This window comes from Prosopis cineraria, unplaced genomic scaffold (assembly GCF_029017545.1).
Source record: "Prosopis cineraria cultivar Desert tree isolate PC_DT_omini unplaced genomic scaffold, ASM2901754v1 PC3, whole genome shotgun sequence".
Taxonomy (NCBI): domain Eukaryota; kingdom Viridiplantae; phylum Streptophyta; class Magnoliopsida; order Fabales; family Fabaceae; genus Prosopis; species Prosopis cineraria.
In genome coordinates, this window is record NW_026555334.1 from 41,286,939 (window position 1) to 41,359,027 (window position 72,089).

General features: G+C 35.2%; 4 protein-coding genes and 2 pseudogenes across 7 annotated transcripts in view; 2 read left to right on the forward strand and 4 right to left on the reverse strand.

The window, feature by feature from the left end:
* Nucleotides 1-12,303: 12,303 nt before the first annotated feature.
* On the forward strand, nucleotides 12,304-14,910 carry LOC129306614 (ras-related protein RABC2a-like; annotated as a pseudogene).
* A 4,640-nt stretch (nucleotides 14,911-19,550) lies between these two features.
* LOC129305035 (protein NUCLEAR FUSION DEFECTIVE 4-like) lies at nucleotides 19,551-21,671 on the reverse strand. The gene has a single exon (XM_054944938.1). It carries the CDS (start codon nucleotides 21,548-21,550, stop codon nucleotides 19,700-19,702), a length of 1,851 nt encoding a protein of 616 aa, XP_054800913.1. The 5' UTR covers nucleotides 21,551-21,671; the 3' UTR covers nucleotides 19,551-19,699.
* A 21,396-nt stretch (nucleotides 21,672-43,067) lies between these two features.
* Nucleotides 43,068-45,171, reverse strand: LOC129307486 (protein NUCLEAR FUSION DEFECTIVE 4-like). The gene has a single exon (XM_054948465.1). The coding sequence runs from the start codon at nucleotides 45,060-45,062 to the stop codon at nucleotides 43,209-43,211; it is 1,854 nt and encodes a 617-aa protein (XP_054804440.1). The 5' UTR covers nucleotides 45,063-45,171; the 3' UTR covers nucleotides 43,068-43,208.
* A 4,814-nt stretch (nucleotides 45,172-49,985) lies between these two features.
* On the forward strand, nucleotides 49,986-53,050 carry LOC129304351 (uncharacterized; annotated as a pseudogene).
* Nucleotides 53,051-53,606: 556 nt separating this feature from the next.
* Nucleotides 53,607-57,084, reverse strand: LOC129304980 (ACT domain-containing protein ACR10-like). Of its 4 annotated transcripts, none has more exons than XM_054944851.1 (6): nucleotides 56,610-57,084; nucleotides 56,094-56,300; nucleotides 55,510-55,615; nucleotides 54,949-55,285; nucleotides 54,582-54,866; nucleotides 53,607-54,325 (listed from the first exon to the last, which is right to left on the reverse strand). In XM_054944851.1, the coding sequence occupies exons 1-6, from the start codon at nucleotides 56,761-56,763 to the stop codon at nucleotides 54,188-54,190; spliced, it is 1,227 nt and encodes a 408-aa protein (XP_054800826.1). In that variant the 5' UTR covers nucleotides 56,764-57,084; the 3' UTR covers nucleotides 53,607-54,187. The 4 variants fall into 4 exon arrangements, with proteins under 4 accessions (XP_054800826.1, XP_054800828.1, XP_054800829.1 ...); XM_054944853.1 differs by having other exon boundaries at nucleotides 53,607-53,914; nucleotides 56,094-56,312; XM_054944854.1 differs by having other exon boundaries at nucleotides 53,607-54,049; nucleotides 56,094-56,312.
* Nucleotides 57,085-71,158: 14,074 nt separating this feature from the next.
* Nucleotides 71,159-72,089, reverse strand: part of LOC129306728 (dual specificity phosphatase Cdc25) — a 1,934-nt gene continuing 1,003 nt past the window's right edge. The window contains exon 3 of the mRNA XM_054947454.1: nucleotides 71,159-71,535. Coding sequence (XP_054803429.1) covers nucleotides 71,365-71,535 — 171 coding nt within the window. The 3' untranslated portion in view covers nucleotides 71,159-71,364. The remainder of the gene's footprint in view (nucleotides 71,536-72,089) is intronic.

Sequence of the window (72,089 nt, forward strand, 5' to 3'; positions counted from 1 at the left end):
AAACTAGACGAGTACCCATGGCTTCCTGTAATGACTTCCAAAAGTTTGATGTGAATCTCGGATCACGATCAGATACAATATTTGTCGGCACTCCATGCAATCTCACCACTTCTCTTATGTAGATTTCAGTTAATTTTTCGAGAGAATACTTGATATTAGTAGCAGAAAATGAGCTGATTTGGTGAGTCGATCTACGATTACCCATATAGTGTCATGACCAGAAGATGTTCTAGGCAATCCTGTAATGAAGTCCATAGAAATGCTGTCCCATTTCCACTCTGGAATATCAAGAGACTGTAGCATCCCGGCTGGTTTCTGATGCTCAATTTTGACTTTCTGACAAGTCAAACAACGAGTTACATGTTCAGTTACATCTCTCTTCATCCTTGGCCACCACCAACCACGTCTTAAGTCATGATACATCTTAGTTGCTCCTGGGTGAATGGTATATTTACTCTGATGAGCCTCCTCAAGTAAGATATTTTTCAATCGAGTATCATTAGGCACACACACTCTACCTTTATATCTTACGACATCATCATCGGTCACATCAAAATGTTCAGCCTTTCAGCCCCAATCTCTACCCTAATCTTATTCAAATAATCATCCTTCTGCTGCGAAATTCTGATTTCTTCCCAAAAATTATTCTCAAATTCAGTAATATGTAGAGCAGCCAAACGATTTTCGACTACTTCTACATTTACTGCATGAAAACTACTCCATAATTCATGTTCTCTGACCATCATGTGAGCAGTATGTACAAGCTTCCTGCTCAGAGCGTCGGCGACTACGTTAGCTTTCCCTGGATGATACTTCAACTCAAAGTCATAATCCTTCAAAAACTCAATCCATCTGCGCTGTCTCATGTTGAGCTCCTTTTGATCAAACAAATATTTTAAACTTTTATGATCACTGAAGACTTCAAAAGAAGAACCATAAAGATAGTGCCTCCAAATCTTCAAGGCAAATACCACAGCAGCAAGCTCCAAGTCATGAGTAGGGTAATTTTCCTCATGAGGTCTCAACTGTCGAGAGGCATAAGCCACTACTCGATCCTCCTGCATCAATACACAACCTAAACCTTTCTTAGAAGCATCAGTATATAAGGTATAAGGAGCAGTTGGAACAGGTAAGGTGAGCACCGGTGTGGTGGTCAACCTCTTTTTCAGTTCCTGGAAGGCAACTTCACACTCGTTCGTCCAAATAAATGGAGCATCTTCCTGGTCAACTTAGTCAAGGGCATTGCAATTTGTGAAAAACCCTTAATGAAACGACGATAGTAGCCTGCAAGACCCAAGAAACTCCTAATCTCTGTCACACTTCGAGGTTGCTCCCATTTCATCACTGCATCTATCTTACTAGGGTCCACTGCTACCCCCTTCTTCTGAAAACAACATGGCCTAAGAATTTAACTTTTTAAGCCAAAAATCACATTTGCTCAACTTGGCATAGAGCTTGTGCTCTCTTAATATCTCCAAAACAATTTTAAGATGTCTAGCATGGTCCACCTCATCTCGAGAATAAATAAGTATGTCATCAATAAAGACTACAACAAATTCATCGAGATAAGGCCTGAAGATTCGATTCATATAATCCATGAAGACAGCTGGGGCATTTGTTAACCCAAACGGCATCACTAGGAACTCATAGTGCCCATATCTAGTCCTAAAAGCAGTTTTAGGGATATCCTCTGCTCTAACCCTCAATTGATGATACCCTGATCTTAGATCAATCTTAGAAAACACCGCTGAATTGACTAATTGGTCTAACAAATCATCAATTCGAGGTAAGGGTACTTATTCTTGATGGTTACCTTATTCAATTGTCTATAATCAATACACAATCTAAGGCTTCCATCTTTCTTTTTCACAAACAGTACCGGTGACCCCCATGGTGATACACTCGGTCTGATAAACCCCTTCTCTAACAACTCTTCAATTTGTCTCTTCAACTCAGCTAACTCCGATGGAGACATCCTATAGGGTGCCTTAGAAATAGGCCCCGTACCAGGTACGAGTTCAATCGAGAACTCAACCTCTCGTTCTGGAGGCAAACCGATCACTTCAGTAGGAAAGACGTCAGGGAATTCTCTCACTACTGGAATCTGATCTACACCTTCTTCAATCTCTGCCTTGATTGAGAAGAAAATCATAAAAGCTTGACAGCCCTTTCTTATACACTGTTCTACTTGAGCTGCAGACAACAACATAGGACTTTGGGACTCTACAGGGGTTACAGTAAGAACTGAGAGTGACACACTCTTTTTCTGACAATTAAGTACAGCTCCATTTGCAGACAACCAATCCATCCCCACAATAACATCAATCCCAGACAAAGACAAACAAATGAGGTCTATGGTGGTCTTTCGACCCTCATACTCAACCTCTACATTTAGACATGCCTTAGCAGTCCTTACAGTCAAACCAGCAGGAGTAGAAATCTTCACATCAAAAGGTAAGGTACACACAGGCAATTTACATCTTTTCACACATTCATCAGACACAAAAGAGTGTGTAGCACCCGAATCAAACAAAGCACAAACATCATTATCAAGGATTCGGATTATACCTCGGATAGCATTAGGGTTGTTAGCAGCCTCTGGCCCAGAGAGGGCATACACTCGTGCTGGTACTGTAGGTCTCTGATCATTACCCCTATTCTGATTTTGATAGCAGAATCGGGCAATATGACCAGGCTTCTGCAGATGTAACAAACCCAACAATCACCAGAATGAAACTTCCCACACTTACTGCATGCTTGATTACTAGCAGCCGGAGTAGGATTAAAGGTTGCTGGGCTCCTATAGGACCCTGACTTCCACTCTGATTCCCTCTGTAGCTCTGGCCCTTATGATAGTAGCCCTTCTTCTTCTGATTTCTAAAGCCTCCAAAGATTTGACTGCTCCTCTTCTCTACTCCACCAATGGGTCTGGTGTGGATAGGGGGCTTCCCATGAGGTTCTTTCCTCCTCTCTCTATCAGCTTCTAATCTAGCCTCTCTCTTCCTCCGAGAAACTATTCGAAGCTTATTGCACATCTCACTGAATGTCTTGATCTCAAAAGGGGCTAACTGTTCCCTTAGATCAGGCCTCGCCTTCTCTAGTAATCGTTCAGCCATCCACTCCGTGTCTTCATGTTTCTGGAGGTAAGTAGAGTATTTAGATAATTCTGAGAATTGTTCAATAAATTCATCCTCATTTAAATCACCCTGGCGGAATGCATGAATGAAACTCAGCCTCCTTTTCTGCTCTCAGTGCAGTAGTAGGAAAATAATTCTCGAACAATATGGCTTTAAAATCTTCCCAAGTAAGAGAGGAATCATCCTTCGGTCCTGATGTTTCCCACCATTTCTTAGCACTCTTCTGTAGTAGGAATATTGCCAGCTGCACCTTTTGATTAGAAGTGCACACAACCATACGAAAAATACTCTCCAATTGATCTATCCATTCTTCAACCACCGCCGGGCTTAAGATTTCCATCGAAAGTAGGAGGATTAAACTTACGAAAAGTACTCCAGATCTTTGTGATCGTGGATGTCTGTTGCTCAGAGTGGAGACTCACATTCTTCGGACTAGTCTCATGGTGAGAATAGGAAGGTAAGCCTTCATCAGCAGATTGGCTCGCATTTAATACCTTGGTATGGCTTCCTTCTTGTTGGCCATTTCCCTCTCGGTTGGAATTCTCCTTATATTGTCTTAAAGCGGCCAACTCTTCTTCTTGTCTCTTCATGCGGTCACTAAGATTATATAGTAGATCCATCATTTGCCTCATAGTTGGCTCATCCTGCCTTAGTTGTGACTGTATAGGCTCGCCCTGCCCGATTTGTTGCTGTGTGGGCTCTGGTTGTGGCAGTGAAGGTATGTCATTTCCTATTGGCTCTATAGAATCACCGGCAATTTCGCCACCTCTCCTAGTTTTGGACACCATCTCTCCCCTCCTAAAGGATGGAAGTCACATAATTAAGTTAACACTAATCTCAAGACAAGAAAAATAATGGAGAAGCATTATGATTTACTAATGTATATTGCCAATAAACTAGGTTAATGTATAACAATTTCATATTTATAAGAATTTGAAACATGTAGCTCTGATACCAAAATTTGTAACACACCAAATTTTTTTTTTAAATAATTTAACTCAACCATAGTTGGGTTACAGCCACCCAACACATTTTTTATATCAATAATTTCGATATAAAATATTTTATAATTGGCTTCAACTCACACACTATAACATTTCAGATAAATTTTTACCTCCCACATGCCATTAGGCTAAATCACATTTGTCCATCCTTATACTCCCAACAAGTAAACTAAATCACATTTGTCCATCCTTATACTCCCAACAAGTAAAATAAGCAATTTAGTCAATTTTCAACACAAGCCAGTTATTTGGCCTTATAATCATGCCATTTTAACCAATCCAAAGTAAACCAAATATTAAAATTACAGTCATCCAAATTTTACTAAAAATAGAAATAGTTTGAAAGGCATGATTACATTTATATATTCATATAATTGACAATAAACATAAAAAAAGTCCTAATATTGGCAATATAACACATTATAAATCATAAATTAAATACCCAAAAGAGACAGTGGATCTATACCACTAAGCCTCTGGGACTCCTCCACGTGTCACTCTTGGCTCTTCTCCTGAAAATTGTTAACCACATAATGAGACTCAAAAGTCCCAGTAACCAAAGCCAATTTATGATAGTGTATACAAACAGTTAAGTGTGTGCTTACTAAGTGAGAATTAAAAATAATATAATTCCAACAAATATAAGAAATATTATAATAAACACAAACAACCATCCTTATATCCCTCCATTAACCTCGAGCCGTAGCCCTCACTCGGTACTAATTACCCGGCCAAAGGTAGATTAGCCCGAGCCCTTACAAACCACCTATTGAGCTCCAATAGGGGCGTACCACGTGGCACATAAATACAACAACAATAGCAAGTCTCCCAACACCTCCCACATAATCAAAAAATTTCATAATAATATTGCACAATTATATAATATTACAAAATTTATAATTTTCTCAATAATCACCCAATTAACAGAAGTAACACAAATCAAAAAAAAGCATGGTTACCTTGTGGCTTTTTCAATAAATTATTCCTTAAAATTTCTCTCTTCTCCACAATCTTCACCAGTAATACAATCTACAAATAACATATTATTTATAAATATTAGTTTCAATTTTGAAACTAATAAAATAATTCTAATAATAGAATTAAAAATATAACATAATTCCTAATCTCAATCTTAATACAAATCTATAGTTAATACTATTAAGTAAAATTTTTAACTCCTCTTTTAATTATCAATAAACATTAATAATCTAAAAACAAATTTTAAACTAATTTCTATTATCAAAATTTTCTTTTTATTTTATAAATTCGTACCTAAAATACCCAAAAATTAAAAATTGAGTCTCAGCTTAGAATCATAATCCTATAACCATAATAATTCATTTCTCATCCCAAATAATCATCTAAACCTCAATAAATCAACATATATTTTCAGATCTAGTTTAGAATTTGATCCATAAGCCATAAATTCAAAGATCATTAACAAATTTATACTCTATAACATTTATTATACTACTGACAACCTCAAAAACCATATTTATTCAACATAAATTCATCCCTCTTTCAGATCTTAAATTTTCTACCACTACAAACTTAGAAACTAAAGAAGAAGGATGACTAAGAAAAATTTTTAGAACACTTACTTAGTCTTGAAAAGCTTAAAATCACACCCTAAATATCCTATTAAAAACTCTTACCTTAAAACCCAGCACCGGTGAATTTGGCTCACAGATGCTCTCTCTGCCGAAGCTCACGCACGAAAGAAGGAATGAAGAAATGAAGGAACAGGTGAGTTTTTATAAAAATTCAGTGGGTCCCACATTTTTTTTAAATTATTTTCTCTCTCTTCTTCTTCTTTTCTTTTTATTATTATTTTATTATTGTTACTGTTGAGGCGGCGGACGAAGCAAATTCGTTTTCTCCTTCTTCTTCCTTTCTTTTCCTTTCTTTCTTTTTTTATTATAATAATAATAATTTAATAATATTTTTTTTTTATTTATTATTATTATTATTTTTATTTTTTTTTTTTTTTTTATTTTTTTCATACTTTTTTTTTATAATAATAATTTAATAATACTTTTCAAATTTTTATTAACCCAAATTAACTATTAAAATTTAAATTGGGATGTTACACCATGTCAATCATGTTGTGGGATATATTCTGTACCTGGGGTTACCAATCATTGGGGAGGAGAATTTCTATATTGTCCCTGAGAAGTATAACTCCTATATCACCCTCTCCGCCAATCTGGAGAATAAGATTATGAGTGCTAGCTCTTATATGAAGATCATGGAACTATTCTCTAAAAAATCAACTACACACGGTCAGCCCTATGAAGCATTTGGTTTTTATTTGAATCCTATTGAGCTAATAGATCTTAGCCCTCGAGGGAGGAAAGCCTGTACAATTCCATCTGCAGATCGCTTAGTCCTTTCTCTGTAGTAACCAAATAGCCCTAAGGATCATGTTTTTATACCATCTATATGACAGCATGAAGGGGTCCCTAATGAAGAAGCCCTTCAACAACTCTATGAGCTCGTCTGATTCTTAAAGTTATGGACAACCTCATACTTCCCTCTACTCCATCAAGAACCTTTCCCTGAGGATTCCCACACCACCACCCTTTCACCTACCTATTAGGTGATCATCCTCTAAATGAATTGAAAAACTTTTTTAAGTTCTTTTACTAGCAGAGCTAGTCCTTACGAAGGACCCTAACGCCTTTTAATATTTTGGACCATTGCCTTCCTACCTAGTATAAATACTTAGTAGATCAGAAGAACAAGCTCACCTTGTTATTAAGGGACAAGGTTTTTCTCTCAGCCACCACTCTCAAAAAATATGGCTACCATATACTAACTCCTCCTCCAAATCCTTAAAGGTTTATTTAGAGTTATATCACCTCCAACTGGTAGTGAGCTAGTTTAGGTTGAGCCAGTACATCCCTCGGGGCTGTCCCTTCAAGTTAGGGTAGAGCTGCTAGACCAGGAGGCCATCGATCAGATAATCGTTCCACGCACTACTTAAAAGCAATGCAAGGTGGAATTTGTAGATAATAATGCTTGCCTTTGTTTCAATAAATGATGGCCTCAATGCTTCAGGCGCATTATAAAGAGCCATATTAGTAAGTATTGTTTTCTATGTTTGTTCTTTTCACTTTTTGACATAATGTGGCTTGCTTTGAATCTTTATAGGCCATGATTGGATGCAATTGCATGTGCCGGTGAATTTCTTGAGGGGGAACATCGATGCTCCTGTTGCTTTGAAGACTCAGATGGCCCTTTCATGAGGTCCGTAGTTAAAGAGATTGAGAGGGATGATGCATCCTCTCATATCTCGATCCTAGAGAAGCCTAGTTCTAAGAAGAGTCACCCTCAAGTTGCCGAAACAAAAGAGATAAACCTAATAAGAGGAAGTGGGTTCCGTCTCCTTTACTTGACTCTAAGAAGAGGAAAAAGACATAATCTCTTCTTCCTGATCAACCTTCCTCTATATCTTCTTTGGTCAGACCTATTCCTCAAAAGGGAAAACGCATGCAGAAGCGTCAACATACCATGATCCTGTCGGCTAACTCTAATGATAGCAGGATGAGTCCCCTTCACAGTGGAGGGTTGGAAGCTCAAACTTTAGACCCTCAGTTGGTTACTTCCACTACCATACCTAAGCTAATGCTGAATCCTCAGGTGGTTATGTCTTTTGCTATCCTTGCAGCAACTTTGGATACCCAAAGGGTTACCTTTACTACCATTCCTGAGGTAGTCCTCCAGGACCCTATAGAGATTTCTCACAAGGTGGCCCGTGAGGTGGTAGAAAACATAAAAGATCTTGTAGTTATTGTTGAGGTTTGAGAAGCCACGTTTGTCATGGCCTCGAATGGTGTTAGTGATCTAGAAAGTCTCGAGGATACTACTGACCAGGAGGGCATTTTCACTGCAGCCCCGGATGGTGACTCAAGGCTTAAGGCCAATAAAGTTTGGGAGACTGCCTCTACCAAGGCCCCAGAGGTGGTTCCTCCTATCAGCTCAGTAAGAGCCTTCAAGACCGAGGACTTTACAAGACCCTTAGAGGAGCCTCAAGTAGCGACTGTCGCCAGTCACATAACCAGTACTTGTTTCATTAGTATTTTTGTCCTTTCTTGTCCTCACCATCTTTGTTACGCAAGTCCCATTGAGCATGCCAAAAATGGTTCATGTGTGAATGATAAATAACCAAGCATGTTAGAGATGATGAGTCTCAATTGATAACAAAAAGGTCCTGGACTCCCTTACCACAGTTCACCTCGATGTAAAAGATATGTAAGAAGTAGTAAAACAAGTGTTTTTGACTTTTTATTGAAATGTGAAAGGTTACAAGTCTAAATTAAAAGGTAAAAACTAACTGCTAACCTTAAAAAAATGAGTGCAGAATATGAGTCTTTATTGAGTATTGACTGTTTCTCTTCTGTGATTTCGTATTTTATTTATAGTATTAAAGTGATGGTAATATCTTTCTCAAGACCTAGAACATTCTGTGAAGAATCGGGGGTCCCGTAAAACTCATGACACAGTTTTTACTTAGTATCTTCCATTTTTAGCAACTAGCCCATTTCACCGAGACACTTGGGCACAATGATGCTGTTCCCGTGGATTTTTGAATTATTTGAGATCGTGTCTTTATGTGCCAAAGGTCTAACATTTGCAATTGGCGGGATTTCGACATGTTCATCCTGTTGTGGTTTTCTTATTGAACTTGAGGCTAGCCCCTTTACTCAGATTGGGCCTGACTCTTTAGTCACTTAACCTAAATAGCTTTATGACCTATCGAGCGATGTTTCATATTTTAGCCTAAATAAAAGTATAGATCATCTTTAGTTATTTTCGTGCTCGAATTCTGTGGTACTAATTAAATAATAATAATGGTAGTTGACAAAGAGATGAAAGCAATGTGCAAATGCACCCTTACTTTAAAAAAAATTACAAATTATATATGTAGATTTTATCAGACTCGATAAAAAATATTTAATCTCAAAATTTTATTAAATATATTAATATTTAATAAAAGATATAATATATATAAAATATATTTTATACGAAAGACTATATCAATCCATTTAATGTAATTGTTTTTTAAATAATGATGATTGATATATTTATATTATTACAATACAATTTTATTCATAATATAATCATATTATTTTTTAAATAAAATTATTGATTCCGATTCTCACTGTCACTGAATGGAAATATTGATGGGTGACATTGGAGAGGTTGTGATAAATGATGAGGGCGGCCCTGTTTGGTCGCAGAAAAAGATAAGGGCGGCCATGTGACTGCGGGAGTGATGAGATGAGAATGGGAACCAACAGAGTCCACGGGACAAGAAACGCAGTCAAGTGAGAATCATGAGCTTTCGTAAATACGCGAAACATTGTTAATAAGACTCTGACTTTGTTCTCGCTCCCACGCACATTCCGTCCCATCTGATTTGTACCTGCCGAAAGCTTTGTAAATCAAGTGGGTGGGCGAGAAAAATAAGGTCACATTTTGTTTTTTTCACATACACCCTCACACCGCACATGTTGCAAATTTTAAAAAATCTTGATGCAAAACTTTCAAAACCTTTATTTTGTACTGCTCCAATTTTTTTTATAAATTATTTTTATCAACATTATTAATATTAATATAAAAAATAAAAATGTATAGAATTTTAAATATGTCCATATATATAACAAATTCAAAAAGTAATATCATGTTATTTTTTTTCTTTTATGAATGATAATTTTAAAAATATATTTTAAATATTGTTAGGTAAAAATAAAAGGGGGTGTCACAAGTTGTGCCAGAAATATAGGGTTTCAAAAAGATGAAAGAACCTGATTTCTAATCAAATACGGGGAACCCAAACTCTCTTACCACAATTCATCTGAATGTAAAAATGCGAAGTGAACAAAATTAATATAGATGCATAAAATTAGAAATACATTAATTAAATAAAGAGGTGGCGGATTATGCTGGCCGTACAACAAAAAAATAAAGACTAAAATTACATGATAAAAAGAAAAATAAAATAAAATAGTAGACACAAAGTCTGAAATTAATAGTTTGTTGATGGTGATGATGCTTGTTAAGAGAGAGCTCCTCTATTTATATATGATCTTGACTTGATATCTAAGCCCCATGATCGCCAATTTTTTTAAATTTAGGAACCACTTCTTTCATTATGGTTACTCATCATGGGTGGAGTGTAGATGACTTAGTGGTTAAGACTTTTTAAATATTTTTTTTTAATTATTTTAAAGTCAATTAAGTTGAGTTGAGCCTATGCCTCCAAATTTACAAATTGAGTGCAAACAAATATTATCTAAAAAGCCGCATCGTAATTTAAAAATAAGATTAAATACACCTTTTAAAACATGCCTTATAAATGAGATCGAATGAGAATTTGTAAACCTGGATAGATTTTATTTTTAAGTATCTTTGAAATATAACAGAAAACTAGCGTACTTTAATTTAAGGTACCTAGCTTCTATTGAATTAAAATAGTTGAATTTTTAATTCAAAAACAAGTTAGAACAATTAACCCCAAGGGTTGATTTTATAGTAAGTAATTGGTTAAACATATATGCTTACCTGTTAACGTAGTTATCAGATATTTATTCTTAACATGCTAGATTTTATTGTCGTATTTAATTGAGGACATCTTTGAAAAACATTTCTCCATATTGAATTTTTTAAAAATTTTATTTTTAATTTGACTGGAAAAATTGTTTAAGCACCTATTTTTTTTTTTTTAAGTAAACTTTTGCGTCTATTAATTTGCAACTCAAGCTTTTGTTTGCGGACGGTGGATAACATTTCCTCACCTGTTTTCTGGGTTAAAACTTTAAAGGGTTGGGCTAAACCCAATGTAAATTACATTCGGTCTCATTTAATTATCAAGCATATTACCAAAAAACAATTTATCAAGCATACAGATGGGCTTGGATCCACAGAGGCTGGTCTATTGTTAAAGTGGTAGGCCCAATTTTGAAGACAAACCTGTGTTGTTGCTTTACACGAGATCACATGCCACCAGATAAAGATGAAAAATTGAAAACGTCTCGCATAAAAAAAAAAAAAACAAATAAACAAAGAAGCAAAGAATAAGACAATAACTCGTCCCCTTGCACTTGCAGTTTTGTAAGGGGTACATGTTTTAAATATAAAAATCAAAACCATTATAATCACAGAAACAGGAACTCTAGTTGTTAAAAATGTTATCATCCACATGCTTCTCAATATCCTAGCTCAGCAATCATGATCCCCCTCGATGCTTCGCTTTCCCTTATTCTTCTGTTCTTGTTCCCTGTTATCTGGTATTTTCCTATGATACAAAATAAAGAAAGCTATACTGTCTTATCCAGTCCCGCCAACATCGGAAAAGAGTCCCACGGAAACGCATTGTTATTACGGTGCTATTACATGTCTCATTAATTTTAGGGATTCAAAAACAGCTGGGAGAAAGGAAACATTTTCGAGGTGCATTGAATGGGTATAGTGTATTATGATTTCCGAAGAAACATGCGATGAAAGAAAAAAACAAATAGTGACCTCCCACCCAAACTTCACATCCGTGGTTTTGTTATTTTGCTTTTCAACCATTTGAGAGTGCCTCTTCACACAATGGGTCATATCATTTTTTCACGCCCAACTGTTTCATCAACATCTATTCTTTGAATGCTTTCCTTTTTTCGTATTAAAATCATCCCAAATGCCGAGTCATTCCCCTTTCATATGATTTGAATGTAATTAGCCATCACCTAGACACGATGAAGGTATTGTTCACATTAAAAACAATGACTTTAGCAAGTTCCAAAAACGAATAATAATGATAAAGAAGAAGCTCTGGCATTGAAGTTTTCAGTATAGAGATGAAAGACATGGATGATGCCGTTTTTGAGAGTCTGTGCCTGCCTTAATCGACTAGTATCCCTTTTTCATTCGGTCAGTAATATGATTGTTGGCTTGAAAAGGTAACTACACCTTACCAACAGGTGAAAACACAAAAGCGAACATCTTTGAAGAGCATTGCTTACAGAGCAAACCATCCCAATCCCTTACACGTGGGGCTTGGAGTTTCTAACTTGGGCACCGCATATTTGAAGTTGGGGAATTTATAAGCTCGGAAAAAGAAAAGAATAAATACGTTCGTGACTCAGCTGAGTCTGAAGAAAGGAGAAACTCAGACCAAGGTAGCCGTTTTCTTTAATCAAAAGAAAGATGCCCCATTGCACTTCATTACAGAGGTGTCTTTAAGCTTTTCTCCTTTTCTTCTCTTACATCTCTCCCTCTTGCTCTCCCCCACCCCACCCACACCGACTTTATATATACATGTTTCTTTCACTGTACTTTCTACTTAGAGAGAGAGAGAGAGAGAGTCCATTAGAAAAGGATTCACTATAGAGAGAAGGGGAGAGAGCGGGAGAGAGAGATAATGAGTTCATCTTCAGGTCCGAGCAGTGGGTATGGTCCCTCTTTCAAGATCTTGTTGATCGGCGACTCTGGTGTGGGAAAAGGTAGTCTAGTCGTCAGCTTCTTATCCGGTTCTCTTGAACTTCTTGCCCCAGCCATTGGTATTTATCTAAGCTCTCATTTGCTTATTCATTCTATCAAGTTCCTCTGGAAATCTCGGACTTGAACCTATCATGACATGACTCTGACATCTTGATTGCTATTTTCCACCACCAACCTGAAGTTCTGAACAGAACAGCCAAGGGATTTTGTGTGATATTTCTTATAGATTCGTGTCAAGCAAACAGTATCTGCTGATTTTCTATTTTAAATTTACAATCCACTTTCTGAGTTGGAACTTTTTAAGTTCGTTTCAATGATAAGGTGGCAGACCAACCTCGAACCCTTAAGAAGCATCTTTCCGTTTATGAAATGATCTAATCTAACTGCTCTTTTGTCTTCATCATCTGCAGCCGATGAGTTTACGAAGCAGCTCACAGTAGGTGGGAAGACATTGACATTAACAATTTGCGATACTGGTAACTTGTGCCCAAATCTTGTGCTTCCATTTGATTCATGAAATCAGGCTCTTTTTTCTCATCAATAATACTTCCGCAACTAGACTTGTGGAAGCAAACAAAAAGAGTGGAATGTATCTCTCTTATTTATATCGTGTGGACCATGTGTCCATTGACACAAGTGACTGTTCAGTAATGCTTTCCCTTTGTGAAACGTTATATCTGTTTCGCAGCTGGGCAGGAAAGGTTCAGAACTCTAACAAGTTCATATTTAGAGGAGCGCAAGGAATCATTCTGGGTATGCTAAACTAATTCCAAAATCTATCTGCATATTGAGTTCTGGCTAGAAGACTCTGTAGAGAATTGCTTTATGGAAAATTTGGTGGGTGAGACTTGTTTTGAGCTACGTGACTCTCGATACTTTTATTGGTGGTTTTCATGGCATCTGTTATGTTGGAATGAGGCCTGATATATGATGACCAAATTAAGCATTTAAAAGGAATCATTTCCATTGTTGGGAATTATAGTTTAATACAATGCTTATTGTTTGCTCTCATTTTAGTGTATGATGTCACAAGGAGAGACACATTCACAAACTTATCAGAAATGTGGTCTAAGGACGTGGAACTCTATTCAACTAATCAGGATTGTGTGAAGATGCTAGTTGGAAACAAAGTTGACAGGGTAAGATTTTTGCTATGATTTTGTATTTATTTATGCAAGGTATGGGAAGGAATTGGTTATCACAGGGAAATATTCCGTCAGTAAAATTACAGGGAAATATATTAATGTAGCATGATGAAATATAAAGTTTTGAGCTCATCTCCATTTACAAGGGTAATGAAAGAAAATTCAGGTTGTCTACCCTGTGTCTCTGCTCAGTGAGGCACAAGTCTTGTTAATCTGTACTACTACGACAGCTTTAGGAAGAATAGAAAATGGTGACATAGGCAACAAGCTAAGATCTTAATAAGTGAAATGAAAAGCAGCTCACTTCACAAAGGGCAAAGCCCTGCATGTTTAGGAGAATCATCTTTTGAAATCTAGGCTGGTACTGCTTATTTCCAGGGTTCTTTTACTAGCATAAATTTTTTCCTGACGTCTTCTGTTCATTAGTTTACTTGATGGTTATTTATTTGTGTTCAGGATTCTGAAAGGGTTGTGAGCAGAGAAGAGGGCTCAGCCCTCGCCGAAGAGTTGGGCTCTGTGTTTCTTGAATGCAGTGCTAAAACTCGAGAAAATGTGGAGAAATGCTTCGAGGAACTTGCTCTGAAGGTACATTTGGAGACTCAGATTATTCTGTACATCGTTTTCCCCTATGCATTGATAACAAATCGGCTGTTGTTTGATAGATAGTGGAAGTTCCTAGTCTTTTGGAAGAAGGATCCACCTCAGTTAAAAGGAATATTCTAAAGCAGAAACAGGAACCCCGATCATCTCAGAACGGTGCTTGTTACTCCTAAAATGCATTTCGGGGGACAGTGAATCTTGAGTAGCACAGCTTGGAGCCTTGGACATATCATGTATATTAATTAAGCTTCTTCCTTCGGCCAAAAAACAAAAACAAAAGCTTCATCCTTGGCTTCTGACTCGTCATTGTCTGCCCGTCGCATTATACTTTGCACTAACAAGTGAAAAATTCCTCCAACATTATGCCTATTATCTTGTGTAAATGGGCTTGCCTTTATGTTCTCCATTTTAGCTCACACCTGACCAATAAATCAATGCAACCTTGTAGACTTTGTTAATGTTGAACAGATGAATGCTCGCAGGATCACCCCCTTCATAGATCGTGTGTGTCATTAATTAAGTCGCAGTTTGGTATCTCATGGTGCTCATTGAAATCTATATTTTATATATAATATAAAAATTTGACATAGTGTGAACGAGCAATTAATATTAAAACACTGGCTATTCATATGCAAGCGTTCACTTGGATATTCTTGATTTCTTCTTGGGGCAAAGACGCGAGAACGATATTGGCTTCCCAGTAATTGGCATCGCTATGACATTGTTCAACGCACAATGATCCTCTGAATTATTTTTTTGGGTGAGGGGAGGTTTAATGGAAGCATGGCATGTGGTGGGGCAATGATTGGGAATGGATGGACGGTGTTGTGTAGAATTGCCAAGACGGAAAGAAGGAAGGTGCGTCAAAGTGACCCCAACACATCCTGAATCCATGTGAGATGAGGCATACATAACAGTGTGGTTGGAGCAGAGCAACAAAATTTGGATTCAACCTTGTTAAAATGTCGTTGAAATATTTTTAAAATTAAGAGATATCTTTTTTAAAAAGTTACGTCTTTATAAATTAAAGAGCTATGCCCGTAAAAAATTTATGAACGTTATATAGAGAGTTATAATCACCAATATTATGTATTTTTAAAAGAACTTTTGGATGATTATAAAACTAAAAGATATCAATTAGTAAAAGGAAATGTATTTCAAAAAAATTTTATAAATTAAAAAGAACGTTGTTTTCATGAAAGTTTATTATAAATAGGCATTGATCAATATTAATTATTAATAGGAATGTTTATGAATCAACACAAAGTTATTCATAAACCAATATAAGGGTTATAAATCAATATTGATTATAACTTTTAATGAGAATATTATTATTTAAAACGTACCACTTTAAAACATTACTTAAATATTTATAAATACTACTCACCATCACTCATTTGAAAAATCTAATATTGACATCCATTCAGCTATTAAAATTCATTATCTTTAATTTTTGACGAGTGCATCAGAAATAAAATTAAATTATCACTTTGTAAAAATCATAATTAACTTGACTTGAAGTTTGGTAGTACAAACCATATTTAAGGGTCTCTATTGTATCTCCAAAAAAAATTGACATCAACTTAACCCACAGTTAAAGATTGGAATAAGTGTGAGGAAATTAAGACTAAACGAAAGTATCGTCTATGTTTTATGTTTTAAAGATGACGTGCACAACTTTTTCCCATATTTCTATTTCTGTTGATTTTGAGAGAACCATCCCTGCCAACAAATGTGGTGAGAGATGGTGCAACTTGGGGAGAAGGCGGTGAAATGAATTGAAATAAATGTCAAACCCATCGTGGTTATGGGGTGGCAGTGGCGTTTTCGGGCTCTTCATGCCTGACTGGGTGTCCCTCAACATGCCAAAGTGCACTGGGCTGGGACCACTCGCCTCCGCATAATGCTACATCAATTTCACGCCCCATTGTGCTTTTTTCCAATCACCTTTTTTGCGTCCATCTCCCAACACCACAACATAAAGTCAATACCCTTAACCAAAAAAAAAAAAAAAAAACCAGGAAAGTGAACACAATCATCCCACGCCAGGACAATAAATGTTACTTTCCTTGTTCAATTTTTCCTTCATTTCTTGAGTCATAACTGGCTAATGATGTAGTCCCACACCTTCCACTTTATTGGCTCTGCATGTGGTGATCTGATGACATGCGGGTCAATTCTAGAGGCCCATGTGTTGCGGCTGGGGCTTGTCAATGTGCGCTCTTCTTTCACTTTCAGTTCATTCAGATCATGTCGATGCTCCACTTTAACTCGAGTTTCAACTTCAATTATTTAACCTTATTGGTTTCATGAAAAAGCTGGACCACCATTGTTGTCATTGAAGTCGAACAGGACAGAATTCATGAAGGCCTCGAATTGTGCTGAGGAGAGGGATTTCGGCAAGTGGTGGTCACCCCTGGGACACTGACTCTCTTGAATAAGCGATCGATAGAGTTGGAAGAAGCAACGTCTCTCACCTGCACCACCAACAATTCTTTCACAAAATACTATCCCAAGTAGCCAGGGACCGCCACGTTGTTTTACTCTATCCCGCGCGCGTGAGCTGATGAATATGTAAATTACTTTATCAATACTTTAGCTATGATACTCTTGTGCTTGTGAATTTTTGTGTTTTTGATCATTCTCCACTTCTTATGCTTGCTTCTCATACAAGAGGTGGCCATTGATCAGGGAACCACCTCAACGCGTGGCTCATGATATTTTTGTAGAACTGTCTTGTGAGCTTGCATTATATTAATACATTTTCTCTACCTTATTATCAAAAAATAGTTCATTAGAATAACTCATCATCTCAATGTCAATATTTTGTTTTCGCTGACTCTCTCTAAAGATTTACGAAAGCTTTTGGACTCGGATAGACATAGAATTTGACTTCCCTGGCTTTTCGTTTTTTTTTTTCAATAAGCCTGATTATTTTCTTAAATATTTGTTTGCCTTTTATCTTATCATCTCATGCGCAAGCGGTATGGATGGGAGAAGCTTGCAGTTGCAGGAGCCGGGGAGAGTTGAATATGATTATTTTAGATAAGGCTATTTGCGTATTTAAGCCATTCATTGAACAAGAGCAACCGGCTGACAACGAATTGCTAGCATTTACAATACGTCTTACACCTATCAATCATCAAGTGGCTTGTAAAATCTAAGATAAAATCTACTTAAAAAACAATAAATGGTACAAACTAGTTCACAGTTTGGTTTGCCCTAAATACTACAAAGCCTGGTCATCTGGTGCCGAGGCCTGCACAACATGCCAGCCTTCAAATCTTTACACACACAACCCACCCCCTATATATTTACTTTCTTAAAAGAAACAATTGCAAAATTAATGCAAACATTTAGTTTCTATCAAATCTATTATATTGTAAGAAGAAAACTTATATAAAGCAGGGCACACGTCAATTCAATTTTGCTTGAATTCCAGAAAAATGTATACACAATTAATTTATAACTGCATTAAATACTTCAATCAAAATATCATAAATTTATAATTTCTAATACTATATATTTTAAATATGATTGTATAATTCAAAAAATATAATTGTATAATTTGGTGATGAAATTGTTCAGCCATCATGATACCATTAAAGATCATACATCTATTGTATTTTGATTAATTAAATAATTGTACGTAAGTCTGATTTAAGTAGAAATGTTTTTTGTATATCAATAGAAATTATTAAACATCCTAATTTTGTTTTGCATTCCGTTTTTAAAATAAATATAATAAGAAAACAAAAAATAGAGAGTAGTTAGGGAAGACAGAACAGAGCACGGGTAACGAATTAAAACCGAAGATAAAAGTCAGAAGAAATCCAACAGAAACATGAAACAAGATCTCTCCAAGCCAATAGGTAATGGACATTATGAATTTCGGAGGATTTCTGCGGGTCTTCCTGCTTAATTTCTGGAACTCCGATGCCAACTCTTTTTCATCCCATTTACTTATTATATAATCCTTTTATTTTTATATACAAAAAAATTATATCATACAATTTTAAAAAATTAATTCATTATAATAACTAAAAACAATTGAATTAATATGTTTTATATTAATTAACATTATTAATTATTTTTTATTAATATAAATTATAAAAGATAATTTAAAAATATATAATAAATATTTATTAAAGTAAATAATTTTATTTAAATAAAAAATAAATAAAAAGTAATAGTTTTTCTTAAAAATAAAAACAGAGTGCAACTCTGAACAGCGAACTGTAGGTTTCGGGTTTCCAGAGCGCTACACAAGAAAACGAGAGTGACCAATTAATCAGCCCACAAAACAAACAGTCAGGCTGCAAGTTGCATACTTTGAAGTCAAAATCACTCTCTCACCATTTTGTCCTTTCCTACCCACCAAACCTCCTTCTTGGCCTTTTGCCTTTCACACTACACTCTTCTACCTACTTTGATTCCGATTTGCAGTGCATTTTCTTAGCTTATTCCTAAAGTTTGAACCGTTAACTATATGTCTTCATGACCAGAAATAAACGTGACAAATTAATAGATATTCTGACTGCAAGTTGCAGACTTTCATGCCGAGATTACTCTCTCTCCATTTTGTCCTACTTCTTATCACGGTTATTGGGTAGAGTTGAAAATGAAAGCTGACTTAAAATGTCGCCCATTTAATTCTATCTTTATAAGAGTTTAAGTTTAAAAAATAATATTTTAAAAAAATTAAACTTTTAAACCTGACCATGAAAAAAGGCTCGAGCCGTTTTTTTAAGCTTGTTCTTATTTTTTTCTTAAAAAATAAATATTTTTAATTTTTAAATTAAATTTAAATTTTAGAATATATCTTTATATTTTAAAATTAAAATTTTTATTATTTATTTTTAATTTTTAAACATTATAATTTATATTTTTTAGAAAATATATGAAATATTATAATTACAAAATTTAATTTTAAAAAATTTTAAAAAATAAAAAATTAATAATAAAGGCTTACAGGCCTCAACCTTACCTTTTATATAAGAGTCAAGATTTAAAAAATTAAATACTTCAAAAAAATTGAATTTAAGAGCTTAGGTTCTAAAAGATTGAGTCTATATGAACCAACCCACTCATTTTTTAACTTTATTTTTGGATGCGGTGTATTTCTAATTTACTATCAACTTCCTTGTCCGCGTGCGGATGAATGAAAGGAAAACTTTTCAGAGAGAAATCTATGTAATCGTTTGATCAAACTGACAGGCATTTTTCCACTATTCTCAATTCAAAGCTACGAAAGACAAGTGATCAGATATTCTAATCCGTAACATACAAAAACATCGAATCCACGTTACACATTCCACCGCCTTCACTTTCTACTGTTTTTATCTGAATCTCCTTTGCCGCCGTTCGCGTTAGCGTTGAAGGAAGCATTATTTGCATGAGATTCTGCCTCTAGCGAAACAGTGCCACCTGGAGGAGCAGCCATCACAGTGCGTGTTTCCATTCGGTACTTACTGTACATGTCGCCTCTGTAGAATTTTCTAGTCCTGATCACCAATATGAAGGAGATCAAGCACCCTATAACTGTCGACGCTGTGATTATGAGAAAGGCCATCCTGTAGCAGTGAACTCCTATGCAACTTAAATCTTCCCCTGCTTTCCTTGTCGACCCTTTTGCCTGCAATTGCTTCGAAGCCTCCTTGTCGTATAAAGAGCCTGTCACTCTCACGTTCAGTATGTAAGCTCCCACAGGGCTCGCCACTGCTCCCAGATTGAGCAGAGTGGAGTAATACTTGAGGCCGAATATTTCAGATATGATGGCGAATATCAACGGCCACTGTGCTCCGAAGCAAAATCCGGCAATCACGGAGGACAAGTAGAGAGAATTGGGGACACCGAAGGCAATTAGAAGATGTCCGACACATGACAAGAGCATGACTAGAGAGAGCATCAAAGGACGAGGGAATTTGTATTTGGTCAGGAAGATTTCAGAGGTGAAACCAGAGACTACTCGTCCCAAATAGTTCCATATGCTCACTAAGGACACGAAGGTGGAGGTGCTCTTACTCGGGTATCCCAAAGATTTTGCGATTTGTCCCATGTTGTCAATAGCAGTCAGTGTCCCGCCGACACTGAAAGTTGAGGCAGTGAACAGAACCACCATGTCGATGCTGAACAAAGCTTGCAAAATGGAATAGTCCTCTCCCCTGGTCGGTGGTTTGAAAACGTTGCTCAGACAGGAACTTTGCTTCTCTGACTTGGTGGTGGTGGAGGAACATTCTAGCTGGGTCTGAGGTGGTTCCGTCATTGAAGGTGGAGCTTCAGTGACGACCATCACTTCAGAAGCATCGGTCAAGGCTTGGTTTTTGGCTCTCCAGAGGCGGAGTTCCTCCCTGAAAACCACGGCAAGTGGGAGAAAAAGTAAAAACAGAACCACAAGGCCATCGAACGCGTATTCAATCCTCGCAAAGCTCAGCCTGTTCTGCACGATGATCAATACCATGAGGAACCCGGCTAGCCCAAGCGAGATATAAAGAAGATTATAGAAAACTTTGAGCTCCTTGGGTTGCCGAGTGGTGTTCATTATCCGGATTGTTGGGAGGAAAATGGTGGAAACAGCTGCGGGAATCCAAGCAATGAGCAAGATGAGAGATTTGGTGTCGTCGCCATAGAAGGCATGGTAAAGCTGAGTTATGATGGCGCCGCTGAGCCCAACATAACCCTTGAGAAGCCCCAAAACGCTGCCGCGGCTTCCGGGGAAGTTCTTAACGCATGTGACCAAAGCACCGGTATTGGCAAAAGTCTGGGAATTAGCCCCAATGCAAATGTAGAAACACATTTGCCAGAGTCGGGGCTTGGCAATACGGCCGGTGACGGCGAGCCAGATCATGAAATAGCCGAAGAAATTCATGATGGCCCCGATGGAGAGGACCACCCAAGGAGGAGTGATCTCGTTGATCAACCCGGACAAGATGCCCGTGTTGGCACCCAAGTCTTTGAAGAAACTGAGCAGGTTGAGAGTGGTTTGGTCGTAGCCTAACGAGGTCTTGACGTCGTTTGAGTATAAACCGAAAATATAGGTAGCGCCGGCGACTGCCATGATAAGCAGAGACGCGAAGACCATGAACCAGTGGCCGGTGATCATTTGGTGGGTGAAGCTTGTCATTTGTCTCCAGCCACCACCGCCGGTAGCGGTACTGACCTGTGTAGCTACCATTGTTGCGACGATGTTGTGGGGTTTAAGGTTTGGAGCGAGGCTATGTAGAGGAGCGAGAATGGAGGATGATCCAGATCCAGATCCACATGGAGTCTCAACGCAGTTTAACTATAGGGCAGACTAAGGGGATGGCGTCCGTGGATAGGAATCTCATGTGGGAGGACATATAATTACGTCGGCCCAGAAAATGACAAGCATTACGCGCGGGCTTACTGTTGTAGTAAGTTTACCAGTAACTAGTGCTTGCCGGGTCCCAGAAGAGGCTGGACAAGATCGGGGATAGACATCACAAATTCACAATACGACTGCTGCTGGAGGAAACCGAAGGGAACGTCGCATACGTTTAAGTTTGTTGTCTGTTTAAATCATTGACCAGAAACCAAGGGAAGAACCTGGAGCCAAGGAATTTAGAAATCAAATATTAAATCATTTGTATAAATGAAAATACATAAATATATCTTGAAATTTAGAAATCACTAAATAATAAATTATTTTTATTAGCGTGAACAATGCCATATAATTTCTGTTTTGTGTGAAATCACTTTTAAAATTTATAAAGTATAAAAGAACTGATCACTTATTTAAGTTTATATAAATGGATCCAACGACTTAATTACCCCATCGAAAAAAACGAAGAGACAATTGCTGAAATTAGGATGATCAGGGAGAAACTTTTCTTACATAGAAGAAGAGGACGACCCAAAAAGGACATTCAAAAACCAAGTCGAGAAGGATTAGTTGAGAAACCAAAATTAAACAAGAGTGACTTGTAGCTCCTCTTGGATAAACCAGATGCTGGCCCTGGAAAGTGAATCGTAGGTTTGGAGGTGATTTAGAAATCCTTGTCTGGCTATTATTTTTTGTAATATATTAATGGTGATTTAGAACACTACTGATGGCGACAAAAAATAACGAGAGAAGCATGAAAGCATGCATGCGTCATTGGACACCTCTTATTTCTCGTACCTGTTATTTAATTTGTAATATTAATGCCTCCAAGATTCTTGACAATAACTAGATAGGATGGCAGGTACTATTATTACAGTTACAGTATCATTGCCAAATTGTTAAACTCGTACAGAGAACTCTGATGTTGACCCTGCTGGGAGTTTTCTTGCTCCAGTCAAAGACCGGCCGGTTAGTCTCCTACTAATCAGTTGTTTATTTGACGAGCATACCATTCCCGTGTTCCCTAGTCCATGCCAGTTTGGTTATCTCCTTCCCTCCAATATTCCCACCTATAAAATGATTTATGAAATCTAAGCAGTGATTGATTAATGTGTTTTTTAAAATATCTTTTGAAAAGGGTGCTTTTAATTAGTTTTAAATGAGAGCATGAGAGGGACAAAAGTATTTAAGAAACGGTATTGGCTTTAAAGACACTAAATAATGGGAAAATCACATCTAAGTAAGGACTGTTCAAGCAAATTATTTATAAATAAGGATTAACAAATTTTATTTAAAAAAACAAATCATGTTCTTATTTTAACAATCTATTTTGTATTGATATTTTTTTATAAAAAAATTTATTTGTATGATCTTTGAATGTAATTCTCCCTTAAATAATTTCCTTGATCAACACATAGTATAGTAAAAAATGAAAGGTCTTATCAAAAAAAAAAAAAATGAAAGGGAGCGAGTATCGTGTTTGTTCCCAGCTTCCAAATCTGAAATTATTTCCAGGATTATTGAGCATGTGTGGGTGGGGGAGGTAGGTTTATGGGGCGTCAAACTCACGTGTTTCTAGTCCTAAACTGATGCTCCAGCAAATATTAGTGCGCCATCATTACTTCATTAGTGATAATATGCAAGCCGAAGCTAGGCAGGCCCAACCTCGTCACCCCAATGAGCATTCATGAGAGTATGGGGATGACGTCATATGTTGCCAGCCAAAGGCCAAGGCCATGTTTGGAATTCTGAATTCAAGCTCGCGGTACGCCAAAATGGGGAAGTCGATCGGTATCCTGGACGCTTTGCGCTTTTTTTCTTCTCGGGTCCGTTACAACCTTCACCTTCCATTGGGAATTGGGGCCTACGCTTCATTTGTTAATTATGATTCTGTCCCTGACTAGCGCTCGAATATATTTTATGCTTTCTGTGTTGAACTTGCCTTGTATGACGGCGGCGGATTCCTTACAGGTCCTTGAACTTGTTTTCCGACGTGAATACGTGATTCCTTGTGAATTCATTGCACTTAAGTCATTCACATGTAAGAATAACTCCTCAGTTTTGTCCAAAACAAATAACTCCTCAGTTAAAGTGATCCAAAAGGTTCCCACACATTTATTTATTTATTTATTTATTTTGCCTTTCTGGAATACTACTACTATGCTTTCCGGGAAGTTCTGAATGCACGTGGCCAGAGCACCGGCAGTGGCAAAAGTCTGGGAATTAGCACCTATGCAGATGTAGAGACACATTTGCTTGCCAAACTTGGGGCTTAGGAATCCGAACAGTGAATACTGATGGCGAGCCAGATCATGAAGTGGCCGAAGGAATTCGTCATGGCCCCAGTGGAGAGGACCGTCTCCAAGGAGCACTGATCTCGCTGATCAACTCGAATAAGACTCCCACATTGACACCCAAGTCTCGATGTAGTCTGAGTATAATCCGAAAATATATTCAGCCGGACACGGCCATGCATGATGAATAATATTGATGACTAGCGGAGACGAGAGGACCATGAACCAGCGGCTGGTGATCACTCTTGGTACCTGAAGCTTCTCATTTATGTCGAGCCATGTTCTGACGGCCTCTGTATCTTCCGTTGTCGCGATAGTGTTGTGGGCTTTGTGCTTTCGAACGAGGTTGTTTAGACGTGTGGGAAAGGAGGATGATCCAAACGGAGTAAGAATCGCGCATGTGCCCGGGCAATTATATCAGCATGGAAAGCAACGATCGTCGTTCACGTTCAACCTTATTTTTTATTATCTTGTTTAAATCATTGACAAGACATCGAACAAGAATCTATAACAATATATCATCTCGCCATCGTCGTTTCTGCTGACTGGTTGAGGTGTAATCATTTTTTTGACTTCTGGCCGGTGAAATCAAGTAAGTTAACCCAAAAACATTTCAATCATGACACGGTGGGTGGAGTGAAATAAATGAGGGAAGTAAATCTACGCAAATATTTTAATTATTTCTCAGCCATTGGTGATTGGACACAACCGACGGTGGGGACTTTGCTGTAAAAATGGCTTGAGCGATTTGGCCAGAGAAAATTCGGTTCGAAGGTCTCCCTTCTGCTTTTTCCTGCATTGAAATAATGGAAGCTTTAGGTTATGTTTCGTTGGATGGAAGTCGAAGAAATAAGGGGAGGGTAGAGCTAAAAAAGTGAGCGAACCCGGTCCTTAATGGCTTGACTCTTATGAGCATGAGTTCTAAAGTCTAATTTCTCATTTCTAACCTCATTTTTTAAATCCAAACCTTATATAAAGAGCTTAAAATTAGCCCGCAAGTCCTGTTTTAAAGAATAAAAAAATTAAAATAAAATTAAACATTATAAATTAATTAAAATATTTTAAAATTTAAAAAAATAAAATTCTTATAATTTTTTAAAAATTAAATAACACACATTTAGAAGTCTAGTAATAAAATTTAAATCTTAATTAAAGATAATTTAATTTTTATAAATACACAAACATAATAATTATAAAAAAATAAAAAATATTAGAAATTTTATATTGTACAATAATATTTATTAAATTTTATTAAATCAATTTTAGAATAAATTAAAAGTAATAATAATATAATGCATGTAGGATCAGGTGAGCAGGTCACTGGCTCCAAACATGTGTTCTATCAAAGAAAAAAAATAATAATAATATAATAGAGCTTGAAGGGCCACCTGGGCCCGAGCCCTTTTTTATAGGACTTATCAAAGCCAAGTTCTCAAACTCCATTATTTTTTTAAAAAAATTTATTTTAAAAGCTCGAACCATTATTTAAATAGGATCTTCAAGCTCAACCCTCTAAGTCCAACCTATTATAATCAAGCCAGTATTTAGCTACAATTTTATTTGTTCAGGAGCCACATTTTCAAAACCTGACAAGACTTCGTACCAACGGTTGAAAAAAAACGTGGCTCAAAGCCACGCTTTTTTAAAAAAAAAAAACATGGCTATTGCTAACCTAACATATTATCAGACTTCAACCATATTTTTTCAAAAAACATGGCTTTGAACCACGTTTTTTTGAAAAAATATGGTTGATTACTTTTATTTAAAAAAAGTTCGTAACATTTTTGCAGAAATTATATATTTTAAAAAATTTCAAAAATTTAAATATTACATATTATTATATTAAAGCCACATTTAATGTTGCTACTAACTTATTTTATTAAATAAAATTTGATAATTTTTTTTTAATTTAAATCTTTTTCACAAGCTTTTGAACTACTTAAATACTGCAAAGTTTTATATTATATTATTATTTTTTTGTAATATTTTGAAAAAAAAATTATTTCACACAATTTAATTTTCAAATTGTTTACGATAATTAAATTTTAATTATTTTTTGATTAGATTATTAATACACATTATTTAAATTATTTTTGTTACTGGTTGACGTATATATTTTTTTTCTACTTATAAATATTTTTAATTAATATTTTAAATATCTTATTAATATGTAAGATTTTCCAACCTGTAAAACAGAAAAAAAATATAATTAGAAAATTTAAAAAAAATTAAAAAATTGAAAAGATAGATAGAATAAAAAATGAGATAAAATAAAAAATTTACTTATAAAATAAGAAACAAATAAAAAAAATTAATAAAATCATAAATAACTTACATAAAAAAAAAAAAAGAAATGAGAGTCGGAGAATATCAGAGAACCTGAGAAGATGAGGTATAGTAAAGAACAAATGAAAGGCGAGCAACAAATGAAAACAGACGGGGGCATATATAAAAGCAGATAAAGCAAGCCACTTTTTTCACAAAAAACGTGGCTCAACATGAGCCATTATCAATTTTAAAAATAATTTAATTTAATTTTTTTATGTTTTATTTTACATCAATAAAATCAAATATTTTTATTAATATTAAAAATAATTAAATTGTCCTAACAAAAAAAATTATTATATTATAAATATTGTTATGTAATTTAATTGTAAATTTAAGTTAATAAATTTATAATATTAATTGTAACTGATTAATTAATTTCTAACAAATTAATTAGTCTCAATAACATAATCATCATTATATAATTAAATATATTTTGTTATGCTAATTTTTTATAGTACTAATTTTAACCAAACAACATTTATATAATAATAAATATATTATATTTGTAATAAAAAAATATATTTGTTAAATAAAATTTAAGTATAAGATTATGAAAGTTATGTTGTTAACATTAATATAAATATATTCTATTTTGAGCCATGTTTTTCTGCAAAAACGTGGCTCTGAGCCAGCTTCTGACAAAAACGTGGTCCAGCCACGTTTTTTTGGCAAAAACATGGCTTTCACTGACGTCAGTATCCGTTTTCTGTTATTTTCTCCTTCAAAATATTAAATTAATTACGGTTTAAAAAAAATCATAGCAATAATCTGTCGCTGTTACCACTTTCTTTTTGTAGCAGTCCTTATTCGTGACCCCTAGGGGAGGGGGAGGGAACCTCCAATTTAGAGGGAGCTTTTCGAGGAGAGTGGAGAAAAAATTTTTAAAAAAATTAATTATTTAATTATTATAGTTTTAATTCAATTATAGTTAAATCATTGATTTTTGATTTATTATAACTCAGTCTTTAAAATTTTAATTCAATTATAAATCAGTCCCTGAATTTTTTCTCTTATAATTTAGTCCATAAAGTTTTAACCTCTTAAATATTAGTCCATATGTTTTAAAAAATACAATTGTAAAGATTTAAAATATTTTATTTTAAATCTATACAATTTTATTTTTTAAAACATAAGGACTAATATTTAATAGGTTAAAACTTTAAAAATCAAATTGTAAGAGGTAAAATTTAAGAATTGATTTATAACCAAGTTAAAACTTTAAAAATTGAGTTATAACGAGTCAAAGTTTAAAAATTAAATTATAATGGGTCAAAATTAGAGGATTAAATGATTATTTTTTTAAAAAAAATTTCTCTCCTTTTATTTTACCAAACAAGTCCTTAAATTGCAAATCCTTTGGTTGGAGGATGTAGAAGGTGATTCTGAATTCAAAAATGAGTTAAAATATAAATTTATTCTCATAATTTTCATCCAAGCTTAACTTGAGTTTTTCTATTTGGAAAGATTTCTAATATGGATTCCTACATGGGTGGCTATCCAACAAGACATTTATGATTAAATTTAACAAGTTAACTGCTAACTAATAATCAACTAAAAGCCGGGGCAAAATTGTACTAAATTGAAAATTTTGAGATAAAATTGAACCAAAAATACTTGAGAATATGAGATGTGCCAACGTGGAAATTTTAATGGTAGATTTATATCTTAACCTTCAAGAAATCCATGTCATGGTGACAAAAAGGCATGATTTAACATTTCCCCATCTCGCGATCGAGGGCTATCATTTCTAGTATTAATGTTTCCAAGGTTATTCCCGATAACTGTACGTAGGATAATCGTCAAACTATATGTTAAACTCAGAAGACGTTAGGGTTAACTTAAATTCAATGACTAATAAATATTCAAGGGGACGTTATTTCTCCACGTATGCGTTGGTAGAGTAGTTTCTGTTGTTCGATGATAAGAGAGAGGTTTCTTCTCCTTCTTCAGTCAAAGACATGTTAGTCGTTAACTGTTCTTCCGAGTTCTGACCCGTATATAGTATACTAGCTAGTTAATAAAGCAAGGCACACGTCAATTTAATTTTGCTTGAATTTCAGAAAAAATGTATACACAATTAATTTATAACTGTATTAAATTCTTCAATCAAGATATCATAAATTTATAATTTCTAATACTATATATTTTAAATACAATTGTATAATTCAAAAAATATAATCGTATAATTTGGTAATTAAATTGTTCATCCATCATGATATCATTAAAGATAATACATCTATTGTATTTTGACTAATTAAATAATTGTACGTAAGTCTAATTTAAGTAGAAGTATGTTTTTTGTATATGAATAGAAATTATTAAAAATCCTAATCTTATTTTCCATTCCGTTTTTAAAATAAATATAATAAGAAACAAAAAATAGAGAGTAGTTAGGGAAGACAGAACGGAGCAGGGGTAACGAATTAAAACCGAAGATAAAAGTCAGAAGAAATCCAACAAAAACATAAAAAAAGATCTCTCCAAGCCAATATATAATGGACATTATGAATTTCAGGGGATTTCTACGGGTCTTCCTGCTTAATTTCTGAAACTCCGATGCCAACTCTTCTTCATCCCATTTACTTATTATATAACTCTTGTTCATTGTGAACAACAAGTTATCACGTGTATCAGAAATCTGAATCTCAATTAATAATATAAGGTTCTTGGGCTCTCTTATCACAGTTTATCCAAATGTAAAAGATACGCAAGGCTTGGTAGAACAAGTATTTGATTATTATCGAAATATAAATGGTTATAAGTTTAAATTGAAGATGAAAACTAATTAATAAACCTAAGAACTATGGGAGCAAAATGTGAATCTTTCGAGTACTAACTGTTTTCTTCTTCTGCAATTGGTACTCTATTTATAGTGACAGAGTGATGGTAGCTTCTTCCTTAGAACCTGAAATGTTCTTGCAAAGAATCACGAATCTCATAAAACTCATGGCATGGTCTTTAATCACCGTATTTCATTTTTAGTAACAAGCCAATTTCACCGAGATACTTAGGCACTATAATGCGGTTCTTGCGAGATCCAGGATCATTTGAGATCGTATCTTTATACACCAACAATCTATAGAGGGGGTTTGCAACTGACGAGATTTTGACATGCTTATCTGGCCGTGATTCTCCACTGAGCTCGGGGCTGGTCCCTTTGTTTAGGTTATTGATTGGGTCTGACTCTTCAATTACTTAGCCTATATGGCTTTATGGACTATGCAATGCTTTGGCAAGCAACATTTTATATTTAGCCCAAACAATGCCCCTATGCTAGTGGCTGATAAATGTAAGCCACGTGGCATATTTGAAAGAGATTGAAATGTTTGTAAGATGTCCCTTATTAATTCACGTTTAACTTCAAATCATGAAAATCAAGGGATTAACCCTCAAAGGATTATCAAATTATAAAATTTCATAAAAAGGGAATTTTTCAAATCCTTTTTGAAAGGAAAACCCAAATTCAATGTTTCAAATCACAGACATTATTTAGTAAGCTCAAATCAGAGTTTTAAAAATAATGCGGAAGCATGAAAATCAATTGGGACAAAAAATAATGAGTTTTAAAACTCAAAACTAATATTTATGCAAAAAAATGATATGTGTGCCACGACTCGCGACATGTGTGTCGTGGCTCATCTTCTCTGTGCCATGCGCCACGGTGCATTGAGCGAATTTAACAGCATCAGTGCTGTCACAAGACAACATAGGGAGCGAACTTCTAACACGTCCTAAATCTCCAGTCGATATCTGATTGAGGTGATTTCAGTGTCTACATGGAGCTTTCTCCTAGCTCTAGCTAATGATACTAGTTTCTCACTCAAACTTATTTTCTATAAAAAGTTGGACATCAAAATCTATTTTTACTACTTTTCACAAAATTTTACAAATGAGGTTTCCCAACTCCACCACACTTGCCAATAGCTCACACTGACCATCTGACCACACTCAATAGACTCTAACAGATCTGTGCAATGCACTATACACAATCAAAAACATGCTTATAATAAAATCACCACTCAACCCGACGTCCTCAAAACACAAAGGGGAGTAAAGTTGTACAATTTCATCAATTTCATTCTAGTTCTTTCAAAATATATATGTATCTACTTGCACAAATATTTTAACCCTATCCACGAGTTTACAATTAAAACTCACTAACCCAAGGCACAAAATATAAAGTTATACACAAAATCATACAGTAGTGCATAAATCATGTCAAATGATCCTAGTTAGCAATTACATTAACAAATACACATAAAAACAATAAAAAAAGGCATAAAGAGGATTATTCCACAATTCTAAGCCTTTGTGTGTTTTTCTCAACTCGAATATGATGAGCTAAATCCTAAAAAATATTGAGAATTAAGGGGGGAGAGTACAATCATTCAGTAACCAAATTTTACCTAACCTATATAGTTGTATATCAATTGTAAATAGATGCAATTAAGAAAATACATAAATATCACATTTAAACACTTGGCCACAATTCACAAAACTAACAATCATGTAACCGGGCCCACAACACATAATGTTATGATACCTTACACAAAGTACAATACAGGGTCGCAAAAATAACAACCATGCGCCCCTAACACACCACAAAACTAACAACTATGTAGTCGGACTTATATGCATGATCATATACCAACCTTATATTATTCTGTTACCTCTGATATAAAACCGGTGGCTTTTACATAGCTACGTCCTTCACGGACTAATTTAGTCTTTTACTTGTGAGGAGCAACTAGGCCAAAGTGAAGTTACTCACTTATGTAATTTGGTTTCCCCTAATACTAACAACCATAGAGTGTCGTATCCTTAATCTAGTCTCCTCATGAACTAGTGGAGATTAGTTAAGTTCAAGTCCCTCGTAGAACAAGTGGAATAGTCTTAAATGAACCATAGAATAAGGGCTATTTCCTAATTTCAACAGTCGGTGCCAAGGCAAGCTCTCGATTCCAATGGTCACTGCCAGTACCACGTGGATTTAAAACAATCTACTCCTTTCCCTAGGTGAATTCCCACCAATGATCATGCTATGCAAATTTATCATATAATATGCATTTTAAACAATCAAATCATAGCACATGATCTCACATAAGCTCAAATATTCCATAAATTCAACACATTTCTCATCACAATTATCCACTCACCATACCAAACTAAAATCAAGTTCACACATCACAAAAGGTGGCATAATCAGGGTTTTTCTTTCTAAAACTATTTTGCAAGTCAAAGACATTGCCAATGTGCATCATAAATCACATTTCACAAACATAATTAATATTCAACTATAAAAATTAAGTTTTTTTAGTTACCTCAAACCTTTGAGAGGTCAAAGGTTTATCCCTTATAATGTTAACTTCTAAAACTTCTCCCAAGCTTAAATGGTATAAAAAACGAACCTCATTACATCCATACCACAAGAATATCATCATTGTCTCAATCTTGAGAATTTATCAACATATATCTCCATACACACTATTCTATCAACCCATAATCACTACCCATTCATACCCAATGAGCTTATTAAGTTCTATTAATGTACATTATCATTAATAACATTTCGAACCATCATTAATGCACATAAACCTCTCCTAACTACCACATTTATGTCAATTTTTGGATATTAAATTCTTTCATGGACCAACCACTTTCAAAATTATCAATGTAGTATTCTAATACCTTAAACAACACCCATTATACTCATTTTAACTAATGAAATCAGACCCATAATCTTATAGACCAAATTTCAACCTTTCAACTTAAACCCTACCATAAATCATCATAAAAGAGGGAGAGAAAGGAAGAAGAAGGCATAATAAACTTACCTTGGGTGTTTTGAAGCTTTAATCTAGCCTTAATATGATCCCACAATGTGCCCTAACAGAGCAAAAGTAGAGCTCTTCATTTTCTTATTCTTCTTCTCTTCTATTTTCACGCAGAATGCAAACTGATTTATAAAAAATTTTGCTTATATGCCACGGTGCACGATGCCTTTCGCTACAACGCATGGCATAGAGGAGCCCATTACTTTCAAGTTTATCTCTATGCACCATGGCGGACTAACCACGTGCCTCAACATATGGCACAGAGAGTAATTTTTACTTTTTCTTCCTCTTTCCTTACCCAAGTGGCTTGCCATTAATCCTGACCCACTTATAGGGTTGAAATCACCATAATTATATCAAGCTAAGCCCCTTTAGCCATACACCTTGTTAACTCATTAATCAAAATAATTGGGTTAACTAATCACGATTAATTTTCTTGGATGTTACAATATCGCTTCGTCTTTGAGCACCTTTTGTCAATATAAATTCTTGTTTTCTTTTTCTGGTCATTTCCCTTGCTGTTTCTTGCTATTTAAGCTTCTGTGTTTCTTGATTCATTCTTCCTTTGCTCAATAATGGCTTCTTCCTTTGCTTCCCTCGCATCAATTACTGCCCCCTCTAATACTCCTATTGACAGTTTACCTGATTCCTTAGTCACAATTTGAAATCTTGTTGCTCTGTTAGGAGGATTGATGATGGTACATACTTTATTTTTAACTCGTATTTTTTAGATTGGGTTCTTATTCTGATACCTCCCCATTTTTGTTTTAGGAGGATTCATCTTTCAATAACTTTATTGCCTTCTGGTAAGCTTCATGCTTTCTATTTGGTCCTTATATTTTAGGGATAAAATACTAATTGTTCTTTATCTTTCTAATACTTCTCCCTAGATCTTTCAAATCGCTAACAAGAGTGATGTCAGGTATTTGACCATCTCCCCCAATCTTTCTTAGGTGATCGCTCCCACCCAACCAAATTTATAGCTGTTAACCTCAGTTCGCAATCTCATTCTGGCCTAGATGACTTCAGCCTTTACTGAATCTTCTTGCTGAAATCTTTAAAACTAGCCCCAGTCTCCTCACACTTGGTCCAACTAGGTGAAGCACTTGAGATAAATTTACAAACTACAGTAGAAGAAGATGGGTCTTTATGACCTAATCAACTCTCATTGGCCAATGTCAACATTCCTGTTAATCTACTGATAGCCCTTCTGAGTTTTTGGGCACCCGGTTGTAACACCTTCATCTTCAAGTTGAGCCCCATGTCAATCATGCTCTGGGATTGTTTATATACTTAGGGCTACCGATCACTGGGGAGGGACTTTTATGCTATCCCCAAAAGGCATGTGCAACATTCAAGAAAATTAAGTGTGATTGGTTAACCCATGAGTATGATTAATGAGTTAATAAGATGTGTGGTTAGAGGGGCCTACTTGATGTAATTTATTATAATTTTAGACTTAGAAGTGGGTTTGGATCAATGGCAGGCCACCTCGGCAAGGAAAGAAGAAGAAAAAGTAAAGGTATGCCATCTGTGCCACATGTCACGACGTATGGTTAATCCGCCATGGGCATAGAGGCAGGTTCAAATGTAACTGCCTCTCTGTGCATGTGTCACGACGGAAGGCAACGTTCACCGCAACACACGACCAAAATCTGACTTTATCAATTCATTTTTTGTGTGTGAAAAATAGAGAAGAGGAGAAGAGAAACAAAAGGTACAACTTTGGCTCTGCTAGGGGTTGTTGTTAGAGCATGTTGATAATAGATTAAAGCTTTCCAACACCCAAGGTAAGCAATCTAAGCCTTCTTCTTTCTTTCTCGTCTTATTTATAGAGTTTTAAGTTAGGGTTAGAGTTAGAAGTGATTTTTGATCCATAAGAGTTATGGGTCTAATCCCATCATTAAAAGGTATATATTGAGCTTTGTTTGAGGTAGTTAAATCCTATATTGATGATCTTTAAGAGTTTGTTGGGTAGAGCCATTAATATGCAAAAATTGCATTTAATATAGTTGTTGGAAGTATTGGTGGACCATTAATGGTGGTTTAAGGAGTTATTAATAATAATATGCATTAATAAAATTTAGTGAACCCATTGGATACAAATGGGTAGTGCTTTTATGAATTGACAGAATAAAGTGGGTGGAAATTAATGTTGAAAAACTCACAAAATGGGATGATGATGATATCTTGTATTGTATTTGTAGTATAGTTTAATTTAGCCCCATTCAAGCTTGGGAGAAGCTTTGAAAGTGTTTTTGTGTGAGGGCTAAACCTTTGACCCTTTAAAGGTTTGAGGTAACTGAGGAAAAACCTTATTTTTATAGTTGAATATTAATTATGTTTGTAAAATGTGGTTGATAGTTTAAATTAATGATGTAATTTAGAAATACGTTTAACCTGTGAAATAGTTTTGGAAAGGAAACCTTTATCATGCCCACCCATTTGTGATTTATGAATTTAATTATGACATGTTATTGTGGGTGAAAAATTTGTGATTTTTAATGTATTGAGCATGTGGAGTATTTGAGTATGAGTATATTGAGTTTATATGCCATTAATTGTCATGAATTGATTGTTTGGAATGTATATTATGTGAGAAATTGTGTATAGCATGATTATTGGCAAGAGTTCATCTAAAGAGCGGAGTAGTTGAGTAAAATTCACGTGGTATTGGCGTGATCATTGGAATTGAGAACTTGCCTTAGCAACAATAGTTGGAATCGAGAGGTAGCTCGTGTCCTATAATTGATTCAGGATTGTTCCACTTATTTATGAGAAATTTAAACCTAACTAGTCTCCATTGGTTCATGAGGAGGCTAGATTAGGAGTACAATACCCCATAGTTATTAGTATTCGGGAAAAAACTAAATTACATAGTGAGTGGGTTAACTTGGCCTGGTAGCTCCTCACAAATGAAAGACTTGGTTAGTTCATGAAGGATGTAGCTACGTGATAGCCTCGATTTCATGTCGGAGGTAACAGGAGGGTATAAGATGGCATTTGATCATGTATTTAAATTGGCCTCATAGTTGTTAGTATTGTAGTCTGGTAGGTGTTAGGGACTTATGGTTAGTATTATTGCAACCTTAAAATGTGCATTGATATTTATGGATATGAATATGTGCCTTGGGCTCGGTCACATAATTGTTAGTATGTGAACCATAGCTAAGCCTATCATATGTATTGTGTTGTGTATTTTTGCATATTTGTATCTGTTTATAATTGATATGCAACTATATAGATTAGATAAACTTGGTTACTGAATGGTTATACTCACCCCTCAATTCTCATATTTTTAGGGCCTAGCTTATCGAATATGAGTCAGGAAAAACAAAAACATGCAGAGGCTTAGGATTTGTAGAGTAATCCTTTTGTATGCCTCTCTTTATTGTTTTATGTAAATGTTAATGCAATTGCCAACTAGGATCTCATGGTATTATTTTTGTACTACTTGTATTAGCTTAGTGTATAACTTGTATATTTTGTGCCTCGAGTTAGTGAGTTTTGGTTGTAAACTCATGGATAGGACCAAAATACTTGTGCAAGTAGAAACATCTATATTTTGAAAGATTTGAAATGAAAATGATGATTTTGTGCAAGAATTTTCTCCCCTTTGTGTTTTGTGAAAATTGTGGTTAAGTGGTGATTTTAAGAAATATGTGTTTTTTTATGTATGGTGCATTATATGGGTCTTCTAGAGTCTATTAAGTATGGTTAGATAGTCGTGTAAGTTTTGACACTTGTGGTTGAGTTGGGACACCAAGGTTGTGTGTTTTTTGTAAAAAGTGGTAAGAATGGGTTTTGATTTCTAACTTTTTATAGAAAATGAATTTAAGTGTGAAACCTACGTCATTAGCTAGAGTTAAGAGAAAGTTTAGTGTAGACACTAAAACCACCTCAATCAGATATTGGATGGAGATTTGGGATGCGTCTAAAGTTTGTTCCTTGTGACAGCAACCGATGCTATCAAATTCATGTAATACTCTGTGGCGCATGACGTGTCACGCCGTGACGCATGACATAGAGAAGGGTGAGCCACGGTGCACGTCACATTTTCTACATAAAATCTAGTTTTGAGTTTTAAAACTCATTATGATAGGTCCTATTTATTTCCCAAGCTTCCATATTATTTTCAAACTTTGATTTGAACATTTTAAGTGTGTGATTGAGAGTGAAAATTGAATTTTGAGATCCCATTGTATATGATTTGAAAACATTCTCTTTTATGTAATTTTGTAACTTTAAGAATCATTTGAGGGTTAGTCTCTTGATTATGACATTAAATATGGTGTATTAAGGGAGATTTTACAGCATGACTCTTATGTCACTCTTCCTGTAAACTTGGAAACCAAAATTAAGGGTGCTAGCTCCTACCCAAAGATCATGGAGTTGTTTTTTCTGAGAAGCCAACTGATGAGCCCGTCACCCCTACAGCACATCTTGTCTTCATTTAGATCATATTGAGCTAATAGATCCTAGCCCCTAAGGGAGGAAGCCCGTGCAACTTCACTTGTAGATCGCTCAATCCCTACTCTATGAAAACCAACTGGCCTTAGGGACCATGTTTTTATGCTGTCTATATGACGGTAGGAAGGAGTCCTTGCTAAAGAAGCTCTTCAATAACTCCTATGGGCCCATCTAGTTTCTGAAGCTATGATAACTGCTTACTTTCGTCTACTCTATCGAGAAACTTTCCTCGAGGATGCCCATGTCACTCACCCTTTCACTTATCTGTTGGGTGACCATCCTCTGGATGAATCGAAGAATTTCTTTGATTTTTTTATCGACAGAATTAGCCTTGTGAATTACCTTAAAGCTTTTAAACATTTTAGACCATTGCCTCCCTACTTGGTATAGATTTCTGGCGAACTGAAAGAATAAGACTTCCTTATTACTAAGGGATGAGGTTTTTCTCTCAGCTATTACTCATAAGAAAATGTGGCTTCCTTATACTAGCTCTTCCTTTAAACCTTAAGGTTTATCTGGAGTCATATCATTCCCAACTGGTGGCAGGTCAGTTCAGGCTAAGCTAATGCATACCTTAGGGATTATTTCCCTAAGTTAATGTAGAGCTGTTGGATTAGGAGGCCATAAACCAAGTAGCTATTCCACACACTACTCAAAAGTAGAGTAAGGTGGAATTGGTGGACAAGGATGCCTACCTCTGCTTTAACAAATAGTGGCCCTAATGCTTCAGACCATCATAAAGGGCCATACTAATAAGTGTTACATATTATGTTTGTCTTTTGTTATTGATATATTTTGACCTATTTTTGATTTTTGCAGGCTATGATTGGACATAATCACATACATTGGTGAACTGCTTGAGAGGCAACATTAATGCTCCTGCTGCTTTGGAGACCAAGAAGGTTCTTTGCTAGGGTTTATGGTTAGAGAGATGGAGAAGGAAAACGCATCTTCTCATATCTTGATCTTGAAGAAGCCCAAACTCAAGAAGAGTCATCCCCTGATCCACATAGACAAGGGAGATGGTCTGATAAGAGGAAACGAGCTCTATCTACCTTGCTTAATCCTAAGAGGAGGGAAAAGACATCACTTGCTTTAGTATCCTCTGATTGACCCTCATCTGCACCTCTTAATTCTTAAGGGGACAGGCCCTTGTAGAAGTACCAACGCTTTCTCATCCTGTCGGATGACTCTGATGAAGGCAGAATGAGCCCCTTCTTCTTGAAGGCTTAGAGGCACAAGCTTTAGGTCCTCAAGTAGTCACCTCCACTGCCATTCTTGAGGCAATTCTTAAAGATCCAAAGATTTCGAGGATCCTATAGAGATCGCTCGCAGTGTGGCTCGAGAGGTGACTGAAGGCTTAAAAGATACTGAGGCTACTGTCGGGGTTTGGGAAGCCATATCTACTATGGCCCTAAATGGTGCCGATAAGCTTGGGGGTCTCAAGGCTTTCGATGAAGTTCAAGATATTGCCTCCACTACAACCTCAAAGGTGACTCTTATTATCACCTTAATAGAAGGTACTAAGACTAGGGGCTCTAGAAGGCCCTTGGAAGAGCCTTTAGTAACTGCCAGTGTCGATTCCACAACTCTGGCCCTTTCATCTCAGAGATCACAATGGTCGCCTTGGCCTCTACTCAGGATGCCTTTATGCGAGATGAGTCTGAGGCTACTACTCTTGTGGGCCTAGTAGAAAAAGCCTTATAGTCAGCCTTGAGGTCTGCCCTTATTCCGCATTCTTTACATAAAGGCAAAGCCGCAGTGGACCTTAGTCAGTATCAATTTGTTGTATTCTCTTCTTCTTTCTCTTTTTTCTTCCTCTTGTTACTAATTACCCCTTTCTTTCTTTAGCTAGCATCAATGAGGGCAGCCCCTATTGACACCTTTTTGGCCCTCATCCGTGTTCTTGATACGGACATGGTATTAGATGCCTAAAGGGTCGTTCAATTCTAACTCAACTGAGACCCACTTCTGCTTCCTGAATAGAGTTATGAAGAGATGATCGGGTCATAACTGCTGTGAAGAAAGCTATTCTCATACTCGAGTTGAAGTTCTCTACAACTAAGTCCTAGAATGTTATGGCATCATAAATCACTGTCACACGGAGCTCTCATCCCTCTCAAACCATCTAGTAAATAGCTAGTCTGTTAGGGATGAATATATTGATATTAAGGCCTGAGTAATTGCTACCAATGATCGGGTTTAGAAAATTGCTCCTCGCGTAGACCATCTTAACTTATTACAGGTTATAGTGGTTGATTTGAGTGTCAACTGGTAGTTGTTAAGGAGGAGTTAGCGCAGGCTGAGAAGGCTAATATGGAGTTTGAACTGGAAGTCGCTAATAAAGCATTAGATGATATACAGGCCATCTCTAAAGAGAAGCTTCGTTTAATGTTGGAATTAGAAATGGCCTTTGGTCGACATTAATCACTAACTACTAAACTAGATGCAGCTTTGGCTACATGGGACGTCCTTCGGGCTTACACAATAAATTTTTATTGCCCCTTATATCAAAATTTTTTATGAATAAAAGGACAAGTTTTTCTTAAGATTTCAATTTGTTTTAACTCATGTTGAGGCCATTCTAGGTCTCAAGTCTTTGCATCTAATTACTTTTTTATGTTCCTGACCTTTTATAATTTGCTATTGCGATGGTCAATATTTCTTTAAGTATTTTTCATTTATAGCTCATATATATGGAATCCCGTCAAGACTAGAAAACCAACATGCGTTTCCTTTAAAATAGTTCGCCAAGTTTGAACGATCCTTACCAATTAGGTAAAAATTTACCAAGCATCCGATCCTTAGAATCAGGTGGTAAAACAATTTCCATATGAGCTCACTCATCCAAAACTACTTCTTTTTTATTCTTTTATTATATATCCTTGAGACCTCATTCTTCTGGGTGATCATATGATCCAACGCTTGTAAACGTATCTCATCTAATTGAATTAACTCATTCATCATGGCTTCATTATATTCCTCAGAAGATCTTTCTAAGTTGTTTCCAATGCGAAATGAAAGGATCACCATTTCTATAAGTAATATGCCCTTGTGTCTATATGTCAACATATACAGGCTTATGCTTGTAGCCTCTCTTTTTGATGTCCTGTATGTCCATAATGTTTCATGAAGTCGTGCATGCCATTCCTTAAGGTCTTCCTCAATTGTCTTTTTTAGAATTTTAAGGATTACTTTATTAAAGGCTTTAACCTGCCCGTTTGCCTGAGGATAGTATGTTGAGGATGTTAATAGTTTGATCCCACTTTCCTCGACAAAGGTTTTAAAGTCGCTTATAGTGAACATGGTCCTTTGATCTATTGTAATCATTTGAAGAATCCCAAAACGAAATACAATTTGCTCACATGTTAAATTAATAACGTCATGTTGCTCGACTTTCTTCATGGGGACGACCTCTATCTATTTTGTGAAATAATTCGTGGCCACTAAGATGAATGAGTGGCCCTTCAATGAGGTTGGATAAATTTTTCCTATCATATCCACACCACCCCTCGAAAGGGCCATAACTTAACGATAGGATGCATGTCTAATGCTAGTATCTGCTGTGTTGGCCCATGAGTCTAGCATTTCCTGCATCTTTTAGCATATTTGATGCAATCTTTTGTCATTGATAGCTAATAATATTCGTGCATGCGTACCATCCATTGCGTTTTTGGCTATGACTGATAGGCCCCACACACTCCTTCATGCACCTGTCTTAAAACCTCCATATACTTAGTGAAGGCCAAACATTTACGTAATAATCCATCGAGGCCCTTTCTATACAACTTATCTCTAATTAGAATAAAGTGTTGGCGCGTATCCTTATTCTGTAGGGATATCGTTGGTTGGGATTTTGTAAATAACTTTTGAAATTATCCCACCAATCCTGAGCTAATTCTTGTGAGATTGCACCATACTGCACAGTCAAAGCACGCTAAGAGATTGAAGGATGTTCTTTTTCTTCCAACACCACAATTATTTTTCTACCAGTTCGGGCGAAAGCCTTAGCCCTGACGTTATTTGGGCTAGTTCATTGGATTTTTAATTTTGAGCTCGAGGAATATGTGTCAAGGTTATTGTTTCAAAATCTTCCAAGATTTGAGAAGCCCCTCCTTAATACATCACTAGAGCCGGGCTCATATACTTATATTCACTAGTCAATTATTTGATGACCAATTGAGAGTTTGACACTCCTTGTTTTTTTTCCAATATATTGTCCTTCCCTGGCTTTTTGTTTTTTTTTTTTCACATAAGCCTGATTATTTTCTTAAATATTTGTTTGCCTTTTTATCTTATCATCTCATGAGCACGCGGAATGGATGGGAGAAGCTATTTGCTTATTTAAGCCATTCATTGAACAAGAGCAACCAGCTGACAACAAATTGCTAGCGTTTACAATACGTCTTACACCTATCAATCATCAAGTGGGTTGTAAAATCTAAGATAAAGTCTATCTTAAAAACAATAAATGGTACAAAGTAGTTCACAGTTTGGTTTGCCCTAAATGCTACAAGGCCTGATCATCTGGTGTCGAGACCTGCACAACATGCCAACCTTCAAATCTTTACACACACAAACCACCCCCTATATATTTACTTTCTTAAAAGAAACAAAATAAACGCAAACATTTAGTTTCTATCAAATTTTTTGATATTGTAAGAAGAAAACTCATATAAAGCAGGGCACACGTCAATTTAATTTTGCTTGAATTCCAAGAAAAATGTATACATAATTAATTTTTAACTGTACTAAATTCTTCAATCAAGATATCATAAATTTATAATTTCTAATACTATATATTTTAATACAATTGTATAATTCAAAAAATATATTCGTATAATTTGGTAATTAAATTGTTCATCTATCATGATATCATTAAAGATCATACATCTATTGTATTTTGATTAATTAAATAATTGTACGTAAGTCTAATTTAAGTACAACTATGTTTTTTGTACATGACTAGAAATTATTAAAAATCCTAATTTTGTTTTGCATTCCGTTTTTAAAATAAATATAATGAGAAAACAAAAATTAGAGAGTAGTTAGGGAAGACGGAACAGAGCAGGAGTAACGAATTAAAACCGAAGATAAAAGTCAGAAGAAATCCAACAGAAACATAAAAAAAAGGATCTCTCCAAGCCAATATATAATGGACATTATGAATTTCAGAGGATTTCTGCGGGTCCTCCTGCTTAATTTCTGGAACTCCGATGCCAACTCTTCTTCATCCGATTTACTTATTATATAACGTTGAACCGCTAACTGTAGGTTTCCAGAGCGCTACACAAGAAAACGAGACTGGCCAATTAATCAGCCCACAAAATAAACAGTCTGGCTGCAAGTTGCATACTTTCAAGTCAAAATTTCTCTCTCACCATTTTGTCCGTTCCTACCCGCCGAACCTGCTTCTTGGCACTTTGCCTTTCACACTCCACTCGTCCGCCTTCTTTGATTCGGAGCCATCTTGAGTGCTCATCATCCTTTGCTGCTTATCAGGACTGGACCATCGAATTTTTTTTTAGATGGTCCAAATTTAAAAAATTAATTTAATTTTTAATTATAACAACAACAACAACAACAAGCCTTTATCCACTAGGTGGGTCGGCTACATGGATTGCAAGACGCCATTGTGCTCTTCATTTATTAATTTTTTTATTTTATATTTTTTAAAAATAAAAATTTATAAAAATTATAAAAAATTTGTAATAATTTTTTTGACTAATCTATTGTATATTAAATTTTTTATATTTTTATATATTGACTATCTAGATGTATTCTCTATAGTTTAGATTTAAAATTTTTAACTTGTAATTTTTTTAAAATTTTTTTTAAAAATTATCATTAAAAATTATATATTTTATTTTAAATATTGTATTTATCAAAATAAAAAATAAAAAATTTAAATTTGGACCTTGTGGATAAAAATTTAGTGTTGAATATGGATTGTCCAGAGTATTTGCAGATAATTAATTTAGAAAATTATAATATTAAATTAATCTTTTAAATTAAATCAATACTATCCAAATTAATGATGAATATATTTATGAAAAATTATAATTTTTTATTTTAATAGTATAAGTTTAAATTTAAATTTAAATTAAAAATTAAAAAAAAAATCAGGGCTTTTATTTGATGGATGAGCACCGAAGACGGACCCGATTCGATTCCTATTCGCAGTGCATTTTCTTTGTTATTCTTAAAGTTTGAACCGTTAACCATGCGCCTTCATGACCAGAAATTATCGTGACCGATGAATAAATTCTGACTGCAAGTTGCAGACTTTCATGTCGAAATTACTCTCTCTCCATTTTGTCCTACCCTCTGTCACGGTTCTTGGATGCGGTGTATTACTAATTTACTATTCACTTCATTGTCCGCATGTGGATGAATAAAAGGAAAACTTTTCAGAGGGGAATCTATGTAAATTGTTCGATCAAACTGACGGGCATTTTTCCACTATTCATACACTTAAATTCAAAGCTACGAAAGACAAGTGATCAGACATTCTAATCCGTAACATACAAAAAGATCAAATCGACGTTACATATTCCACCGCCTTCACTTTCTACTGTTTTTATCTGAATCTCCTTCGCCGCCGTTCGCGTTAGCGTTGAAGTAAGCATCCTTTTCATGAGATTCTGCCTCTACCGAAACAGTGCCACCTGCAGGAGCAGCCATCACAGTGCGTGCTTCCATTCCGTACTTACTGTACATGTCGCCTCTGTAGAATTTTCTAGTCCTGATCACCAATATGAAGGAGATCAAGCACCCTATAACCGTCGACGCTGTGATTATGAGAAAGGCCATCCTGTAACAGTGAACTCCTATGCAGCTTAAATCTTCCCCTGCTTTCCTTGTCAGCCCCTTTGCCTGCAATTGTTTCGAAGCCTCCTTGTCGTACAAAGAGCCTGTCACTTTCACGTTCAGTATGTAAGCTCCCACAGGGCTCGCCACTGCTCCCAGATTGAGCAGAGTGGAGTAATACTTGAGGCCGAATATTTCAGATATGATGGCGAATATCAACGGCCACTGTGCTCCGAAGCAAAATCCGGCAATCACGGAGGACAAGTAGAGAGAATTGGGGACACCGAAGGCAATTAGAAGATGTCCGACACATGACAAGAGCATGACTAGAGAGAGCATCAAAGGACGAGGGAATTTGTATTTGGTCAAGAAGATTTCAGAGGTGAAACCAGAGACTACTCGTCCCAAATAGTTCCATATGCTCACCAAGGACACGAAGGTGGAGGTGCTCTTACTCGGGTATCCCAAGGATTTTGCGATTTGTCCCATGTTGTCAATAGCAGTCAGAGTCCCGCCGACACTGAAAGTTGAGGCAGTGAACAGAACCACCATGTCAATGCTGAACAAAGCTTGCAAAATGTTATAGTCCTCTCCCCTGTCCGGTGGTTTGAAAACGTTGCTCAGACAGGAGCTTTGCATCTCTGACTTGGCGGTAGTGGAGGAACATTCTAGCCGGGTCTGAGGTGGTTCCGTCATTGGAGGTGGAGCTTCAGTGACGACCATCATCACTTCAGAAGTATTGGTCAAGGCTTGTTTTTTAGCTCTCCAGAGGCGGAGTTCCTCCCTGAAAACCACGGCAAGTGGGACAAAAAGTAAGAACAGAATCACGAGGCCATCGAACGCGTACTCAATCCTCGCAAAGCTCAGCTTGTTCTGCACGATGATCAATACCATGAGGAACCCGGCTAGCCCAAGCGAGATATAAAGAAGATTATAGAAAACTTTGAGCTCCTCAGGTTGCCGAGTGGTGTTCAATATCCGAATTGTTGGGAGGAAAAGGGTGGAAACAGCGGCGGGAATCCAAGCAATGAGCAAGATGAGAGATTTGGTGTCGTCGCCATAGAAGGCATGGTAAAGCTGAGTTATGATGGCGCCGCTGAGCCCAACATAACCCTTGAGAAGCCCCAAAATACTGCCACGGCTTCCGGGGAAGTTCTTAACGCACGTGACCAAAGCACCGGTATTGGCAAAAGTCTGGGAATTAGCCCCAATGCAAATGTAGAGACACATTTGCCAGACTCGGGGCTTGGCAATACGACCGGTGACGGCGAGCCAGATCATGAAGTAGCCGAAGAAATTCATGGTGGCCCCCATGGAGAGGACCGCCCAAGGAGGAGTGATCTCGTTGATCAACCCGGCCAAGACGCCCGTGTTGCCACCCAAGTCTTTGAAGAAACTGAGCAGGTTGAGAGTGGTTTGGTCGTAGCCTAACGAGGTCTTAACGTCGTTTGAGTATAAACCGAAAATATAGGTAGCGCCGGCGACGGCCATGATAAGCAGAGAAGCGAAGACCATGAACCAGCGGCCGGTGATCACTTGGTGGGTGAAGCTTGTCATTTGTCTCCAGCCACCACCGCCGGTAGCGGTACTGACCTGTGTAGCTACCATTGTTGCGACGATGTTGTGGGGTTTGAGGTTTGGAGCGAGCTTATATAGAGGAGCGAGAATGAAGGATGATCCAGATCCACACAGAGTCACAGCGCAGTTTGATTATAGGGTAGACTTGGGGGAAGGCGTCCGTGGATAAGAATCAGAATCGCATGTGGGAGGATATATAATAATAATTACATCGGCCCAGAAAATGACAAGCATTACTCGCGGGCTTACTGTTGTAGTAATGTTTTTTGGTTTTTTGTTTTTTTTGTACCATCGACTATTGTAGTTGGTTATTAGTAACTTGTGCTTGCTGGGTCCCACATGAGGCTGGACAAGATCCGGGACGGGCATCACAAATTCACAATACGGCGCTACTGGAGGAACCGAAAGGAACGAAGCATGCGTTTAAGTTTGTTTCCTGTTTGAGTCAGTGACAAGCAACCAAGGCAAGAACCTGGAACCCAGGAATTTAGAAATCAAATACTAAATCATTTTTATAAATGAAAATCATAAATATATCGTAAAATTTAGAAATCACTAAATAATAAATTATTTTTATCATCGTAAACAATGCCATATAATTTCTGTTTTGTGTGAAATCACTTTTTATCAAATTTATAAATTATAAAAAGAACTCACTTATAATTTAACAATTTAAGTTTATATAAATGGATCCAACGACTTAATTACCCCAGCTAAAAAACGAAGAGAAATTTGCTGACATTAGGAGGATCGAGGGGAAACTTTTCTTGCATAGAAGAGGACGACCCAAAAAGTACGTTCATGCCAAGTCGAGAACAATTAGTTGCAAAACCAAATTAGACAAGAGTGACTCTCAGGTCCTCTTGGATGAACCAAATGGTGGCCTTGATTACAAAGTGAATCGGAGGTTTGGAGGTGATTTAGAAATCCTTGTCCGGCTATTATTTGTAATATTAATGGTGATTTAGAACACTCATGATGACAAAAATTAATGAGAGAAGCATGAAAGCATCATTGGACATCTCTCTTCTTTCTCGTGACTGTTACTTACAATATTAATGTGCCTCCGAGATTCTTGACAGTAACTTGGTAGGACAGGCGGGGACTATTACAGTTGCACTATATCATCGCCAAATCGCTAAACTCATAGAGAATTCTGGTGTCGACTCTCGGAGTTTTCTTGCTAGTCAAAGACCGATTAGTCTTTTTTTCGGCTCCGTCCTACTAATTAGCTGTTTATTTGTCGAGCATACCATTCCCGTGTTCCCTGGTCAGTGTTAGTTGTGTATTCTATATTTGGTTATCTCCCTCCCTTCCTTTCTTCTCGCTCAAGTCCTATTTACAAAGTAGAGGGAGAAATTTTTTTTATCCTATTTATAAATTATGTCGTTAAATTTTTATTATAAATTTTTTTACCCTCCATTAAATATTAAAGAGAAAAAATATATTGTTGAAGTGTATATATTTAATAGGGATAAAATTGAGAACTTATTAAACTTTAAGATAGAATTAATGAGTTTTAAAATTTTCTTTGATATTGGTGAAACATATTGAAAGTGACTCATAAATAGCACCAGAAAAGTATATATAAAAACACTTTCAGATGGTTTTGATATTCCTATTTAAAAATGATTTACGAAATCTAAGCAGTGATTAATTAATGTGTTTTTTAAAATATTTTTTTGAAAATTGTTTCTTTTAATTAATTTAAGAAGGGAGTGCTGGCGGGACAAAAGTATTTAATTTAAGGAAAGTATTTGTTTTGAAGACATCAACTATTTCTCTTGCATACATAGTGTAAAACGGATAATTTTACAGTATAAGATGTAAGGGAGTGAGCGTTGTTTTTGCTCCCAGCTTCCAAATCTAAAATTATTTTCAAGATTATCGAGCATGGGTTTTTTTTTTGGGGGGTGGGGGGGATGCAGGTTTCTGGGGTATCAAACTCACGTGTTTCTAGTCTTAACTGACACTTTCAGCAAATATCAGTGCACCATCATTTCTTCATTAGTCTTAATATGCAAGTTGAAGCTGGGCTGGCCCAACCTCGTCACTCCAATGAGCATTGATGATAGGATGGGGATGACGTCATATGACGCCTTTCAAAGGCCAAGGCTGTGTTTGGAATTCTGACTTGTGTTCGAATATATATTCTATGCTTTTTGTGTTGAATTTGCCTTGCACGACAGCGGTGGATACATTACGGGTCTTTGAACTTGTTTGCCAACGTGATTCCTTTTGAACTCATTGCACTTGAGCCTTTCACATGTAAGAATGACTCCTCAGTTAAAATGATCAAACAGATTCCCACACTTTTTTTTTAATAAAAATTATCACTGGTTCTAATGCTACACTAAAGATTTAATATTAAAATGATTAAAATTTTAGATATCAAATTTGATAGTCCGTATTAAATTTGAACAGTTTAGATTAGATGGGTGATCAAATTTAATAAAAAAATATTTATAATTTTTAATTTTCATAAATATAAAATAAAAGCATTTAATGTAGACTATTAATATTAAATTTGGGCGCCCCAGATCATCTATAAAAGTAGCGGATGAGCAGAGGAGAGAGGGGGATGAGGGAACGTTAAAATGGAAGCTTTAAGTTGCAGCTCAAGCTGCAGCTCCTCTCGTATAAATCAAAGGGAAAATCATAAGCAAGGATTATTGGATGCAATTAATTTACTTTGCAGGACCAAATAATTCTAATATTACTCTATAAGATCAAATGATTTAAATATAAGTAAAATTTATTCTGAAAAGATAAAATTATATATATTTGTTATAATTGGGGAATTGATTTATTGTTAAAATAAAAATAAAATTTATTTGTTCTTGAATGGAGACTTATTCATTAGATTACAAAAATTTCTCTTTGTCAAGTTAATAGTTTGAAAGTTGCTAATGAAAGAATTAATTATTGTTAAAATAAAAATGTAACTTATTTTTTTTTAAATAAAGACTTGCTCATCAAAACATTTGTTCCTCTTCGCTACCAAATTAATTTTTGAGAGTTATTAATAAAAGAATTGATTATTGTTAAAATAAAAACAGAACTTATTAAAAGTGTGTGTGTGTATATATATATATATATATATGTATGAGGGACAGCTTTATCTTTTCATAATAAATTTTAATTCATTTAACTCACTTGATTTTATAAAATAATATTAAAATCATTTGGACATGTGTGAAAGTAATTGTATCCAACGTCCGTGATTGTGATTTTCCCTTGAATCAATCCGTGTTGGGCCCTACTGGGAGGGCAGAGGAGGTGATTGGGAATTCAATAATTCGGAAATCCTTGTCATTTTGGCAAAAAGGAGGCATTTGACATTGCTTCATCTCGTGATGACAATCATTCTGATATCAATTAATGCTTCCAAGGTTCTTCAAGATAACTAGGTACGCAGCATAATCGTCAAACTATTAAACTCAGGTGACGTTAGTTGTGTTGCGTGTTCTACATTTGGATCTGTTACGAGCTTCCTAGTCTTGTTAAATGAGCTCCTAGTAGGTCCAATATTGCTTCCAAAGATTCTCGAGCATGAGGCAGAGGCAGGCATGTGGGTCAAAGTCACGTGTTCCCCTTCCCTACCGTGGACAGGAAATAATGGAGTGCACTATCCTAGTGTTCAGGCAACTTGAATCCGTGTAGGGCAGTGAATGATTAATGTCGTCGTTCCAATAAGAATTGATGAGGGCATAGGGACGACGTCATATGGCGCACCATCAACTCCCTCCAAACTTCCAAAAGCCAAGGCCATGTTTGGAATCCTGAATTCTAGCCTGCGGCTTAGTGGGCAACAAGATTAGTCCGACCAAACAGGGGGGATCGGAATCCTGGACGCTCGCCAGCGCCTGCCTCTGGCTCTTCCTTTCTTGCTCCTGCGTTTTCTCATCGGATCCGTTACAACCTTCGAATGGAGGCCCCACGCTTCATGTTTTATTTTTTTATGCTTTCTGTGTTGAGATTGTGTTGTAAGACGGCGGTGGATATGTTAGAGGTCTTGGAACTTGTCTACCATATTCAGTATGAAAACATGATCGATAGAGTCTACCAACTAAGACGATTCCTTGTGAATACATTGCACTTAGGTAAATACTAAAATAACCAAACAGATTCCCTCACCTTTATTCTTTTTAGGGATACTAATCTTCCGGGAACCACTCATCCACGTCTCTTACGCTATATTCCAGGAATATATGAGCTCCAATGTACCCGATGACTCCCGTTCGCTTCTATTTCCATTTTCCAACGATTTTAAACGATTTATGAGGCTTCAGGCCCAATGGTTTTGATAAATCATGTCAATTAAAGGCGGCCCAATCTTGATCCCTCTTTTTTTTTATTATTATTATTAAAAAAGACCTTTGCTATCAGATAAAATAAAAACTTTGGATCCCTTCCGCCAATATAGGTGTATAAGAGCTCTTCGGATGCCAAGAAAATAAAGTAATTTTCAGAAATGCATAGCCGGCTGCATACGTGTGACATGATTATATGCGTCACTCGGTCACTTCATGAATAACTCACGCTGTGCGATAAGAAGAAATGCAATAACAAATGTATGTGTGCAGCCGACCCTGAATTGCGCTAAAAATGTTGCAGGCCTCGAACACCATTCTTGTTGTCCGGATGTGTTCTTTGTTCTCTTGTCTATGTACATTATCAATAATACGCTTCCGATATTATGATCGCGGAAAGTCAGTGCCACCAAACACTGCATCAGCAATGCCAATATCATAAAAAGAAAAACCATGACAATCTTTAAGAAAAACGTGTGTACCACCTGCACTGTATTATATATTAAACTCGCAGCATCAAGGGGGGTAATTGTTGTTGTTGAGTAAAACTCCACTTGGGGCTAGTCAATTTACAGACTCGTAATTTCACAAATTCAACTAACAGATCGAGCTGCAAGAAGAAACAAACGTTGTCCTGTAATATACCCCTACATAAAATACGTCCCACCTATTTAATCCTAGGTCAATAGTTCAATACAATATCACCCGTCCTAGTGCTTGTCGCTCTTCATTGCTCCTTCCTTTCCATGCTTCTGCTCCCACCAAGAAATTGAAAACCAAAAAACAGCGAGGCATGGAAGAAGGTGGATCAAAGAGAATGGAAGAGGTACACAGATATACAACTGCAGGAAATGATGATCATAAGGAGGAAACTATGAAAACAAATTATACGAATTTGGAACCTGAGGAGCATGAGCATGACATAGAGATAAAAGTTAAGACAACAGACGTTGAAAAAAATGCTCAGCATGGAGAAGCCACTGGTTAAGCAGAAGACTAAGAGGGTTGCAACCTTAGATGCCTTCAGGGGCCTCACCATAGTGGTCTCTATGCCCTCCATTTCATCATCATGATTTAGTTGTTTAGTTCGGTACGGTGTGGTTTTTGAATTTGAAATGTCAAGTTAACTGTGTTGTGTGTTGGTGTTTAGTTGATGATCCTGGTTGACGATGCTGGAGTAGCTTATCCACGTAGAGATCACTCCCCGTGGAATGGATGTACATTGGCCGATTTTGTTATGCCTTTCTTTCTTTTCATTGTTGGGGTTGCCATCGCCCTCGCCTTTAAGGCGTAGTGTATCTCCGCTCCGTTTTAAACGATTTATCAGAGCTGTGTTCTTTCAAAAGTTTACTTATTCATTGTCAATGTTGTAACAAAACAGAGAATCCCCGACAAAAATGATGCTGTGAAGAAGATAACGGTGAGGACATTGAAGCTCATGTTCTGGGGTATTCTTTTGCAAGGTAATATAGTTTTGTGTCGATTATAGAAAGTGATTTGTGCTGCAAGGACGTAGAGGCTCTGACAATATAACATGGTGTAGGTGGTTACTCTCATGCTCCTGATGTTCTGTCCTATGGAGTTAATATGAAATTTATCAGATGGTGTGGCATTCTCCAGGTTTGAACTTGTGGAGATACATGAGGGCACAATTCAAAGTCATCTTGTTATTGTCTATATTCTGTAACTCACTTGTTAATTTTCTTGTCAAACCACTTGGTCTTTGTGGATGCTCAGAGAATAGCTGTTGTTTACTGTGTCATTGCTCTGATAGAGGCATTAACCGCCAAGCACAGATCAACGTCCTTAAGCCCTGGACTCATCCCCGTTTTCAGTGCCTATAAATGGCAATGGTAAGGACTAAGAAAGCAACAGACGTGCCCCATTCTTCATGACAATCCTGTTCCTATTAAATTAGTAACTGAATGAATTCAATTCGTGACTTCATGATAATAGGTTAGGGAGCTTTGTGGCATTCCTTATATATATGATCACAGTCTATACACTATGTTCCGGATTGGAGCTTTGTGGATCGTAATGAAAATGAACCCAAGAGATTCACTGTATCTGCTCTCTCTATCACTATCCCCTCACTTTCACATTATTCTTACAAAAATATCACACTGTAAGACTTTTTTTTATTTTATTTTCTTTCCCCATATAGGTGATTTGCGGAGTCAGAGGAGACGTAGAGCCTGCATGTAACGCCGTTGGATACGTGGACCGACAAGTTTGGGGAATTAACCATCTCTATTCTTATCCTGTTTGGAGACGCCTCAAGGTCACTTCTTCAATTATATCTTCTTTAATTTTTCTTAAAAAAATAAAACTTTCGTTTTCTAACCTACCTTGAGTCAATATACAGTCTCATTTGATTATTTTTTACTACGACGTATTGCAGGTATGCACATTCAGTTCCCCAGGTGCAGGTCCTTTTCGTGATGATGCTCCAACTTGGTGCCGTGCTCCGTTTGAACCCGAAGGCTTGTTGAGGTTTATTCCTTTTGATGAGGTGTGTGTGTGTGTGTGTGTGTGTGAAGAACTGTAAATTCGAAAATTTTCTAACGACAGACTTTATTGTGTTCCTTTTCTGTGAACTAGCTCTATATCGGCTATCATGAGTGGAACGATTGGCATCCACTACGGGCATGTGTTGATGCACTTCAAGGTTAGTGAGTTCATCCTCACGGGCCTTATAATCTATTAATGCGAAGTCATTTGGGGTTTAAGAGTCCGAAAGGGTCATTCCGAGAGGCTCAAGCAATGGGTTATTCCTTCTTGGGGGTTGGATTATTCCTTGTAGCCATCATTCTTCATTTTACAGACGGTAAGTTCAAACAGGCACGCGCCTCTTCTAGATGAATTGAATACGTGTCCATTACGATATTTGCCAGAAATGAATGAATTTTGCCAATGAGTTCCGTGAAATGCAGCCATTCCTCTGAACAAGCAACTCTACAGCTTCAGCTATTTTTGTTTCACAGCAGGGGCCGCTGGCATTGTGTTTTCTGGGTTCTATGTTCTGGTAAAATCATAAATTGTGATTCGACTGTGACTTTTCTTCTTTATCCTTGGTTGTTTGATTTTCTTTCAGCTTGTCTTTCTTCTTAAACATATTTTTATGAACAGATCGATGTGTGGGGTTTTCGGACTCCATTCTTGTTCTTGGAGTGGATAGGAATGAACGCAATGCTAGTGTTTGTGTTGGCGGCACAAGGCGTCTTTGCAGCATTTGTAAATGGATGGTACTTTGAAAATCCACAGAACTCACTGGTGAGAAGAAACATCCTTTTATTATTCATGATCTATTTTGATCATGTTCTGTATAACTAACAAAATTGAATAAATCTTGAAAATCAGGTACACTGGATCCGTAAGCACGTGTTTGTGAACGTTTGGCACTCAGAGAGGGTGGGAACTCTTCTATACGTTATATTTGCTGAGATTACTTTCTGGGCTGTGGTTTCTGGAATCTTGCACAAGATAGGGATATACTGGAAGCTATAAGTGAAGGCTCGGCGATTCTTGTCTGTTCATTCCACTATTGCATTGGTTTTTTCCCCTTTTTTTGGTGGTGTAAAACTGTTTCATTTTTTTTTTCCTCATCCACGTGGTTCCAATTTTTTTTATCCCTCTACATAATTTTCAGAGTTTTTTTTTGTGAAGAAAAAGATATTCTTGGGGCAAAATCCTATTGTGGACTACTTTAACGACCCTGAATCTCTTATTAGTTGAGCCAATATAATAAAGCATGCACTAATAAGGGTTGGTCTGAGTGGTAAGTAGCTTGATTCTGCTAAAGCAAGTTTTCAAGTTTGAACTTTATGTGTATACAAAAAAATTCCCGTTGAAAGACATACTTACCATAGCTAGGTGCGCGACCTGAGTCAGATCCAAATTAGTCAGCTTTCAATATCAGGTGGGCAACCAAAAAAAAAGAAATACAATTAAGCATCCAGTGAGAAGGGGATCAAATTTAACACGGGAGACCACGGAAAGTGGTTTTGGGGGCTTCTCTGACGTCAAGAACGTTTATCTTTAATAAAGACAGCGATAAATATGATAAAGGATTTGTCAAAGTCCTAACGACAGGAATCTGCGGGGTTCCATATAAGATGCCGACAAAAAGGGGGTAAAAGACAAGGAATCTTGAAGGTAGCGATTGCAGAGAGAAATGGAAAGAATCTTTGGATAGCAGAGAACCGGATGGGGGATCCCTCATGCGTTAATATCATTGGGAAAGAAGCCACATCATGCAATGTAAAACTCCAAAAGATCAGACACAGTTAAAGAGTCCTGCCAGCGTTCATTTTATACTATAATAAAAATATCTGCCGTCCCTGTCAAGTGTAAATGGCCATCAAATTGACGTTAGGACAAGTAATTACAATCCACATATTAAGTTGTTTCTGAAAGCTACTTCTGCACTCGCTGCCGTTCGTGAAGGGAACAACTGGCCAATTAAGTTCCAAATAAAACCGCCAACTTCCCATGCAAAGCATACAAGTTCGATTGATGTGATTCTAGTCACGGACTGCCACGGATTTAGAGAGTCACGAATACGAGTAGCTGGCAGAACATCAAAAAATTGGAAATATCAAATATGATTATGACTTTAAAATATCTCATCTTCATGTACTCGCTCGTGCAAATATTCTCACTCTCTTCCATCTGCACCTACTCCTTGCTGCTTCCTTCTCATATCTATACACCAAGTTAGGATTACGCGACCAACATAATCGTTTTCATAACACATTTAACAATTACATCTAAATGACAAACTAGGTTACACTGTACAGAGGCATAGGTTTCATCTAAAGGCAACCACCACTATGGATCACGTCACTCCCAACCCATCAACATTCTCCAAACTCCTTCCTCAATCTTGCTCCTTGCAACACGCTGTCCCTCCCATTCGTCCACCAAGATTCTATACACTTCCCACTCTCTGTCCCCAATCATGTGCCTCCTAATTTCAGCCTGTTACAGCAATTATCCACAATATTAGCATGCGGTCTGTTCAAAAGAACAAATACGAACACCGTGTAACTTGCACTTTTCCATCTTCCTCTCTGCCCCCCCCCCCCCACTCTGTCTTTCATAAATAATGGAAGAAAGCCCTAAGTTCAGCAGCAGCGCAGTGACCTTAGGGCTTAGGGGAAATAACTTCACTTAACAATTGGAACAAACATGACAAACTATACAGCAGAAAGCATAAACATAGACAAGCAATTACCAGAAAGATGCGAGTGTCCAGCATTTTGAGAGCAAGAGTGATATCGTAAAAAACAAGGGGTCGTCCTTTGCCTGATAACTCCACAGGGTTTGCAACTAGAAGCTCAGTATCAGGGCCCTTACTCACAGCAGCTACTCTGAGAGGACGAGTTAGTTCCAGCCTGAGGCGCAATGCCAACGAGTTCTGTTTGCCGGGGTCAACTATCTTTTTCCCATCTGCTTGCATGATGAACAAGTCAACCTCACATTTTCCTCTAGGTTTCTGAGAGAAGCGCCCATACGAAATCTGGTTGATTCACAAATTTTACAGTGAGGTTATATGCTCTATTCTAATGCATGCAGCCTATTCAGATTTCAATTCGCAATACCTGAATATTGTAGTCCTTCAGAGTTCTCATGATGTCATAAAGAAGACCTTTGTGATCTTGGCACATAATTTGGACAAGCGTATGAGCTGGACTCAGCAAGTTATCCATTTTAACAGCAACTTTCTCTGAAGAGAGAAATCCACTCCGAACTGAATCAGACAATTCCAAATCAAAGGCGTCCACTGTGATTGCAATTGGAAGAAAAGAAGATGCTTGAGAACATGCAGCAATTTCTGGGCCAACTAGTTCAATATCAATAGTGATTATGGCATCCCCTAATATAGCTGTTAAGTGTTCGATTGCGTCATCCCTCCTCTTCTTTGTATGTAGAAGCTCCCTGATATAGTTACATCATCAAAGAGTTAATTACATTAATAAGCTAAAAGGAGGTGGAAATGTACACAAATAGACAAATAAACATTTCAATGTCCATTTTCATCAAAAAGAAAAAGAAAAAAGAAAACATTTTTCACTATTCACTAATAACTATTTCAAAATCTTTGGAAGGCTTACAAATCTCAGAATAAGATTGTTTCAAAAGATACATAAAGAATGTACAACCTGGTGTCTGTGATGAAAAACAGATCCATAACTTTTCCATCAGGTGTTGTAGATACCTTCACTTTCTTGATGGTAAGCTCTTGCTCACAAAGAACCTCGGTAACATCTGTGGTCATCATAAAGACATCTTCATTATCTTTTCCTGTATACTAAATTCCAAACAACAATCACATCATAAATTGATGTAGTCTGATGAAAAGAAAATGTCTTCGCATCGAGAAATCTACAGTATGGGTGGCTCCAATTAAGTGGAGCATTACAAAACAAAGCTTTAAAACCAGAATGAATCCTGACAAAGGCATCAAACTGCTGTTGTAAAATCATTGGGCATGATTTTCGCAACAATCTAACAGATCTCTATGATCCATTTCCAGATTTTCCGAAAGAATTTCAGAAAAGCAGAACAGTAGGGTGTGAGGATGGGGAATAACACAGTAATATAACGCCAACATCATGAATTTGTTTTCACAAGGGGGGAAAAAGCTAGAAGCAGTTTAGCACACTGAAGAAGTTACTAAAAATTGTCAGGATTCGACCATCAAATTACAAACATATAAAATCGATCATTAAAGATCAAGACTTACCATGTAAAAGACCTTTACGATCATGGCAACTAAACTTCAAAAGGAACACATCGGGAGGCTTCGGAGGCTGCAAGTCAGAGCGGTAATAAGAAATCCCAGAAGCGGAAGAACAAGATGGGCACACCTCAATTAGCCTCTTCTTTAACAAACTCCATCTCGTCTTAGGTTTCCCAATCACCCAGAAAACTATATAACACCATTTCCCATCTGTTGATACGTCTTGAATGCGGGAAAAGAAAAGGAGAGAAGACAACAGAAGATTACAATTAGTCCCAAATTCAACAACTTTAAATCAGGTAACAAGGATAGAAATGAAGCCCGCCAGGAACTTGGCAGATTGAATCAGTAATACCGGAGAAAATCACTTACTAAAAGACAAAGCAACAAACACACCCATCAATCAAATTACAGGTACAGCAACATCAACAAAGCGAAACAAAATAAGCGGATTATCAGAGATCCCATCCCCGTCTATCATTTCCTAGCCAATTGGATGATTAATGGATGTTGAGTTACCTCCTTTGACAATGCTCAAACCGAAGAAGAGTATGATGCGACACAAATCACAGCCCAGGCCAGTCTTATCAGGACAATTCACAGTAATCACGCTCGGGTCACCTTCCTTCTCCGGCGGCCGGATAATTACAACGTCGTCGTACAGTATGCCCATAATGTTGCTCTGCTACGGCCAGCCCTTCTTCTCTTTTCCCCGATTGTTGATGTAGTTGTTATTCAATGCAATCCAATATTTGAGCAGCAGGATAAAGATTCACTATTATTCTTCGCTTTTGAGCGAAGTTTAAACTGTGGTAGTGATTTACAGAGAAGCAGGAAGAGATGAGATGAGATGACCCCAAGAAACGAGGAATAGAGCGCCACAGTTTTCTTGCTTTGCCTTCTTGCTCACATCTTGGTCTAGATGTAGTTGCTGAATCCTTTTCCAATTTCCCACCACTTTTTCTTTCGTTTTCATCTAACTTGTGGGCCTTGAGAATATTGGGCACGCCGTTGTATCTCGTGGAGCATGGAAAATTACATCTAGGGTCACGATTTACAAAACTTTAAAAGATACAAGATTCAGTAAGTTTCAATTTTCGTCAATTTCTAGCAGGATTCAAGTTTTTGTCCTCAAAACCTATCCGTATTTTATGCGATTTATCTCAATAAAAGATGTATTCGTTAATCCACAAAAATGTAGTAACATCTGCTAAATTATAATTTCAAAAGATTGAGACCAATTTTGAATTTTGACCAATAAAGGGCCAAAAAGCAATTAGGGTATTACCCTCGGCCTGAGTGCTCGCTCTTGTTCGGTAACAACTGGAAATAGCAATGACTACAGAAAACCATTTTTTATCAATCAATTTTATTGAAGAAGCAGATTACATTGTGATTGTTGAAGTATTAAAAAATAAAAAATTACAATATATACATGAAGTGATATAATTTGTGAAACGGGACATTTTACCTCGTGAATTGTCGTGGAAAGTAGAATAACTATTCATCTGTTGAAGTTAATCCTTTAGCAAGTACATTTAATTGCCGTGTGGATAAATTATTGATAGTAATTTTTAAAAAAAATTACAATCAAGTTTTATATAATAAAATTAATTACTGTAAGATTTATTAAAAATTAAATTAAATGCAGTAATAATTAATTATATTGTCAATATAATTTAATTTAATTATTAATTAATTTTATAATAATTAATTTTTTTATAAAATTTTAAAATAATTTTTCCTAATTTTTATTGTTTGTTTAAAAAATATGTGTAAATTAGGACAAAGATAAGTCAATTTATTATATTTTATTATGGCCCCGTAGCTTCGAGGAAGCTTCAAAAATTTCGTTTGCGGAGAAGTTGGAACCATCTCGCACCGTGTCCCAAGGATACAAAAATACGTCTCGTGGGATGATAATATGACCCGATGGTCTCCGCAGTGGACGACGTTAGACTCTAGTTTATATAGAGATCTAGATGGATTATATTATTTGATATATATTTTATACAGTACTGTACTTTCAAAAAAATATTTGTATATATATTTTTTCTATTCAGTATTATAAAATATTTTTAATTATTTAATAAATTAATTTTTTATAACCTTCCAATAAATTAACTAATGACATTTAAAATGAAACTTTTTTTATATTTATTATCATTAAACATACAATCATGATTAAAAAATTATTAATTATTAATTCTATTTTTAATAAAAAACATTTTTAAAAGTTATATTGATTATATCTTAAAGCATAAAATATTTTATATTTTTTAACAGCTATAATTTAATTTTTTTTAGGTGAAAACTATCATCAATATCAAGATTGTTAAACTCACAACTTATATCACAAATTTAGATGATTTTATTTTTATTAATAAATAATCATTAAAATATGATTATAATTAATTTAAATATATTAAAAATATAAATTATTAAAATTAAACTCATTTTTATTGATAAATTATTATATACAAGACATAAAAATTTTAAAACAGGAAAACTCATTTATGATATTTTTTTTATTAATATTAATTTTTATATTTAAAGTTTTTTTTCTTTGAACAAAGTTTTATAATTTTTATAAATTAAATTCTTCATAATATATACTTAATTAACTCAACTAAAAAAAATTAATGAATTTAACAAGTTTAATTAAGTTTAAATTTAATCTGAATTTATAACTTTATTGACATGATTTTATAAATTAAAAATATAAAAATAATAAATTTAAAAATAAACTCATGAATTTAATCAAATTTACATCTACTTTAAATTTATAAATAATTTAATATAAATTTATAAATTAAAAATATAAAAAATTAAATTTAAAGGTCCAACTCAAAAATTTAATAATTACATGATCAAGGTATCAAGTATGGGCCCCTGTCACCCCAAAAAAATCGCAGTATAAAGCAATGAACCTAATTGCTCGTGTGATTCGGATCAGCGGGGACACCGAACGGCGTAGCCCCGCCAGACAGCAGACATATCCATCACGTGTCCCTCTTCGAAAAGATAGTTCCCTCACGTGATCTTCTATCTCCTTCTCACTTTTTTCAACACCACCGAGGCGCCAACCACAACCAACTTCTTTTTTTAATTTCAATCATGAAATGAGGTAATAAAGTGTGTTTATTAAAAATGACATTATTAGTTTAACCAACCGTTAAACTTGAACACCTGAACAATATTTGATTTAAGTGTTTTATCTTAAAGTAACTTTGGCTAGTACTTGTAGGTTGCGTCGGCACCAAAAAATAATTACCCATGAAACTTGGTTTCTCCTCACTTTCTCTCTCTTTATTTTCTTTTCATTTTCTATTTCAATCTCATTTTTGAATGGTTAAAATTTAACATTCTATAAAACAAATTTTTTCATTTTTTAATTATAATCCTAAATCTTGAATTGTAATTTGGATGAAATTACTTATAGTTTAAATTTATTTATATATTTTTCATAAATTTCACATTTTAATAATAAATTTATAAAATATTAAATCTCACGATATTCAAAAATAAATTGAATCATTGAGATGAGAAATGGGAAGGGAATGGGACAAAGAGTAACGTCAACGTTTGGTACAAGGAAAGAATTTTTAAAGAAATGAAAGTAAAAGTGCAAGTGATATTTAAAAATGTGTTTGGTATGCATATGAAAGTGATTCAAAAATTTTATTTTATAAATACATTTATAATTTGAAAGGACCAAGACACCCCCATAATTAAAAAAAAAAAAAGAATACCCCTTTGTCTTCATTATCTAACTGCTGGCCACAACTGTACATATCAATGGAATTCACATCTTCATCTTCTTTGACATCTACTCAAACTAGTTGAAGATATCTTTTAGACCTCAAATCCAAAACCATGGTGTCCAAAGAACAAAATAAAAATTAAAAGTCTCCTTAAAATAAAATCGAAGGCTGGAAAAAAATCCAAACTCAAATGCTATTGACAAAAAGTTCCAAAATCAAACAAATCTAGTAAAGAAAACAAAATTAAATCATTTTGAAGAGGAAAACATGCATAGAATTCACAATCTTTCAAGTTTTTCGCCCACTCAACTAGTCCATGTTTACGTCGTGGGATCTCTGAAAGTTGTTGCCATTACAATCATCAAAGCCCTTTGTCAATTTAGTGTAAAATGTTGCAACTTCGAGATGGGTAAAGAGGCCACTCGTCAGTCAATCAGTCACAAGGATGAGGTTCGGTCATCTTCGCTGATTTAGTCCTTCATCATGTCATTGTCAATGAATATTGTAGGTAATAAAGCTTGATCGAACATGGAAGGAGAGAAGTTGAGTGTAAAAATGAGAAAACAAAGAAGGAAGTAGGTTCTTTGGGTCTAAGGATGGAACACACTTCTACCATTTTTGATGGAATCGAGTTCCATAAAGAAGTGAGCTCTTGTTTACCAAACATCTTAATTTTTTAGTTTCACTTCCACTTCTTCAACCCCAATTCCATCTTACCAAATAGGCCATAAGGGAAAGAACAAAGAAGCAAGTCCCATTGCCCATCCGGTCATCCCCGCGTTATACCTAAGGTAGTTAAAGACATTATTGTCATTTTGTATCACTTTTGTTCCTAAGGCCTTCCCACATAAATATAGTATATTTTAAACTTTTTGAGAGTTAATGACATTGGACCCACTACCAGTCCTTGCGGCCAAATAACGGGAGAGTTAATGACATTGGGTCTCTCCATTTTTTCCCTCCATTTTCCTTCACTTTTCCCATCCCCACCATTCAAATTATTTTATTAAATAATTTTTTAAATGATAAAATTAATGAATGGGAGGGATGGGAGAAGTAGAGGGAAATGGAGAGAAAAAAACTGGAGAGAACCCTCTTCCCCAAATAACATGCAACGTGTGTCTTTTTGTTTGAAAGAGGTAGGTACAATGATCAGTAATAATTGCACCACCCACACTGCGTCCAATTTTTCAATTTTCATTATATTATTTTTTACTTTTATACAAATAGAAAAGTGCATTTTTATTGAGTTAAAGTTCATTTTTATTTAGAATATTTTTTCAATGAGTATTAAACATCTCATATTAATAAATAGGATAACTTTTCTTTTAAATTATTTTTTGAGAAGCAAAATTTTTTTTTTGTTAGTTATGAGTTAACTGTAACATCCTGATTTCATAATTTCAAAACTAATTACTAATTGAGGATAAACTAATATATAGGAAAACAATTTGGTGTTTTGATGCTTAAGTTTGTTGAATGAGCAAACACAAGTGGAAGGATCGCATCTTGAAGTAAAGCAGGTGTGTACAGTGAGGATTTTCTTCACTATACCACACATCGTGGCACAAGTTGCCTGTGCCGCAATGCATGACATGAAAAATTGATAAATGCATACATGGTCAACTCATAGAAATGGAGAGGGATAGATGGAAAGAAGCACAGAGGAGGGGAAGAAGAGGGAAGCTTTGTTAGGGGTATCAAATATTGAAAGCTTAAAAGATATTTCTAACTAGTAGCTTACTAGGTAAGTTTCATACCGCCCTTAGCTTTGATTCCATACTAATTTCTCTTAATTTAAGTAATAAAGAAATTGAATCGAAAAGTTTTAAGGAATTTATTTATTTCCTTTTGATAATGAAAAGGTTCTTGGGGATCAAATTAAGGTTTTACAATAAGTTTAAAGTTAAACGATAAAGTTTTAAAGTTGTAAATTTAAATTAACTCTCAATTGAAGGGAATTGAGAGTAAAGTTGTAAAAGAGTTTGATGAAATTGGTTAAAGTAAAAGAAAGTGGTGATTATATTGTAATGGACTTAGATTTCTTAAGTGAAAGAAAATGAATAGTGAAATGTAATTCTAGTAATAATTAGTACTTGTGGTTAGTTTGATTAATTGATTAATAGTACTAATTGTTTGTAGATTGTCATGTTGCGAGTGTGCTTTGAGAAAAGTAAATGTATAATGAAAATTCTCATCCCACTAAATACAAATAACCAATATAACTCATAATAATTAAAAGATTAACTCAAAGAGTGATTATCAATGTCTAGTTTAAAAGTAAGGGATCCCAAATTTTCATATTCATAAAGAGTTTAAAATAATCAAGATATCTCGTATCAGAGTAAAAATAAGTTACAAAAACATGAGATATTTCGAAGGAGTAAAAAAATTAAAAGCAAGTAGGAAAAAAAAATCCTTTAATGTGTGATAGAGTAGTGCACAGCGGCTCGTGCACGTTGCGCTGTAGCGTTGCTCTCTATGCCATGCACCGTGGCTCAGGCGCCATGTGCCATGGCATATTGCATGAAAATTCAGCTAATCTTGCTGTCATTTGATAGCAAAATTAAGAAACTTTCAACACATCTCGATTCTCCATCCAACATCTAAATAACGTAATCTAGATGTCTATGGAAAGCTCTTAACATGAACTAGCTAGTGGCATAGATTTCACTTTCAAAATGAGTCACGCCAGAAAATTGAATACCCAAACACATTTTAATCACTTTTCATAACTTTCACATAAAAAAGGTGTCCAAAACCCTCAACAAGTATCAAAAGCTTTTCCTAACACCTGAACTATGTTCATTGGACTCAGAACTATTAGTACAACAAATTACACACACTTAAACCACAGTATAACCAAAATTTACTCCTCAACCCCTTTTTACCAAAAACAGAGGGGAGGCAATTTGTCGTCGCATTGTATCTAAATCAATTAAAACATGTTCAAATCATTATTTTTATATTGACACTAGTATTTTAGCCCTAAAAACATATATATCTCAACATATTCAAATACATAGGGCCTAAAATACAAATTAGACATTTGCAATAATAAAATAGTACAAGTGAGATGGCATGAAATCTAGAATTGGCAAACATATATCATTTCACAAATAAATTTAAAGTAGAGGCATATAGTAGAAATCTACTAATTCCTAGCCTCCTGAGTTTTCTCCCTCTCAGCACCAAAGCCAGAGCCTGAAAAGTGTTAAGTGAAAGGGGTAAATGTAGCCACTTAGTAATCAAGGTAAAACTTACTTTATACAGTTATATATTAATTATAAAACAAGCACATGCATATGAAACTAAGTACTTAAAACATACTCACACATATCATAACTCATCATTTCTCATTTAGTAACTTCTTTATCTCACATATCTTTCATTTTTAATTCTAGAAAAAGCTAATTTTTTTAATATGATCAATCACAAATTATGATCCCAAACTTTAATCAAAATTTTTGATATTCAAGTAAAATTTTATTTTAACTTTATTGCAATTTGCTATTTTTTTCTCTACCTCTAAATTTTATATTTTAATTATTATTGCTAATTAGAATAGCATTATTGTATGATTTTTAGGTTATATATTTTATAAAAGATTTTGCTTACTTTAATTGATTGATGTAATAATATAAGAGTAATTTGGCCTGACTTGGATAATTATTCATGTTTTATTTCTGTTATAATTAATATAGAAACAGTTGTAAGTTATGGGTTAAGGAAGATTTTAATTAATCTATGAATTAATTTCTTGTTTAATTTTTGAATGATAATTTAAAAAATATATAATAAAATAAAAATAATAAAATTAAATAAAATTAATTTAGTTTGTGGATAAGTAAAATAAACTTTAGGTGATTGAGTTGTAATTAATTTTACTAGTTGTACTTAGTAATTTTCTCAGTTAAACTTGCTTTAATTTTTTAATTTTAATTCAGTTTTTTAATTAATCTTGTTATAAAAAATTCCTCCATTATTTGGTTTTTCACAATCCTAATTCAAATAATTAATACATTGATTCTTATAAAAACAACTTAGGTTACACTTTACTGTAAAATATAATTTTTATTGATTTTAATGTTATTCGATGGTGGTGTCATTAGAGTGACAGTAATTTTATGCTATAACTCATTTTTAAAATTTCAAAAATTAGCATTAATTAATACGGATGCTCATACTTAAAAACAGCATGGCTTGGGCTGATTTTTTTTTTTTTTGGGTTAAAAGAAGCTGGTTAATTTAGTTGTATGCAATTGCACTGGAAACAAGCAAAGTTTGAATTTGGTGAATGGTTTAAATGTATTTATTTAATAAGTATCTCAATTATAACTGTTTAATCTTATTAATACTTAAAAATTATTAAGATATATTTCTCTCTAAAAATTTAAAACAGCCATTATAATCAAAACAGTCCTTATTTATGCTGTGCCCTCAAGAAAATTTGAGATTTGATATTTTTTAAGTATTATATGATAAAATTCAGATATTTGATTAAATTAAAAAAGTATTATCATGTTGTATAAGACTCATTTAGTAAATATTTTTAAATCACTCGTCAAATCCAAATACACAGAGATGGCCAAAGGCAAGCATGATGATAAGAATAGAATAACAGTAGCATGTAACTATGAACAAGCGGGGAAGACTAGGGGAGGCAGCCGATGAGGCTTGCCAGTTTAAACAATTTCCAAAATCCAATTAATTATCATGTCATCTTATTGCGTCATTCTTTCATCACCTCTTCGTATGATTATCGATATAATACTTTCACTTGGAATTTGAGTTCATTATTATCTATCATTCGTAAATGATATGATTTCATAAATTATAAAATATGCTATAGTGCGTGTAGATGAAAGTTTTGTATCAAATTGCGCTTATGAATAGCATAGCTTATTAAAAACATGTCTACTTATTTTTTTTCTAAAACAAAACTTAGTCGACCCCCATTTGCCAAGTATTTTCGTTCTAGGCATACAATAAGTTTTTATCAACATTCATAAAAACCTAAAAATGGTTTTGCATTTTTATATTTAATACACAAGCAAAATGGTATTTTTATTCCCATCATGTTAGCATATCTTCATTGGTTTGTGGCATAACATAATTTTTTTAACAATTCAATTCACTCAATATTCTGAAAAACTTGGAGATATCACTGTATCTCGCCTGTAAGACAATAACTTTGACATATTTATTTAATGTGATTACATATTTTTAGGATAAACTGATTCGATTTTCTCAATTAGTTGAGCTAATCACCCTTCCATAAACCCTTTTAACCCTGATGAATTCATTAATGTTGTTTTGGAGATTTTGTATTGCAAGCTCGGCGGTTACTTTGATGGTCTTGCACTCTTGTAATGGGAAAAGGACCGTGTGCCCCAAAAAAAAAAAAAAAAAAAGACAGCATATATGATGGCATGATTTCCATTTACAGGAACAAAACAAGGCAGGGACCAAAAAAACAAAAAAAGACGGGAAGGGATACAAATAACACAAGGTGCCAACTTTGTGCTCTACTTACACCTCCGTTTCGTTGTCCTATCACCAAATCCACTGACCCAAATAATGCACATTATTATATATATGGCGGAGAACGACACATCGTTTGTTTATAATTCAACAATAACGCACTCCCTTCGTATAGAGAAAAAAAATTATATCATATAGTTTAAAAAATTTAATTAACTATAATAATTATGTCTGAAAATAAAAAATTTTGATTAAAATATCCTATATTAATCAACATAAATATGTATTAATTATTAAAAAAATGATAATAAAATTCCTTTAAAATATATAAATGACAACTTAATCTCTCAAAATGCCATAATTTTCTTGAAGTCCCTATAAACTTTTCTATCATTAATAGATTTTTATAAATTATTACATTATCCTTATTGAAAATAAATAATTTATAATTTTTCTTCTTATATTCGTAACTTTTCTTCTTAAATTCATCATAATATAACAGCAAATCACAATTTCACATGTTAAATTTTTTATTTGCTATTATATTGTTGTGAATATAAAAAAAAGTTATGAATATAAAAAAAAATTGTGAATTATTTATTTTTAATAAGGGTGGTTTAATAATTTATATAAATTTATTAATGACAGGAAAGTCCTTAAAGACTTCAGGAAATTATAATATTTTGAGAGTTTAAATTGTTATTTATATATTTTAGAGAGATTTTATTATCATTTTTTTAATTTTTTCTCATTAATATAAATTATGAGGGGCGATTTTGAAAATGTGTCATAAATACTTATTGAAATATGTAATTTTACTTATATAAAAAAATAAGTAAAATGTGATAGTTTTTTTTACAAATAGAAACAGAGAGAATACACTATTATAAAATAATATAACAGAAATGATTAATTAAATAAATGTAAATCAGACATCTTTATTAAATTTAGAATGGGCGCCGGGGATCCCATTCTCAAGCGAGCAAAATTGCTAGCAAAGAGTGGGATATAATATCCAGTGGTAGCGTTGGAATCACGTAACTGAATTTAATATCTCGCAATCAGATGATCGCAACCGTGGTTAATTTTTTTAAAACACACACACATATATATACATACACACGTGATTATATGCAATGTGAAATTCTAATGAATTTTAACACATGCTCCATTCGATGTTATTTGTAAATTATTTGTAACTATATTATCAAAATTGATAAGAGGTAGTTAAATTATTAATGATTTCAAAAAACAAAATTTTTACTCTCTATTTATAAGTATAAGACATTTTTTAAGAAGTTAAATATTAAAAATGTGTGACATTTTTAATCTTTTAAAATGTAATCATTATCTTTTTTTAAAAGTGCTCCTAGATAATGACTTTATAGTTATTATAAAGTGTTTAATAAGAGTAAATATAAAAATATAGGCTTAATTTAAAAGTAAATAACTACTTTATTGAGTGATAAAATTTAATTAAAAATATCTTATATTTTTAATTGAAGAGAGCATTTTGCATCATTTTTAAAAGCACTCTCTCTCTTTGATAATTTTTGACTATTTATTCGTTGAAAATTGTGAAAAGGTAGGATGGGAAGAAAGTAATCAGTGATCCGTTTTTTTATGCAAAATGACTTATATAAAGAATTAATAATTTTTTTAAAAAAACATGACTTATAAGCATATAAAAAGTTTTAAATTAGGGAGGAAAATGACAAGAAAGAGAGAAGGGTGCGGAGAGGCATGCGCACTCTGAATATAATTAATAGTAGACAAATAGGATTGATATATGACAAATTATTCGAAAGACATACCAGGGGAGGGGTAGGTGGACTGAACGTAGTGTATGTTAGGGGAATCAACGGGTGGGACAAGAACGACCCTAATCATGCGCATCCGCAAGGGACACGTAGGTTTGGATGAGGATTCCGTAGATTCATTATTTATAGATTTGATAATTTTGATTACATGCTACATTGCTTCCGCTGTTGTTATCTCTCGTGCCAAGGCTTCCGGTGGCCGTTACTTAACGCCGGCACCTCCATTCGTTTATTGGTGCTACACATATGGTGCGGGTAATCCGGAGGGCTCACTCTCAAATTATAATTTTTAAATCAATGTCGTTTCTCTTCCGTTTACACTTGATTTTTGTTTTTAGTTCCAGACTTTTATTATTTTAAAAATCTAAGATGGGATCATTCTTAATCACTTTTCTACTAAGTTTATTTCATTTTCTTCCTCTTAAGTGAGCGGCTGGAAGCCTGAGATGATATTTTGACCTTCTTCGACGCGCTACTGCTGATCTGCTTATTGTGGTTTCCCACTTTTCTCCATTTTCATCTTTCAATCATTTCCTCTCTCAAAAATCTAGATTCCTGTATACAGTATTTTGTCCGCTCGCTTCTACGTGCAAGGCTACGACAAGCAACTAGTTTCGGTCACACTCCAGTTTCACGGGCTCTCATTCACGTGAACAATCTCATAACCATGTCTAGTTAACTTGCTGCTTTGAGTAAAGAATTGTGATAGAATGACGTTGGTGTTTGACGGTGAATAAATAAACGATTCCTGATTATGCGATGTAAATATTTTGAATTATCATTTGCGTGAATATCGAAGTGATCTAATGGTAGCAAGGGATTGGGCTCTCAGTATCAAAATTCACTTGATTGCGATGTGAAGTTAGTTTTCCTTCTCAGCCAAGCAAGCTGTCAAGTCCAAAGACAGTATTTAAATTTGTGGAGCCGTTGATCGGTGGACATCATCACAAGAGATTAAAATATCCACTCTTCCTAACTATACTATGCAAACTATACTTTTATCGGATAATATTTTATTTGAATTGAAAAAGACTCTAGAAACTTTCTATGGGATTCAACTGATGGAAACAAAAACTAAATCTTCTTTCATGGGATAGAATCACTATAGATAAAAAAAATAGGAGACTTGGACTCAAGAAGCTAAAAAATCAAAATATCGCCTACATAATGAAGTTTTGTTGGGGCCTTATCACTAAGCCAAACTATCTCTAGGTTCGGATTATCTACGACAAATACAAATGTAACAAACTTAGAATTTCGATGATAGTTAAACCTAGCTCCTATTCTTACACCTAGAGCAACATTTGCAAAGTTTGGGATAAATTCATGTCTCATGTAGGTTAGAAAGTTGGTAAAGGAGATCAAATATCATTTTGGTATGACAAATTGTCTATGCTCCCTAACCCTCTTGTCAAGCATGCTTATCTAAATGCTTATTCTATTCTCCATGCTAGGGTCTTTGATTTTTGCTGTAATTCAGGAGCATGGAACATTGATCTTTTAAATCATTACTTCCACTCAGATGTAATTAAACAAATATTACTTGTGCAACCTCCTAATCGTCAAGGCGTAAAAGATGTTCTCATTTGGAGACCCTTCTTTGATGGAAACCTCTCCATAAAATCTGCTTACAAAGCCATGAAATTTCATAAGGATCAACACCACTCTGATATATGGACTAAAATTTGGAAGTGGCCTACATAAGAAAAAATAAAATATTTTCTATGAAAAGCTGCCTCAAATTGTCTCCAAATCAATCACATGCAAGCATATGAGGATGTTTCCCATTAACATCTCTATCCATTTGGTTATAATTCTCCTGATTCTTCAATTCATATTTTAAGTGATTATGGAGAAGCTAAAGAGGTTTGAAAAAAAAAAATAGTGAAACCTACGAGGCTTAACACCTTCTTCTCCTTTAATGTGAAGAATTGAATAGTTTCGAATGCAAAAATGAAGCAAGCAACTTAAGAACAAGAAGAACACCTTGGCAGAAACTCTTTGCACAAGCTTACTGGAATATTTGGAAAGCTAGATGTAGTAAATTATAGTCAAAAAGATGCCATTCCAAGCAACAATATTTCCTTTTCTAGTACTCAACAGATAAATAATGATTTAATGCTTCTATCCAAAATCACCCACTTGGGCAATTGCAACTCTATAAATGATAAAAAATGGAGTCCACCTAAACTCGGATGGGTTAGACTCGACACCGACGGTTCTATTAACACTAATGGTGCCAAAGTATGTGAAGACATCATCAAAGACAATAAGGGAAATTAAATAAAAGAATTTTTCAAATATCTTGAATATCAACCTAGCACGACAGCAGAATTTATGAGAATACTGAAGGGACTAAATCTTTGCTGGAATGCAAAATTATCAAAAGTCAATATCCACTTTGATTCAATGGATGCGTTGTCACTCATTAATTGCACCTACTCTAAGAGTCATCCTTATTTTGACACTATCAGGAAGATGACATCCCAAGCAACAATATTATCTTTTCTAGCACTTAATATATAAATAATGATTTGAAGCTTCTATCCAAAATCATCCACTTGGACAATTGCAACTCTATAGATGATGGAAAATAGAGTCCACCTAAACTTGAATGGGTTAGACTCAACACCGACGATTCTGTTAATATTAATGGTGCCGCAGTATGTGGAGGGATAAGGGAAATTAAATAAAAGAATTTTTGAAATATCTTGAAAATCAACCTAGCACAGCAGCAGAATTTATGAGAATACTTGAGGGACTAAATCTTTGCCGGAATGCAAAATTATCAAAAGTCAATATCCGCTCTGATTCAATGGACACGTTGTCACTCATTAATCGCACATACTCTGAGAGTCATCCTTATTTTGACACTATTAGAAAGATCAGAGATTTTATTATGAGAGATTGAATGATCACTTTTGACTATGTTCATAGAGAAGCAAACAAATGTATTGATCTTTTAGCTTATCGGCCCCCGCATGATACCTTTAATATTATGATTTTTGATATACCACTGCACGAATGTAGAAACCTCATAATTTTAGATATGACTAAATTTTAGTCTCTTTGCACGGTTTTACTATGGTCTTGTAATTTGAAAAAAAAAATATTCAACCTAGTGATATAAATTTCGCTCACTCATGAACAAGCAAGCCGCTCCATACAAATTTTCTTCAGTTTTGTCGTAGACAGCGGACTGGGGGAGGTTGTTCTCTCAGTGGATCCACATCAACGGCTTCCATAAATGGGCCAACAGGCCCATTTAAACATTATGATCCATGCAAAAAACAAAGATAGTTTAACCTTCTACTTCACAGTAACACACACAACCAAATCTCTACCAAAAATAAATAGATAAATAAACACACACACACACAAGCATGTGTGTGTGTAGAAATCGAGATGACTTTAATCACATTTAAATTCATGTTAAAGGATCCCTTAGAGTCACTCGTATGGTTTCAACAGGTGGATCAAAACAAGAGCTCATCCTCTTGACAAGGCTAGAAACAAGATTCCACCGAGGCCAAACGGAAGAGGAGTCTCTTGCTTTTTTTCCCTCCAGTTCCTTCATTCCCACCATTCATATCATTTTATTGAATAATTTTTTAATTATAAAATTAATGAATGGTGAAAACTGGGAAAGTGGAAGGGAAAGGAGAGAAGAAGAGAAGACCCTCTTCCCGAGGGAAAATTTGAAGTCCCCAACGAACCGATAGACTTCAGTTCGTATTTTTAAGAGAAGAAAAATTGTTCCAGAACTTTTGTATGTCCACGCGAGAATTTTCTAGCATTTAATTTAAAGGCCCATAAGGCCCAATGGACTACATACCAAAGCTAGGGATCCTGACGTTAAAGATCTTGACATTTTCATTGGCATTTCTCCATAGTTTGTTCAGTCCAGGAGACCTTTTGCAGACCGTGTTAGCGAATATTATCAAACCATGATTACCAAAAACAAATAGTTCTGACGATGTTATATGCAACTGAAAGCAAGTTGAGAAAGAAAGGGAATGGCTTTTAAATTCTTTGCCTCATTTGTATGCCATGATATCTCGAGCAACAGATATCTCACAAACATACATGACTTCCATAATAAAGTGACGATAATGTAATCATATTATTCCTCTGTGAACGTAAACGGGAGCACGTACTAGAAGCAAGACATCATGCTTGGATCCCGACCTTAAAACAAGCCTTCCATCAAGCACCCTCGCCCTTGCAACGAACATCACTGCAGCGACAGACAGGCCTTCCCGAAGATTCCCATCCATTGAAGCCCCGCTCCAGGACCATTATGTTCTTTATTCCAGTATCTTCTTTGAAGTCCTCAAGATAATTGGCTAACCTTCGAGCACAAGTTGGGCCACGAACCTACAAAAGCGTTTCAGCATTTATGCCTCTTGCAAATTCAAGAACATTATACGAACAGAAAATGGAAAGACTGAGGAAGATTAAAATAAAAATAACCATCATGTAATGGCGTAAACAAATATTTATGCTGCATTTTGTCAAGGTCCAAGGAAAAGGGAGGGAACACAATATCCCATCCACTAATGAAATCAACAGGTTTGAACCCTCCATTTTCTTTCTCGAGATAGGAACTCTCATCCCACTAAACCATTGCAGGCATTCTTTATGCTGAAGCCTGAAACTCTCAGCTTTGCTCTGGCCACTAAATCTAACTTCTATGATTTTCACTACTTCAAATTTAGCCATGATCGTGATGCTGCATAAAACAGAAGTTTCATATTCCAAATGAACCATGCATGCGCACTTGTTAGAACATATGATCAAAGATTAAAAAAAAAAAAAAAATACCCCAGTGAAGTCTAATTTGTGGTTTCAATAAGAAAATTGCCTGTAAATCTACGCTAAGTCATGCCTAAAAAAAATTCAAATGCACCCTGATCATTTGGTTACTTGAA

Excerpts from the sequence above, each read along its gene's own strand:
- LOC129305035 (XM_054944938.1), bottom strand. The coding sequence starts at position 21,550 with ATGGTAGCTACACAGGTCAGTACCGCTACCGGCGGTGGTGGCTGGAGA.
- LOC129307486 (XM_054948465.1), bottom strand. The coding sequence starts at position 45,062 with ATGGTAGCTACACAGGTCAGTACCGCTACCGGCGGTGGTGGCTGGAGA.
- LOC129304980 (XM_054944850.1), bottom strand. The coding sequence starts at position 56,763 with ATGGGCATACTGTACGACGACGTTGTAATTATCCGGCCGCCGGAGAAG. Across the intron at positions 56,313-56,609 it reads TTTGAGCATTGTCAAAGGAG|ACGTATCAACAGATGGGAAA; the intron begins GTAACTCAACAT and ends CCCGCATTCAAG. Across the intron at positions 55,616-56,093 it reads TCGTAAAGGTCTTTTACATG|ATGTTACCGAGGTTCTTTGT; the intron begins GTAAGTCTTGAT and ends TGATGACCACAG.